At 37.7% G+C, this 72,089-nt stretch overlaps 1 protein-coding gene across 1 annotated transcript; it reads left to right on the plus strand.

Moving 5' to 3' along the window:
* Window positions 1-9,784: 9,784 nt before the first annotated feature.
* Window positions 9,785-42,992, plus strand: brinp3a.1 (bone morphogenetic protein/retinoic acid inducible neural-specific 3a, tandem duplicate 1). Its single transcript, XM_082137392.1, has 8 exons — window positions 9,785-10,300; window positions 11,003-11,277; window positions 22,439-22,626; window positions 23,563-23,747; window positions 33,006-33,111; window positions 33,781-34,017; window positions 35,794-36,016; window positions 41,242-42,992. Exons 2-8 carry the CDS (start codon window positions 11,048-11,050, stop codon window positions 42,356-42,358), a joined length of 2,286 nt encoding a protein of 761 aa, XP_081993518.1. The 5' UTR covers window positions 9,785-10,300; window positions 11,003-11,047; the 3' UTR covers window positions 42,359-42,992.
* The last annotated feature ends 29,097 nt before the right edge of the window (window positions 42,993-72,089 follow it).

Raw genomic sequence — 72,089 nt, forward strand, 5'->3', positions numbered from 1 at the left:
GCTGTTTACACTACACTGTTTTCAACTAAAAACGGAATACTTTTTATGCGTTTTGGACGTTTGTTTACACAACAACAGCATTTTGGGTGCCTGAAAAAGCAAACTTTTGAAAACGGTTTCAAAATGTACGTTTTGAAAAAGGTCTAAGTGTAAACAACAAAAATGCGAATCTGTGAAAACGATGACGTCATGCACATGCATATTACGTGTTTAATCTATAGTGTTTCATCGCTATCTAATGGCCGGGCAGCAGAATACAGCGTTTTTAGTCGTTTTCACGGATTCGTGTGAATGGGGATCATTTTGACAATGGTGTCATCTATACGCAGAAAATGACAGCAAACAAGGCAGGGAGAAAAGGCGCAAATGAAAACAAAGTCCAAACTGAATGAAACTGTGACATTACGCCCCCTCCCGGAAAGGCGTGACCTCACGCAGGCAGGTGGAGGACGAGAGTCTGGGAGAGGAATCAAAGGGAAAGTCCAGGGTGGTGCAGGTGGTGTGATCCAGTGAATGGCCTTGAACAGGGACAGGCAGGTGGTGACTCATGCCACAGCCAGGACTGTGCTCCATGGTGGTGTCGCTTGAGGGAGGAACCATGGAGGATGGAGTCAGACGGTACCATGGGGATGACCGGAAGCTACGTAGGAGGTGGAGCCCACCGCGCAGCCGAAGAGCCGTTGTAGCGTAGGGACACCGAAGACCTTGGCGGCCACGACAGAGCCGCAGCGACAACCCCCTGCTTTAAGGCTGCACACATGCAGGGAATAAAAGACGGCCTGTGAGATGCAAAGACACAAAATTCTTGCAAAGCAGTGACGCTAAGAAAATGCATTTTACATGAACCTGTCTTAAAGAATTTGACATTTCATCTAACCCTGCATGAAAAATAACAGCTTACTTGCAAAAGCACGAAAGTTCAATCACATGTGTTGGTTTTAGGGACTAGGAGGGACACAGAATCACACAGATTTTGCCATTCCCTCAGTAGCTCTTTTTTCTGGCCAAGCACAGCAGTCTACAGTGATGGCTGGGGGGGCCTAAGAACGCTCACTGTTTCCAAATCCCTTAAATATTTCACTCCTCTGACAGAGCTGAACACTGACTCCTCTGTTTGCCTTCTTTGTGCTGTGCATTTGCACCTGTTTCAGCTCTAAGTCATGATCTGTTCCTCTGTTCCTTCTCACTGCAGCGCTTTCTCCCTTTTTTTTTTTTTTGAAAAAATCCTCGCCAGGCCAGCATTATGCTAATTTCCCCCACAATAGTTTAGGTGAAGAAAACATATTGTGTGTTATCCTAGCAATGACTTCTCTCTCTCCATCTCACTTCCATGCTAATGTACCCTGCAGCTAAAGGCAACTTCTCCTGCTGTGTGGTGTTCCTCGCAGGGACATTTGTTCCTAATCAGGGGAAGGTATCATCCGCATTGTGTGCCATGAAGAATTAAATTGACAATGCTTTTCAGTTCTTGAATTTGAATTGAGGTAGCAGACAGGGTGCATTATAATTCACATTTATTCATAAAAAAAAAAAAAAAGTACAACTATGGAATGAGAATCAATAACTGCTCTAAATGTAGTTTCTATGCACTTTTTTTGTTTCCCATATCAGTTCAATTTAAAACTTAATCGAGTTGGATACAATTAATGTGAACAGTTATAGATTGGGCATTATGTTACCAAGACTGGACAGAGTTGGCGGTGATATGATGAGCCGATGAGCAGCTATGGGCAATGGTCAATAGAAAATTTTCAATTTCTGTATTCCAGAGACGTATAATGAATAATACACAATCAAGAGATGCAAATGTATGTATGCTTTAATTTTTTTTTTATTATTTGAAAGCTATGTGGTGAACATGTTGGTGCTGTATTGTAAACCTCAAACTTTATTTCTCATTTAAAAAATATGCCTAATTAGTTGAGAGAAAAAAGTGTTTTGCATATTAGTGAATAAATTTGTGTGACATTGTTGAATTGTAATTCACACATTTTCTCTCCCTTCTATTTCTTCTAATCATGTCTGTGCAGTTCTGTCCAAATCAATTGAATTTCTAACCCAGTGAAAGGCAGCCAATTCCTAAATTCTGAATTTTGCCCAACCCTGATGCCCGCTTACTCACGCTTGCACACACATTTGTATACAAGAATACATAGTGCACAGGGTAGAAAGATTTCTCTTCTTTCTAGAGCCGACTTTTAAAAAAATGTTGCAATAAAGATATTGTTGCACTTCAGCAAAGCTGGCAAGAGGTCATGAACCATAAACGAAATAAAGAGTTATAACAGTCACAAGTCATGCATGAAAGAAGTGTCTCTCCAGAGAAAGAAAGGGATTTGTATGTTTGTGTGTGCTTGAGAGAGAGAGAGAGAGAGAGAGAGAGAGAGAGAGAGAGAGAGAGAGAGAGAGAGAGAGACTGCAAGACAGAGAGGGGAGAAAAGAGATGCAAAAGGCACTGAAGGGTGTCAATATATTCTGAAATTGAATTAAAGAGTAATTAGGGAAATCATTACCTGACACTTCAGCATTGGGATTTGGTTAATTTACTGCGCCATCGTTCAGTGAATGAAGTATGTCCTATAAGACTTCTCCTTTTGCCAAAGGTGATAGGCACATTAGATAAAAGCTTAATTTAAATCAGCAGCCTTGACTTATGTCCTTGATGTTGCCACAGACACTATTCCAAGTTAAATTACTGCTATTGAACTGATAATGGTTACCAAGCCGTTTGTTTTATTTGGAAACAGAAGATACCAAATTTCTCAAACAACTTTGAGAGAAACTAAAGCAAGTAATCAGTAAATAAACAGTTTCATGGGCAGCAGCAAGACCTTGGCCCTGTTTCAGTAGGTCATTTGAACACTTCCTTGTTGACTCTGCCTTGGCTATTCCCCTTGAGTGAATCGAATCCCCACTGCTGTCCTAACTGCCATTCAATTACTCTGATATCTCAGGAAGTAAGTGAGATCAACCATTCGATTAAGGGCGAGTTAACAGAACTTCAAGAGTACAAACTGCCCTGAGACCGTTGTAAACATTTTTAATTACTTCTTTCAAAACAAAACTGACATAGTGGATGGATAAATGACAGATAATTTGCTTCTCCTCATAGATTAATTAGTAGTCCTTTCCTCTTTTAATAAATAAAAAAGATTGATGACAGCAAATTGTTAATTGGTACTGCATGCAAGATTAGCACTTGGTACAGAAGTAGCAGGAACTCACTAGTTTACACAAGGTTCAGTCTTTAAATTAAACGAAATATTCCAGGCTTAGTACACAATAAGCTCAATTGACAGCATTTGTTTCACGGTCATGTTTAGTTTCTGTCTTGTTTAGTGTTCAGTCTTAGGAAATTAAAGCTCTATAGTGTAAAGTTCCGCCAGGAAGACTCAATGTTACGTCATGCATTACTTTCTGGTCTATCCAATTACTATCTAATACTTGGAGTATAAAAGATCGTTACTTACACATGTTTGAGTTCGTAGATGATGACGCAAACTTCCACCTCCATCCTCCCCACCACCACCAGGATGGTTCCTGTCCATACCTCCCAGGGGGTCGACTGTGCCCCTGCCTTCATCTTCAGGCAGGATATGCAGAGTCCGCTACCCTCCAAATGTGAATTACGGACGTGGCCTGTGCCAATATTGGATGCGCCATCCAATATTGTTGTTTTAATTTTCTGGTCTATTAATGAATAAATGTCATTGTGATATTATCTTGCTTTCCAAGTCTTTCTGGTAGAACTGTTTATGCAACACTATTTTCAACTAAAAATGGAAAACGTTTCATGCGTTTTGGTCGTTCATTTGCACGACAACCGCATTTTTGAGGCCTGAAAACACAAAGTTTTGAAAATAGGATTAAAAGTGCAAGTTTTTAACAACAATACAGTTATCATCTATAATTGCCAACTACTGGACTGGCGTAATACAGGGTTTTTAATCAATTTTGTGGATGCGTGTAAACAGGGATTGTTCTGACAACGTTGACGCCAGTATGCGGAAAACGTGAAGGAAAAACTTTTCTGTTTTTTAGTACATCACTGATTTTACACTGACGTGTAAACGTACCCTCAGGTTTCACTGTCACCTTTTGCCTGAGTTCTAGTCCTTCATTTATTGTCATGGTTTCTGATTGGTTGCACACCTGTTTCCTGTTCCACTGATTATCTTCCGCAGTAAGCCCTCAGTTCTCCTCTGTTCATTGTCTCTCGTTAACGTTATGTTGGTTCTCGTGTTATGCTATTGCTTTACGCGTTCAATTAAAGTTGATTATTCATTCATTCTGTGTCACTCATCCTTGAATTAAACTATAACCCGTGACAGTTTGTGGAATAATGTTGAGTATAAACATATGTGTTAATTATTATTAACACTATAGATAATTTTGACTTATCCCTTCTTAAATAAAGTTAAGGTTACAGTGAGCACTTGGGTAATAACAAGGTACTAACCCTGAACCAACCCCTAAACCTTACCATAACCTTATATTACTTTATATTACTACTTTCTTAGGTAAGTACACTGTAAGTACACATAAGTGCACATACTGTAAAATAAAGTGCAACCAAAATATTCATTATTTCAACTGTAAATCCGTTTAAATTATATATTTTTACACTTGCTTTAAGGTTTGTGTTGCATTGTCAAGACCTAAAACTGGATATAACTATACACAGAAAATGCCTTGCAAAACATGTCTTGTTGTGGCTATTGAAACTCTTTTTTAACATTTACAAATTGGCCCATTAACTTTTGGTTAATCAGTATTAATCTATAAATACTGTTGATTGAGCCTAACTTGTACTAAACCCGGAAAATTCCTCTACTTAACTTCCAACCCCTAATGTCCATACCTATGTTGTTGAACTTAATGATGAAGCATTTTGTGTTCCGAACTGTATTGTTGTCTGACTATATTGTCAGATGAGCGCTAGAGTACCATCGGATCACTCGTACAATATTGTTTGTTTTCTAGTCACAATATGCATAGTGCTAGTCTGTTAAGGACTTTGTTTTTTTGTTTTTTTTTGGCTGCATGGTAAAGGATAGCGAGCCAAACCAAGAATGCTGCCAGCCTTTTCATTTACAGAGATTACTTAAAGACAGATGGCAAAGAAAGACGATGTTCAAAACCAAGATCTTTATTAAACGGTCCTTTAATAACTGAGCCTCTCTTTTGGCGAGATTTAACGATTGTTTGAGAAGATTATGGTGTTATTATTTTGATCTTTATTCCAAGAGAAACATTTAATCTGCTATTTAAGCAGGAAAAGCGATAATTATGTCACATTTATCATAGTATTAAATGTCAGTATTGTTTAGTTGTCTTATTAAAATATATATCTGCACTAAATAAATATGCAAATAAAGAAAGAAAGGTTCTTACTTCATAAAGCAATTCATTAACTTTTGCCCATGAAATTGCCTCTTACTTGTTCTAGTGCAATGGTTATCAACTGGTTTTGCTAAAAGACTTAGATTATACATTGCAGATGACATTGTGACCCACACAGTACCAAACATCATAGCAATTGAACCCAAATTAACAGTATCCAGGGTTATATTTTATTTATGTTGTGTAGTTTTATTCATTGTTTTGAGGATGAGAGCACAGTCAGACTGTGTGACACTGGAATCTGGAAGTGACAGATGATTATGGACCACAAAACTGTAGGATTTCATTGAACGAACAACCTTTGATATCAACAGTAATGATGGGCAGAACTTTCTCCTCCCTTTAAAAAAAATGTATAAGCCCATATGATTAGTTTCAGTTTAGTATTTTCATTTTTTCCCCTGTTGCACAAAACTCTGACCCAACAGTTGAGAACCCCTGTTCTGTATATCCAGTCATACGTATCTCAATTTCTCTCTGTTGTCATGCTAATAATGAATCTACTATGAACGTACAGTATAAAAAAGGAAACTCTGGAGCTATTTGATATTTTCAGACTGATGTCCACGAGGCTAACCCTCTGGACTGTGCCATATATCAAGGAACTTCTACAATTCATTGTGCTGTGATATGCCATTTTCTATCAATGACCTGTACAATCAGTTCATTCCCCAGACAAATGCCACCAAGTCCTTTTTAGTCCACCTTATTCAAGCAAAAAGTCACGCCGCAAGTAAGAAGGGAAAATTGCGTTGCCTCTCAACCATGACAGAATTTAATATCAAGATGGATCCATTTTGAGGGCAGAACATCACACAAATAATGCATCTATTTAGTGGTTTATTAAAAAAAAAAAAAATCCATTAGCAAATGACCTGAGGTCTGGAATGACAGTACTCTCCTTTTTATTCTTTCATCCATCTTTTTTTATTTTATATATTTATTTATTTTTCCAACAATAGGTTGACTTGTTACATTTGAATTCTTTAGATTTTTTTTTTCTTTGATAATGCTTTCTATTGAGCTATCTTTTTTAACATACAGTTTGTCAGATATTGTATCATCTAGAGATATGGAACAAACATCATACAAAGCTCAAGTATTTGTGCATTACATGAAATGTAAATAAATTGTTCATCTACCACAATCTAAGGGGCAATATGATTGGATGCTTGTGGAAAGTTTATATTTTACAAAGGTTCTATTTAGCATTAAAATATTAAAATATAAAATAATCTGCAGTGATCATTTTAAGCTTTTACTATATATAAACATTCTAAACTAATACAGAGATTTAACCTGAAGAACAGAATGAAGAAGAACATAGAATCATAACTCATATCTTTGGCTTTTAAGGATTGTGTTTAACCCTGTATTTGTACACTGAGCTAACAGAATTAAGACTGTATGCTAGTTTTCACCCCTTTTTTGAGGCATACTGGCATTTATAAACCCATTTTATCTTCATAGGATTCTGATGTTTGCAAGCTACGTAGCAGTTAAACAAAACCACTTACAAACTTGCAACGTTGCGGATTGATTTATGGGCCTGCACATTGACCACCTGGCACTGAGAAGGGAGGGTTAATGTTTTTTTTTCAGACATCATCATTAGACATTTCTAGCTGTAGCAATGGTGCTTGTTACTGTGAAACAAAGCTCATATGTCAGAGTCATTAGAGAAGGAGAGCATGACACTGGCTTGGCCTCATCACTATTCGGGTGATTCATACAGCCAGAAGAGACACTCTGACACTCCAGCTACACATGCAGCGGCTGCGACTAAAGCTTCACACACTGCTTATGACAGTTAATAGCCTGTGATACCTCGTGGTGCAAACATACTGCATTAATAAACATCACATTTACCTGGTTGCACGTAGTTAATATGTAATGGGCATCTTCAAGCTAATAATCAGTATTTCATTTTCGCAGTACTATTTACAGAAGCCATTATGGGGCAGAGTGAGGGAAAGAGAGAGATGAGGAAAGAAGCGAATAAGCATAATGCATTCAACGAGATATGCAAAAATACCCTGCCTCAGCTGTCAAGACGGTAGCTAATTAAAACATTATCTTTACTTTGCTTCCTTGATTACTCTTCACCAACAAATCACTGGTTCCATCAAGGCTGCATTTTAAGTGAATATTTACCTGTTGTAATGACTTCCTGTCTATGCATTGATAAATGTCCCTGCTTTGTCGTCTCAAACACTACCACGATCCAGATCTCAACTCCGCCTTCAGCAGCCGACTGGTTTTAAAGAGTGCTGTCTCAGCTTTGTCAAACAGTTGTTTTCTGCACAATCCACTGATCTTCTGTTGGTCCTGTGGATGTCTTTTCACTATACACATCATCTGAAAATATCTCGGCAAAAACGGTGCTGATACTTCTTTCACTCTCTCACTGCGAGGACTTGATTTGATTTTGTCTTTGATTTCTTCCCCTTCCTTTCCTCCCAAGATTGCTCATTTCCTCACACGGTCGATCACTGTGAATCAATTGGAAGCCAATGTCAGACTGTTTCTACTCATTCTTGTGTTTAAAATTGATGTCAGCATTGTCATTTTAGTGTAGGCTACTCCTTTGATAGTCTGTTTTAATGGTAAACTTCTACTTATTACGAACATAATCATTGACACTGTTTGAGATAATATACAACATTCATCTGTCTGGATAGAGGTTTTTCATTTTAATTTATCTGAATAACCAATGCTTTGTGCAACCTTATGGTTATAGTTTTGAAAAGAGTGCAATTATTTATCTTAGAAATGTTGATTTGTGCATAATTGTGCATAATAGCCTAATCCAAAGAGACAAGCCACCATTGCATGATTTCTGTTTTTAAATACATAGCCTAGCAAATGATATGTGATATTATATTATATACTATATTAAACCCACATATTTAATGCAAATCATGTTGGTTCATTTTGTTGCAATATCACAATTGTATTTGTTTGTAAATTAGTTTCCAGTTTCCATTTTTTCCATGTCCCCACATGAAAAAAACTGGCAATTTGTTAAGAAATATTCTAGGTTCTTCTTCATTTTTTCCCATTGTCTTATCAAAAGTTTACAGTGAGACCATAATGAAAGCTAATCCCTCACACTATATATATATCCTGAGTATATATATAAAAAAATATATAAAAAAATTTCATGTTATCACATTGTTTAGAGCATAAGAAACAAATGGTAAAAAAAAAAAAAAAAAAAAAAAACATTTTTGAAAAATGATATTTTATTCATATTTTATGCTATGTCCTCTGTAGTGGTCACCAGGACTCAGTTGTTTAAAAAATAAAATGACATGAAATTATGTATAGGCAAAAACAATGGGATTTTTTTTTAAATTTTTTTTTTTTTATCACCAATACATTTTGGGGTTTCAGGATTTATTTTAACTCAAATTTGTATAAAGATGATTCTCAACTATGTTATGAAAGATATAACGGAATTAATTGATACACCATTTTACTTTATGCAATATGTGGGTAAAATGGCCATTAATTAATATTCCCATTCAATGCAATGTATCTATTCACTGTATCTAATGTGCACATTAATGTGTTCTTGGAGCAACATTTAATGAAAAAAGAAGTGTAATAATTGGAGTAATAATTAGCAACATTTTAATAATAATATATAATATTTCATAGGAATATTGATGTATAATTTATTTCCATATTCACTTGTTGTGTCTCCCAAAATGCCTGATAAATATGATTTAAGTCCTGATGTTCTCTACAGTGGACATGTATGAAATCAATGCCCAGAACACTGTAACAGAAATTCTTTTTTTTTTTTTTAAACCCCATAACGTTTTCCTGATATATTATCATATTTCCATAAAAGTGATACATTTGATCACTAAATTAATGTCAGGCATTTTAAAAACAGGCATTTTTAAAGACCAAGGATAAATTGTTTGTCATGGTGAAACCTCCAAACTTTTGGTATCTCTGAAAAGTCCTGAATGTGCTCTTTACAGACACCCAGGTTGTGACATGTGACATGTATGGACAAAAGTCTATTCCTGGGTCCCAAGAGTACAGTAAGCCCAATAGGCCTATCTCAATTCAAGCAATTTTCAAATAGGCTATAGTTTACGACTATCAGCTAGACTATGTGAGTAATGATGTGTCGAATTAATAATACAATATAAATCTTGCAGCTCGAGTAGGCTACTATTTGTATCATAAATATCCCATTCATAAATAAGCACAATATTATTTTCATAACAAGCACATAATGTTCAAACTCACTGTCACCCTGACAAAGTAGCGACATTCTCTCAGCAGTGAAACCCCGCCCCTCTTGCTCAGGAACAGCCAATGAGGAGTGGAGGAGGCTTGTCTCTGAAATAAATAGGATTTTTTCATGGTGTGTATGGGAACCGTCGAGTTTGAGCATCCGACATACGCGCAGTTGCAGTGGACCACTGGAGTCTGCATTTATATAGTGCTTCTTGGGGACCGGGTTAAGTTACTATATCGAGGGGAAACAGTAGACTTTAATCGCGTCAGTCGTTAATGGTTATGGGATTGCTTCAGCGTAACTTCCAATTCATAAGAGACCCGTCTACTTGGAGAGAGAAGAGTGAAGACAGGGCGACCGCTTCTAATCACGATAGTTTTTTTCTTCTGTTCACCCGGATTATACGGCACAAGACGTTGGAAATATACACCATAGTGGAAGGAGAGAGTTGGATGCTGGGTTTCCAAGGCTCTTCTCGCATCGCGATGGTGTTTAAAACAAGTTGAACTGAGCCAAATCTTTAAAGGTCACCCTCAACAATTTGCCTATGCTTTGCGTTTACAATCATTTGCCTTTAATCGTGAAACTGTAGAGGTTGTTGACTTCAGTGGTTGAAACATCGGACAACTAGAAAAGGTAGGCTAAACTTACTATAACTATAGCCTAATCATTAAATTAAACAAGTTTAACTATAATGAACTATTTTAACTAATTTTTATAATAATAATTGAAAATACTCATAATTACAAGCATGATCTCTACATAATCCTTTTATTTGCATTAGAGAAAATGCATGCGATTTAACATTATTAATGAGAAGGATGTTTCTAAAACCCAGGTTGGATGGAAAATAGCAGAAAAAAATGACAATATAATGCATATTGTTACATGCCTGTGTATGGAAATATATTTGAATAGCTTAATTCTATTTTTATAAGATACACTAAGTCAAGGTTTTCAATCTGGGACCCCCCAGCCAGATTCAGGGACCCAGGGACCTCCATCTTAAAGAAGCTAGATTTTTTCAGTATCACTTTATAAAGGATTTTAATAAGAACAGTGGCTACCATTACTACATTATTTAATGCTTAAAAGAACAATAGTAAGAAAGTTAAAAATGAGTTAATAGAAATGTCATAATAATTTAAACTTTATGTCTTAGGCCTATGTAGTATATTATATACCTATATATTATACATAACGGTGTAGACTTATAATACTTTAGGGACCCCAGACTGAAAACCCCGGACTTTAACTGTCTTTACTACTGTGTTTGAAAAAAAGAGGTGTCAGGACACAGTTCTACTTGAATTCACTGTGTTGTCTTTGTTGTTTCAGAGGGCAAGGAAAGTTCGGAGAGAATGTCGAGTCGCAGGGTGAAGCATGAGCTGCCAGTGTACTGATTTTAGACTGGCGTATCTGATGAGTCTATGGGTGTGTGTTGTACTAAGCCTTCACTGCTGGGTTCTAGCCCCTGTGGCAGCCTCCCATGATGCCGCTGGTCCGTTTGGGTGGCTCCTTTCAGATAAAGGGCCTTTTCATCACTCACAGGAATTTGCAGAATTTGTGGAGCGTTATCAACAGGGCTTCACAACCAAATACAAGATTTACAGGTGAGTTGGATAATTACTTCTGTTATTTATTGCCAGTGATGTTTAGAATGTGTTCCTAATGATATGCGAATATATGGTGCTTTTTCATTTTATTTGAACACATATTACTGTTTAATAAAAAAGTTAACAAGATACTTTGATGGAGGCTGGCTCATTTTGCTTTCACATGGAATACAAAAGAAAAGAACCTTCCACATGCAAATTACTACATGGTTGGACTAGTGGAAAACGCTGTTGTAGATACAACTATGCAATTAATTGAGATTATGTAAATAAAGCAATATATATATATATATTGAGAGAGAGAGAGAGAGAGAGAGAGAGAGAGAGAGATGTTGGGGAAACATCTGCACATGAGGAGTTACTTCACAGCTGTTTTCAAGTTTAAAGAGCAGTTAAAAACTTTTAATGCCAGATTATTAGTCGCAACTGATGTGAGGTGAGGTGTTGAGGGAAGTTGTGCTGAGTTAAAGCTGAGGATTAGATGAAGTGATAAACAGCCCAAAAGGGGAGGAGAGAAAAGCTGGAAAAGAGTTGGCTGAACTGAACCTGACTGACACGCTCATTTGGCAGGGCCGTTGGACCACGCTGCCAGGCGCAGATGGAGATGGCAACATTGGGGTTAGTCAGACACTCTCTCCTCGACATACGTGTGCATCTGTGAATGCTCCACTGGCTTTATTTTTTGCCAGAGACAGACTAGGAGTCAACAAAAGTACAGTTGTGCTTTCTCAATGTCAGATCTCCCCCTGCTGGTGGAAACCCGCAGCTTTGTCTGCGTATGTGTGTGCGAGCGCTGGGGTGCGCGTGTCTAAGCACATAGTTTTACTTTGCATGCTAGGCAGGGCTCCTATCCCAACATCCCTTGTGCCTTTTGAATGACTTTTAAGTACTTTGCTCTCACACTGGCAGTACAGAGAGGGACAAGTTTGCATCTGCGTTGATCTGAGTTGAGAAAGAATCAATTCTGCTTCCTGGCCTCTTAACACTCTTTGCCTTGAATGAGACATTTGAGAAAAGATAATGATGTGTGACACTGGAACAGTTTTATAAGCCTTGATAATGTGTGTGTGCATGTGTCAGACATTCTGTCATATTTTCTTTAAAAGCAGAAATGGAGTGTGTGAGGAAAAACAAGTAGAAACAATTTTCACTCAAAATTGCTAGTAGATTTCACAAATAATTACAAAGAAATGCCAAGTAACACTTTGGATTATACATGACATTTTTAAGTAGAAAGAATGAAATAGTGTTCTTGTAAAACACACTCCACCAAGAATTATTTTTTTTTTTTCATAGTCCAGTGCTACTTTATATTTGACGCAAAACCGTGTTCATTACACAATCGTTGTAAATAAAACAGCAAAACTTGAGCTGCTGTCCCACCTGCGTGGTTGTAAAATCCGTCAGGATAATAAATCCCCACCAAACCATTCTCACCTCAAAATTGGACATCATCAGCATCCGCAGTTTGTTTGCGTTTGCGGAAACACACCTTGCTTTTTACAAATTCATAACATGCTTGTGGTAACATAGGTAGGTGTGCGGTGACATAGATTAAAGGTAAATTTGTGGCATATGTTATATTCTCATTCTCCCCATTTACCTTCCTCCAAAGGTCGAACAGAGCCCAAGGGTACTGTAAAGACTTAGTAGTGTCTATCCTTCCTGTCAGATGCATGAAAGGGATCCCATAAAACACCAGACATATGCTGCTTGACAAGTGTATGATGGGAGGGTTCTGCACGGAAGGATGGGTGGGTGAGGCGGACAAGCCGATGGCAGCGGAAAAGGTTGCCGGAGCACATACTGTACGTGCTCGCTTGTTCCTCCCGGAGATGCTAATAGCGAAGCTCCCCGAGCACAAGGTGACAGCAATTGTCGGCTTAGCCAGAGCTGTGTGAGCAACAATGAGGATAAGCAGTAATTATCCCACGCAAACACTGTCTTGCTGAAGTTTTCCTGCACTTTGGAACGGAACTTAAAGTCAGCAGAGTCTGTGATGTTTTTCATTTTAGAATTCGACAGAACATGTGTACTTTCAGTCCTTTACTGGAATTAAAAGTATTAGGAATATTTAAATACATAAATAAATAAATAAATACAACAGAGATATTCTGCAACTTTCCAATGTATGGTTGTGTTTAAACTATTTGCTTTTTGTTTCAGATGCTAAATGAGCCGCTTATATTTAAATCAAATATTTTAATTATACATCCATAGCAGGAGAGTTGAGCTGTAAGGAAAGCCGCCTCCCTTAATGTGATCGTGTTGATGCACCACTTAATTACCCTTTTCTTAATTAGTTAGTCATTACTTCAGTATACAAGTCTGTAAAGGCTATATGTGGACTGTAAACAAAAGAAGATCATTTTTGTTCAAGATAATTAAGGGACTTAGTTAAATGGTAAAATCCATAAGGTTAGGTCTAACATTTTTTTTGTTAGATTAATGTAATTAATCTTAATTTAAAGGGAGATTTGTAAAATCTTAAAATTAGAAACATATACAACCATAGCATATACCCAGACTGCTGCTTTTTATTTTTTTTTCACCAGAGGGTAAAGCTTAGAATGAGGACAATGTTGAATAAATCAATATTTCCAATTAAGAAAGCTTCTGAAAGGGTTTAAGATGAATAAATATAATTGAATTATCATACATTCTTAAACATGTACAAGTCATAAGTGTTATTAATGCCTGAAGCATTAGAGGTCTATTAGCCTCCGGAATCTTCAGCGTTCCAAATAGCTTTAGACGGAAAATGTTTAGCCTAACGACAATAATGTCTGAACATTCTCCATAAAAGCCTCAGATCATTGATTGCTCAATTAGTGGCTCTACATTGTGCTATTTTAGAGGGATATTTAACTTAATGCAGTCGTGTGTGTGCTGTGTACAGGACATTAATGACAGCTGGGTTCTGTAGAAATACTTTGAACCACCCGTATCAAAGAATATCTCAGTGTTGTCCTGAAAATCAAACTGGGGCAAAGACTGTGATGTTCACCAGTGTGGAATTTCAAATTAAACACATGAAGGGGTTCCGGTATGGCATACTTGACAATTTTTTTATTTAATTTTTTCATTCATGGAAAGAAATGGTTTCATTTCACACCTGTTGGATTTATTTTGCCCTTATTATATTTTCATTCGCCAGTTGTATGTTATCAGGTAAACTCTTAAAAATAACAGTTCTTTATTGGCACCAATGGTTCCATGAAGAACCATTAACATCCATGGAGACTTTCTACTTTCAGATTATTCAGATGTTCTTCACTCTAAGAAAAAATGGTTATTTAGAACTGTTCACTGGAAGGTTATATAAGTAGCCTACACAAAAAATATTATTCTATGGCAACACTGTAAAAAACTCCTTCTTATGGAACCTTTATTTTTAGGAGTGCAAAGGAGAATTTAATTTCAATCCAAAAGCATGATTAGTGTGATATTGCTTTTATACAAAAGTTATTTGAACAAGAAATTAATTTCGAATGTCTCACATTTTAGACAAAATATGGCTAGTAATTTTGTTTATTTTTGCATCACCAAGGGAAGTAATAATACTAATAATAATAACTTGGACTTATAAAGTGCCTCTCATGGTACCCAAGGTCGCTTAACAGCGACCTTGGGTACCATGACGGGGGGAGTTAGGGGTCAGTATTTCTAAAAGTAATCAAATCATCTTGCAACCTAGATCAACACTGGGTGAATTGTGGTAATCTAGAGCATTGTTTTGCAGTTTTGACCTTTACAATTTACTTCCATTGTCACGCCCAAAATATTCCAACAAATAGGGCGTTATCACATGACAGCCCAGTTAGAATATGCTAAAGCTATCATAGACTTGCTTGTAATTGCGCACGAAATATACACAACAGAGACTGGGTTTCCCAGAATCCTAATTCACCATATATAAGAGAACGAGAGAAGGTGGGTGGGAGTGAGAGAGGGAGAGAGAGATCGACAGAAGGAGAGGTAGAGAGAGATATCAGGCTAGTAGCGTCAGGCCCTAGCTAATCGTCTCATTATTTATGTTTCAAGACATGTATATCCCCTGAGTATGCTTGCACTTGCATTGGAAACACAATCAAGGACAAAACACCTACTGGCTGCTATGGTAGATTGTTTTCCTTGTTCAGTTTATCAGGGCCAGAGCTCGACTGAGAGAGATGAGCTGTTGGACTTCCCTTATGGGAATTGAATGATGGAAGTGCACAGAGGTGCGTAGTTTAAGTCATATCTCACAACTGGCAGGAGTGATGATGACTGGGGCTTTGATGGCTTAATATTTTAGTATGAAGAAATACTCTCTGAATAAAGAGCGAATGTCCTTTGTTGACCAATTAGCTCTAATTTTAGGTCCGGAAAGTTTCTCGAAGTCCTAAATGACTCATGCTGTAGAATGAGTGAGGCCCTAATGAGCGTGTTTACTTCAGATTAATGTTAGCATGAAGAAGTGTTTGATAAACACAACTAATGAGGTGTAGCAGCTTTCAATTTGCTTCAGGTTAGTCTTGAATTAAAAATCAAGTTAAGACCACAATACAAACACAGCTGGTAGTTGGCAATAAAGGGCATTTTATTGAAATATATATATAAAAAATGTCATTTGGCTTGTTTTATCAGCATCTCGTGCATATTTTAAAGGTTCATGAGACAAGGAGACACGTTTAGGTGAAAGCAGTTTATAATATACCGGTTTGAAGTTTGGGGTCAGTATAATTTAGTTCAGTATATATATATATATATATATATATATATATATATATATATATATATATATATATATATCAGTGGCGAGCGGTGACTTAACCGGATATGCTGGGTGGCACGTTATGTCAAAAAATGACATGGGTTTGTTGGATGGGTTTAATAAGCAAGACGCTCACGCTCGCTCTATACAGTGTTAGCTACTCACTTGCTTCCTCTCATGACACATAGCAACACAGCTAAAAGTATTCCTAATATGTTGTACGGCGCATCTGCCTTAAAGGGTTAGTTCACCCAAAAATGCAAATTACTCACCCTCATGTTGTTCCAACCCCGGAAGACTTTCGTTCATCTTCGGAACACAAATTAAGATATTTTTGATGAAATCTGAGAGCTGGCTCACTCCTTCATGGGCTGCTAGGTAATTGTATCTGCCGGTCCAGAAAAGTTAGAAAAGACATTGTTAAAATAGTGCAAGTGACTACAGTGGCTCAACCTTAAGTTTATCAAGCGACAAGAATACTTTTTGTGCACAAAACCCCCCCAAAAAAGAACGACTTTATTCAACTATTAATTTTCTTCTGTGTGGGCCTCTGACGTGAGTTCACGAGAGCGCCACGACGCATGCGCGAGAACTGAGAAGATGACGCAGATGGGTCTCAATGTAGTGTTTATAATGGTTCTAAAGTGTGCATTTCCTGGATGTCCGAATCGTGAGAAACCAACGAGAAAACGTAAAAGTGCCTTACCAATGCAGCAAAATGAGTGGCTTACCTTTCACACTTTCCCATCAAATGATCGTGAACGCCATCTTCTCAGTTCTCACGGATGCGTCGTGTCGCTCTCGTGAACTCACGTCAGAGGCCCATATATATTTCACATTATTAACTGTTTTTTTTACAGTATTTTTGATCAAATAAATGCAGCCTAGGTGGCTATAAGAGACTTATTTCAAAAGCATTAAAAAAATAATATACATATACATTACCGCTCAATACTATTCTTGAGAACACATTGCTATTACCCTTTAACAGCAGTTCTACCAGAAAGACTCGGGAGAATAAATACTATAACAATTAACATTTATTAATAGCCCAACAAGCAATCAAGTTCTTTGGCGTAGCTTGCAATCCGAGGGTCCGGATCTGCATATCCTGCCTGAAGATGAAGGCAGGGGCGCAGCCGACCCCCTGCAAGGTATAGGAAGGGACCATCCTGGTGGTGGTGGGGTGGATGGAGGGAAGAGACCATCCTGGTGGTGTTGGGGGGGATGGAGAGAAATACCCATCTTGGTGGTGGTGGGGAGGATGGAGGTGAATTGAAGCGTCAGCATCTGCGAACTCAGACGTGTGTAAGTACCAATCTTTTATACCACAAGTATAGGAATATGATTGGATAGATGAGAAAGTAATAAGTGACGTAACAATTGAGTCTTCCCGGCAGAACTTATGCTAGAGCTTCATTTCATCTCCCAGAATCTAGAAATCTAGAATCTAGAAACTCACGTAATAAATGCTTGCTGCACAAACATGTCAAATGGTGTCAGTCTCTGATTGAAAGCTCGGTGGTCTGGCAGCACTCATGGAGGAAGCCAGGTAGATGCACACTTCTTGCAACACACAACCGAAGGGTAAAGAAAAAGTGTCGGTACTCCTGAAGGTTGAAATCGTGTTCCAGGGCGGTCAGAGTACCGGCAACATGTGAGAAGTGCCAGTACGCAAGAAAAAGTGAGGGTACGTACATATTGATTAAAAAATAGAAGTGCCGGTACTGTGTACCTGTGCATACCGGCCCACCTCGAGCACTGCACATGACTATGGATGGTATTGGGAGATGAACTGCTGTTAAAGGGTAATAGCCATGTGTTCTCAAGAATAGTATTGAGCGGTAATGCTGACACATATGTATATGTATATAATTTTTTTAATGCTTTTGAAATAAGTCTCTTATGGCCACCTAGGCTGCATTTATTTGAAAATACTGTAAAAAAAAACAGTTAATAATGTGAAATATATATGGGCCTCTGACGTGAGTTCACGAGAGCGACACAACGCATCCGTGAGAACTGAGAAGATGGCGTTCACGATCATTTGATGGGTAAGTGTGAAAGGTAAGCCACTCATTTTGCTGCATTGGTAAGGCACTTTTACGTTTTCCCGTTGGTTTCTCACGATTCGGACATCCAGGAAATGCACACTTTAGAACCATTATAAACACTACATTGAGACCCATCTGCGTCATCTTCTCAGTTCTCGCGCATGCGTCGTGGCGCTCTCGTGAACTCACGTCAGAGGCCCATATATATTTCACATTATTAACTGTTTTTTTTACAGTATTTTTGATCAAATAAATGCAGCCTAGGTGGCCATAAGAGACTTATTTCAAAAGCATTAAAAAAATTATATACATATACATATGTGTCAGCATTACCGCTCAATACTATTCTTGAGAACACATGGCTATTACCCTTTAACAGCAGTTCATCTCCCAATACCATCCATAGTCATGTGCAGTGCTCGAGGTGGGCCGGTATGCACAGGTACACAGTACCGGTACTTCTATTTTTTAATCAATATGTACGTACCCTCACTTTTTCTTGCGTACTGGCACTTCTCACATGTTGCCGGTACTCTGACCGCCCTGGAACACGATTTCAACCTTCAGGAGTACCGACACTTTTTCTTTACCCTTCGGTTGTGTGTTGCAAGAAGTGTGCATCTACCTGGCTTCCTCCATGAGTGCTGCCAGACCACCGAGCTTTCAATCAGAGACTGACACCATTTGACATGTTTGTGCAGCAAGCATTTATTACGTGAGTTTCTAGATTTATGGACTGTTTGAGTTATCAGCCTGACACTGATAGTCTTGGACACAAATGCCATCCATCCTGACTGTGAGTGTGTTAAATGATTAAACCACTTATAGTATATTTGTGGGTCAACAGCGGAATAACAGCCGCAAAAGCTATTAAAAATGCTAAATAACCTGCAAATGTAGTTTCAATGCAGGGCACAAATGCAAATGGCATTACTTTACAAATTATACATGGTCTTTGTAATTAATGAATTGCAAACTTACAGAATATTACCAGTCAAAAGTTTGGGGTCGGTAAGATTTTGATCATGATCCTTCAGAATGTATTCTAATATGCTGATTTGCAGCTCAAGAAACTTAATCAATGATGAAAACAGTTGTGCTACTTAATATTTTTATGGAAACCATAATATATGATTTGATATATTTTTTGATGAATAGAAATTTCAAAAGAACAGCATTTTTTTTATCAAAATACGTTGTTGCATTATAAATGTGTCACTTTTGATACATTTAATGCATCATTGCTAAATAAAAGTATTCTTTCAACAAAAAAACTAATATATATATATATATATATATATATATAATCTTACTGGACATCCCCAAACTATTGAACAGTAGTGTATCTGTATTTTGTTGCATGCAGTTATGAATATAAGTGATTAAGCATGCATTTGTGAGAATCTTTGATATTGTTTACTCCATTAAAACAAATTAATACTGACTGGATAGACACAGTTGTTGTTCCTACTCTCTAATTATTTATTTATTTATTTGCTTACCTAATTTTTCAAAACTGTAGTGAGAAATTACCTGTGCCGTGTCAAAAATTATTAAACTTTTAAAAATTGGTCTCGAGACTCCTGTATTCTGTTCCATTCGGTTGCTCTAAATCTTTTTGAACGCAAGAACGTGTTATGTGTTAACAGCTTTTTACTCATTCTGTTCTACCTGTTTCTATAAGTGTGGTTTAGCAAGGCGCAATGTATTACAGAATTTACGTACAGGTAATTTTTTCATTAATTTTGCAGCCTACTTGAAACTAATTAATAATTGCTTAATAATTGAATAATGTAACCCATCCATAAATCTCACCATAGAGTGTATTGCATAATACTGCAAAAACGTTGCATAAATCTGACTCTTTCCTATTAACGAAGACTGAATGTAACAGTCACCCATGTTTCAAACATAGCGCTGCTTCCGACAGCATAACAAGCTGGTCTCATTTGCTTGTACTGTGACACTCTCAGTCTCCCTTTGGCTTCAGACTGCTTCCTCTGGAGCGTGTTCTCACCGTTGACTCCATGTAGCCGTGGGTCTCTGTGGGGAAGCCTGGCAGGTAGTTCTTCAAAATGCCTTCTCCTGCTGTGAGGCTCTAGCGTGGGCCCAGTGGTGGATTAGCCTCCAACTCCATCCATAACTGTCTATCAAAAACTTTTGTTCTGACACAGTGTCGATCATTCTTTCTCTCTCCATTTTTTTCTCTTTCTCTCCCTCTCTCTCTACATTTGTCTTTCTTTGTCTCATTGTCCTTGCTGCTCTTCCTTTCTGCTGTCAATAAGTGTCATCTGTTATTATTTAGATACATACACACTTAGCAAGCCATTTATTGCAATATAGGGTATAATGAGGCAAGATGCCCCCTAGGGTATGCTGTCCTGAAATGTGACATTTGTGACAACATTTGTGTGATTTTTTTTTTCAGTCTTTCAGTCAGTTTTGAGGTTTCTGATTTGTGTATTTGTACCAACATTTTTCTGTTGATGGGGATTCGTGGATACAGTAATTGATTTAGATTGGAGTGGAAAATACGTTTTGTTGTTGTTTGTTTGTTTGTGCAAGATAAATAGATAAAAAAAGGACTTTTGCCTCAATAAACTCCTGATTACTGCTTATTAAAAGTAAGGTTGCTGTAAAAGGGATAGTTCACCCAAAAATGAAAATTCTGTCATCATTTACTCATCCTCAAGTTGCTCCAAACCTGTGTATTTTTATTTATTTTTTCATACCATGGAAATCAATGGTGTCCATCAACTGTTTGGTTACCGACATTCTTCAAAATATCTTTTGTGTTCAGCAGAAAAAAAGAAATCATACAGTTTGAAGCAACTTGAGGATGAGTAAATAATGACAGCATTTTCATTTTTGGGTGAACTATCCCTTTAAGTTTGGGTATTGGGTAGGAATTTGGTTGGAATAAGGGATGCAGAATATGGTTATGCAAAATATCTGCTTTATAAGTACTAATAAACAGCCAATATCCTAGTAACATGAATGCTAATTAGCAACTAGTTAATAGTGAGAATTGGACCCTGAACTATGTTCCCTTATTATTATATTGAGAATCATTCCTTCTGAATTTATAGTCTTTTATTCTATTGTTACAGGAACCACAAATGACTGTAAATTCAGACTGAACCGATTATTCCTTGTTTTAAAGTAATAGGAAGAAGAACAGAGCGTAAAAGGAATAAATGGATCTTTCAGATCTATTTCTTTGATTTTGTGATTTTCCAGTCATTGTATTTTATTCAGTTTGAGTGAACGAAGTGTATCTGATTTTAAAAACAATCTTTGATTTCGTATTTTACATTACTGAAACTTTAATGTTTAACCATATAGTAAAGTAAAAAATATAAATAAATAAAAACATGCAAAAATCAGATAACAGCTGGAACAAGAGGTTGAAGGTCATCTTACCTCATTATTAGTTGGGCAAGATTTTTTTTTTTTGCAGGATTTTAGGATTATTTTCTATTTTACATAGGAAATGTTTCTATTAATGTCCCCTGATATTATATTGAATGATAATATTTATGAAATATAGTATTAAAGTTTTATATTAAAAGCTCTCGTTTTGTGTTTTGCAATGCATACTGCATTTGACTTTTGGCTTAATACGGTGATGATCATACTCTTAAAGTATATCCTACCTAACTCAGTACAGCCATACAGTCTTGTTGCGTACTTTTTTATTTTACTTAAGTTTAGTTACAGCACTGAACGTTATATAAGGAACATTTTATTGTATTGTGCTGAGCAGCTGCTGCTGTAAATGAAAGACATAGTGGCAACTTATTTTGTCAAACGAAATTCCAACTGTTTTCCTTTGGCCTTTTATTTGTGAAAGAAAGAAGCTTGCCATTGTTGCTGATTACTCCCAGTCAGCCCTTCTTCAGTGCAAAAGTTGGAAGAAAAAAACTAAAAACAAATTGCACCATTATGTAGAGGACAACAGCTTTTAAAGCAGGCCAGAGCAATTCCTGAGGTTGGAAAAAATAAAGAGAATGCATAATATGATTTGAATTGCTGGCACGGGGTCATGCAGTCATCGCATTTTCTCCTCAGCAGGTCTTAACCGAATATGCGTTGTACTCAAGCTGCGTGAAGGTTTCTCAGACCTCTCTTTAAACTGCTTTTCTTTTTCATTTGGGGAATATATAGAACTCCAATTTCAGAGAAACTTTAACTGTAGTGGCTTACACTGAACCAGATTCTAAAACAAACTCTCCCAGATGTTGAAAAAATGATTGTCAGGATTTTTCCCTCCTGTGTTCATTGTGGCTCAAATGAAGGACATTTCCAAATAGGGTGTATGTGTGTGTGTTTGTGCGTGACCTTGCAGAGAGTTTGGGCGCTGGAGGGTGAACAGCCTGGCTCTGGAGAGAGAGGACAATGGCGTGGCTCTACCCCTCGATCCAGAGTTTATGCAGACCATCAGACAGTTGGGCCGCAGACCCACCCTCGCTGCCATTACCGAGAACATCATCAGGAAATATGGCACTCACTTTCTGCTTTCAGCTACACTCGGAGGTACTTCAACAAAGATACCTGTTCATTTCTACAGAATTTCCATTTCCATTGAAAAAAAAAAACTGATTCTTTTGATGTGTCTTGGTACACAATGACATGAGATGCAAGTGTTGGATCACATTACAGTTTAAATCATTATAGTTTAATTGGGATAGAAAATTTGACATCTACAATAGCCAATAATCTAAAACAATCATAAAAAAAAATAGAGCATTAAGATAAATTTACTAAATGATTCAGACAGTTTTTTAGAAAATTGCATAAATCTACTTTCTGGTGTATTTAATTATGTATATTTTCTACAACATGCACCATCGACACAACCTGCCGAAACTCAATAGTTACACAAAGTTATTTGCGATTAAATATTTGAATCAAATGAAAGCCGTATTTATAAGATTTAATTAAAAACTTTACCATGAAACTTTATCTTTAACTGACATACTGTTATGAATTCTGTTGCATGAATCTACTTTCTGGTGTCTTAATATATGTATATTTTCTTCTACATGCAACATCCACACAACCTGTTGAACTTTAATAATTACACAGCATTATTTGCAATTAAACATTTTAATCAATTGACAGCTGCTGTATTAATAAGATTTCATTAAAAACTTTAACATGAATGTTATCTTTAATTGATATACTTTCATATAAACCCATCTCATCATAAACAAGATCTGTTGAGCATTATGTAAAGTGTTAATGTTTTTTTAATGACAGAATAATTAACTTATCAAATTTATATATATAAAAAAAAAAACTTTGATACATTTTCCATCTTCTATTCCCTTCTTGTAGTCTGTGTTCCAGAGTTTCGCTGAATAGATAATTCCCTTGCTTCACTCTTCCTTACAACACAAAGAACATCCTTTATGAAGCCCTTTTCCCCAGCATTCCTCACTCTTTTATGTTGCTTTGCCCTCGTTGCAGGTGAGGAGGCGTTGACTATATTTGTGGACAAGAGGAGGCTAAGCCGGACGGCTGACCTGACTGACTCAAATGGCACGGCTGTGACTCTGGAGGCTCTGCACCAGCTGGCTGCCTCCTACTTCATAGACAGAGAGAGTACTCTGCGAAAACTGCACCACCTCCAGATTGCCTCCACTGCCATCAAGGTAACCCTGTGGCCTAGATGCGCACAGACCTGGGGACCTGACCCCACGTTTGAGTGCTTATTTTTGGAAAGGAGTTTGACTTGAGCTCGGCTGTTTCTATTGTTTTGCAGCTGCATCATTTGGAGCTCAAAAGAATTGGGCTAAATGTTAGAAAAGCACTGTAGTTTTCCTTCACTTTTGTTCTTGTGATTTTGGTTGTGTAGATATAAAGTATTAATGACTCAGGTGGGAACGCACAGAGAAGCTTTTGATTGAGTTAAATTTAGTTTGAAAGCCACTGTTTTTACACACATTCAGCTTTAAGCTCTTTGAGACATGCATGATTTAATACATAGCAAGATATCTGTAGCAAGCAATATGTGACACGTCAGTGATTGTGCTTCTACACACTTCTACTGTACATGCATGTTACTGAAGTTAGAGTTGAAATGGTTATCTGGAAAACAGGGGATGGTTCATTAGGTATACAGTATCTGTCATACATATTAATCTGTGTTGACTTGGGAGGATAGGAATTGTAAAAAAAAAAAAAAAAAACGATTTCGGCTTGAATGCCTCTTAATGATTCCAGTTTGTTAATGGTTCGATTTAAGATTCATTTTCATGTTTATTAGTTTCCCCAGGTGTTTGAGATTAGCGACGCCCCCTTGTTATCTTGTTTAGCTTGTTTTGCCTTGTATTTAAGCCCTGTGTTTTAGTCCAGTCTTTGTGACTTCTTGTGTTGTTACTGCTGATGTTGGTTGTGCCGCTGATGTTGGTTGTGCCGCTGATGTTGGTTGTGCCGCTGATGTTGGTTGTGCCGCTGATGTTGGTTGTGCCGCTGATGTTGGTTGTGCCGCTGATGTTGGTTGTGCCGCTGATGTTGGTTGTGCCGCTGATGTTGGTTGTGCCGCTGATGTGCCGCTGATGTTGGTTGTGCCGCTGATGTCCGCTGATGTTGGTTGTGCCGCTGATGTTGGTTGTGCCGCTGATGTTGGTTGTGCCGCTGATCCTGAGTCCTGTTCCTGGTCTGAGTCCTTGTATTGTTTTCAGTTTATTGAATAAAGTGTGCTGCATGTGGATCCTGCTTCCTCCCTCTTTCTCTCCTCCATTTTTCAAGATGGCCAGCCGATTAAGAGGTATGTGAAGGACTTCTCGGCTACCTGTCATCTGGGATCACTTGATGACACTGAGCTCATGGACCTGTTCTGGAGCGGGCTGAATGCGGATATCGCTCAGCTGATGCCTGACGACTATACCGGCTGGACTCTAGAAGGATATATTGACCTGGCCCTTTACCTGACCGGTTCGGCTTTTACTGTGGGCTTGGCCAATGAAACACCCCGCAAGCTCACAGTACCCCCTGAGTCAGTTCACATCTCGCCTGTCCAACCAGAGTACCTTCACTTCAGCCTAGCCGAGCCTAAGTTTCTCCATGTCACGCCAACCATCAAGCCAGCCATCGCATCGGTCTATGGCCATCCAGGACTTGTTTCCAGCGTGGCTGATTCCCCGCTGATGTCAGCTCGCGCTGCCAAGAGAACCATCGCTCCCGAGCCCTTCCAGCCTGAGCCTGTCAAGCCAGAGACTGTTCACATCGCTTCTGCCGATCCAGAGACTGTTCACGTTGCGTCTGCCGAGCCAGAGCTTCACGCCAGTCCTGCCGAGCCAGAGCTTCACGCCAGTCCTGCCGAGCCAGAGCTTCACGCCAGTCCAGCCGAGCCAGAGCTTCACACCAGTCCAGCCGAGCCCGAGCCTGAGACTGAGAGCGTCATGCCCGCCGAGCCTGAGACTGAGAGCGTAATGCCCGCCGAGCCTGAGACTGAGAGCGTCATGCCCGCCGAGCCAGAGTCTGTGATGGTCCTGCCCAGCTCAAAGCCCTCTTCACCGCTGGTCCTGCTCAGCTCAAAGCCCTCTTCGCCACTGGTCCTGCCCAGCTCAAAGCCTCCTTCACCGCTGGTCCCGTCCAGCCCAGAGTTTCCTTCGCCGCTGGTCCCGTCCAGTCCAGAGCTTCCTTCGCCGCTGGTTCCGTCCAGTCCAGAGTTTCCTTCGCCGCTGGTCCCGTCCTGCCCAGAGTTTCCTTCGCCGCTGGTCCCGTCCAGTCCAGAGCTTCCTTCGCCGCTGGTCTCGTCCAGTCCAGAGCTTCCTTCGCGGCTGGTCCCGTCCAGCACAGACACTTTACCGCCGCTGGTTCTGCCCAGTCCTGAGCCTGTCTCCACCCCAGAACCTCAGCCCTCACCTGAGAGGGCCACCGGCATGCCAGAACCTCAGTCCTCACCAAAGATGGCCGCCGACGTGTCTGTTCTTGAGCCGGTGTCTGTTCCTGAGCCGGTGCCTGCCCCAACCTATGACTCCGTAACTGTCTCCAAGAAAATTTTGGGGGGGGGGGGGGGGGGGCAGTAGGTCCCGCGATTGGACCATGGAGGCCGCGCCACCATGGCCGCCTCTTCAGCCAGCTCCGCCCTGGCCGCCTGAAGGGTTGTCTCCGCCCTGGCCGCCTGAAGGGTTGTCTCCGCCCTGGCCGCCTGAAGGGTTGTCTCCACCATGGCCGCCTGAAGGGTCGTCTCCGCCCTGGCCGCCTGAATGGTTGCCTTCGCCTGAAGGGTCGTCTCCGCCCTAGGGGTCGTCTCCGCCTGAAGGGTCGTCTCCGCCCGAAGGGTCTTCACCTCCATGGCCGCCCGAAGGGTCTTCACCTCCATGACCGCCCGAAGGGTCTTCACCTCCATGGCCGCCCGAAGGGTCTTCACCTCCATGGCCGTCTGCACAGTCTGCTTTCCCCTGGCCACCAGTCCTCACTCAGTCTCCAGGCCCTCCTCCGTTCCATGGCCCAGGTCCGCCCTCATTCCATGGCCCACGTTCCCTGGTCCCGTTCCCTGCGCGGACCTGGCCCTCCATCCCTCCCCCGGGACCGCCTCCGCTCACCACCCTCCCGAACTGTTTCCGGTTTTGATGGGCGTCGGGAGCCGCCCATAAAGGGGGGGGCTATGTTGTGACATCAGTCTGTGTTCCCCTGTATTTTCATGTTTATTAGTCTCCCCAGGTGTTTCAGATTAGCCACGCCCCCTTATCTTGTTTAGCTTGTTTTGCCTTGTATTTAAGCCCTGTGTTTTAGTCCAGTCTTTGTGAGTTCTTGTGTTACTGTTGATGTTGGTTGTACTGCTCCTGAGTCCTGTTCCTGGTCTGAGTCCTTGTATTGTTTTCAGTTTATTGAATAAAGTGTGCTGCATGTGGATCCTGCTTCCTCCCTCTTTCTACCGCATCGTGACAATACTAAAGAAAAGAAATGTACACTACCATTCAAAAGTCAGTACGACTTTTTTTGTTTGTTTTTGAAAGAAGTCTCTTATGCTTACCGAAGCTGCATTTATTTGATAAAAAATACAGTAAAAACAGCAATGCTGTGAAATATTATAAGTAAATGACATTTCATTTCTTATTATTGTCCATTTAAAAAACAGTTGTGCTGCTTAATATTTTTGTAGAGACTTTGAATTTTTTGGGGGGGATTCTTTAACGAATAGAATGCATTTATTTGAAATGGGAGTGTTTTATAACATTATAAATGTAAATATCTTTACTGTCACTTTTGATCAATTTAATGTGTCCTTGCTGAATACAATTATTAATAAAATTGATTTAAATGGCACAATATGTACGATTTTTAGATTAAAATATCCAAAAACCACTAGCTGTTCACGTGAGCTGATGCAGGAGCTTCTGACGTAGAACCCGGAAGCGCACTGTGTTTACAACGTCAGAGACTGACACGGAAGAGAAGAAATTGTTGCATAAAGTCATTATTTTTGGTATTTTGCGCACAAAAAGTATTCCCGTCGCTTTACAACATTAAGGTTGAACCACTGCCACATGGTCTATTTTAACAATCTTTACTACCTTTACAATGTCTTGATATTGTTAATAACGTAGCGAGAGGGGGGTTTACAGGGTACAAGACACATTGCCTCCTGACAGCACGTGTCTTAGCTTTAGTGCTTGTAAGCTATCTTGATGGAAATAAGTAGATGGAGGTCCTTTTAGATGCCTTTATTTACCTGGCATTTTAGGTGATTGATGTGAAATATTCTCAGGATCAGCAGTCTTTAATTCAGCCCATGGATTTTTACCTCATGTGGATGAAGACGGATGTGAATAGAAAGGCTCTCTATACCAAATTGGTGATTCTCTCTGTGGCAAACATACGTATGAGAGAGAGTGGTTTGCTCAAATGGAAGAGATATCTTCTTGGAGGAGGGTATAGAAGGAATATAGCAAATAAATAAATATGAAGGTGCTGTTGGAATTATGCATCAGTGTGACAAATTATCTGTTCCATTTCAATAATTTCTTTGAGAGCCCAGCTCATTCGTCAGCCATTTTGAATATAAGTGAGGTGTCAGGCTTTAATGAATAAGAGACTTATGAGGAGGATTTTCTGCACCGCCAATAATAAATGCATCTTTAACCTCCACAGTCAGACACCACGGTGGACGGGAAATGCAGTGAGTGCCAGTTGACATCAGTCACAACATTTCATTTTGATTTACAGGAGGGAGGAGTGTTATGTGAGGTTTATAACAATAGGGCATGTTTAGATAGATAAGAATGGTTGGAGTAGTCAGGGCTGCGCATTTTAATGTCCGACTGCATGATGTGCCTGACATGCCTTCTGCAATCAAGGTGATATACTTGCAAGCCATCATGCTAAGCGGCCAGTATTTATAACTCTGAAGAGGCTTGGATGTGCATCGGGCAATGGTTCAAGGACTCATTAGAACTTTGATTTTCTAATGAATGGGACTCAGTAAAAATATCAATTTTCTGATTAATCGTGATCTTCATTTGAACAATCCGATATCCTTTGATTGTTCATACCCCCATCTGGCAGATGTCACAGACTCTGTTTCTCCTTACCACACGCTATTCTCTTGTATTCCACATCCGCATCAGTTTTGCAGGATTGAGCCTGCTCTAAATTCTGTGACTGTTTGCCCCTCTCATTAGACATAAATTATTTCATAGTGAGTCTCTTTTTTGTGCAACTCCCTGTGCAATAATTTCTTCACCACCACCCCCTCTAATTTTCTTTTCTGTAATCTTTCCAGAGATGTAAATGGTACAGATAAATCAAGTTAATTCAGTGAAATCACAATATAAAATGTAACCAAATAATACTAGACTGATTTTATATGTGTTATAATCATTTGATGAATGGTAAGTATTTAGTGATATGATAAGTGTTTATTTTGTCTAATAATAATGATATAAATAATGGTTATTATTATTATTTATAATACCCTAATGTGTTAAAGGGATAGTCCACCCAGAAATAAATATTCTGTCATTACTTACTCACCCACACGTCATTCCAAACCTGTACAACTTAATTTATTCTGCGGAACACAAAATATATTTTGAAGAAAGTTGGTAACCAAATAGTTTTGGTTCCTTTTGACTTTCTTTATATTTTTGTCCACTTAATGGAAGTCAATGGTAACCAAAACTGTTTTCTCTATTTCTGTCACCGATGGAGTTTGGGTTCCTTTTTACTGTCACCTTTGGCTTGCCTAGTTGGGGACACATAATATTCAGCAATATTATTGACTTGACTGTACTGACACTATTAGATGAGAACTGAACTGAGCTGAATGATGACATCACTGTTTTCTCCAGATCTGCTTTATAGCTGAGTTGAACTCATTCCATAATTGATGAACTTTACACAGTTATTGAACCAAACTGAATCAACAACTGATTTCAACTGAATAATGACTGTTTACTATTGTCTTTTTAGAGCAGCTTTACAGCAAAATTGAATTCTGTTTGCGTCACTGAATCATTATTTTCCAGTTTATCACTATAAAGCTGCTTTGAAACAATCTGTATTGTAAAAAGCGCTATATAAATAAAGGTGCTTTGACTTGACTAGTTACCAACATTTCTCAAAATATTTAATTTTATGTACCACAGAAGAAAATAAGTAATACAGGTTTGGAACAACATGAGGGTGAGTAAATGATGACAGAATTTTCATTTTGGGGTGGACTAATGTGTTAAAAAATAATACACATAATTTTTAATAATACTCAATAATACAAAATGTATAATTTTTTTTTTTACATTTATATTCCCTTTCTCCTGTATACTCAGTCACGTTCTTCTCTGTTAAGCAAGGGAAAACCTTTTGCATGCTATGAATACTCTCACTAACTCTGTGGTAGAGTATATGAACTGTGGAAAACGTTATGAAAAATTATGATTCAGAGAAAGAGTTGGGCATTTTCCCACTGGTAGTGCTTTGACGTTTGCCTGGGTCATCAGTCAAGCATCCCGAGCACAAGCTGGGAGGCATGAAAACTCTGCCAGCACCTCCACACCTCCCCCAGTCTCCCCCTCTTAACTGTCATAAACCAGAACGAGAACTTCCGAATCCTACTGCGAGGAGAAAAACGCTTGAAAAATCTAAAAGAATTTCCAGCTAATGCACGCAGATGAAGCTCTCTTGTAGAGAGCATGCCTTTGTGTTTCGTTCTAAGATTTCACTAGCTGAAGCTGAGAGCATTAACCGCTACTAGCCTCGCTGAGGATTCCCTGCTGCTTTCAATAAAGTCCCATTTTCTGTAGAGAAGGGTATAATTCCATTCTAATGCATACTTTCCTCCAATGATAAGCTTCCCACATAGCACACATTGAAGCGAGGGGTACACTAACCCACCGGAAAGGGACTTTTTATGAAAACAGCTGCTTGAAAATCTCAAAGATTGTTTCAATGCAGTCTGAAAACATGCCTGATGCAAATAGGAAAATGCCTTTTGACTAATGCTCACTGATTAAATACAGGCCCATTCTATCCGGAACTTTGTGTAAAGCAATATTATAATAAGAGCCAATGCTCATGAAACATTAATGACATTTCTAGCATATCAAAAAAGCTGGGATCGGCATCTTAAAATCCATTATTATTCAAATATGTGGCTACGCAGGCCCACTCATCCTGATATTTTCCGGAGTCTTTGTTGGATTAATCACAGGTGGGAATTACTGTCTCTTTTTACTCATTTACTGTGGGAGAAATGCAATGGATTGCTAATATTTATTTAGCAAATCATTTTAGTCACTTTGGATTTTTACAGTCTTACTGTCATGTTGTTCTGTACTTTTCTTCTGTGGAACACAAATGAGGATGTGTAAATGAGAGTTTTAATAAAAAAAAAATTTTTTAAGTGAGCTCTTTCTTTAAAGTGAGGCTTATGTTCTATAATTGTTATTACCTATTCTAAACTAGGCAGTGTTTTAGTCTCTTAGCATGACAGTAAGAGTCAAAATAATGCCACAATAACTATTTATAGAATGGTACATAAAGGATCATGGGTGCCAGGTCTTCTTTAATAAAGATAGAGGGGACAGTCTTATGAACTTCAGAGTGATTGAGAGGGACTGTTACAAGTCACAACTGACCCATTTCCTTTAATACAACCCTTATACTGAGCCACACGGAAAACAAACCTTACACCAGTCACTGATCTTTTTAAAGCCTGATGCTGGAAGTTCTGATGTAGTCAGCACAAATAAAACACTGCAGATAATTTGAAAAACCACAGTTTTCAGTCCACGTGGTTTGTACTCAGCATCTTTAATGGATGGCACATAGTGCTCACTCAGGTAAATTCCAAATTTCCAATTCAGATGCACTAGCTGCAGCAACAGTTCTCTATTTTTGTCTGTTTCATTATAGAAAGCCCAAGTTCTGCACATGCTCCGCTCCGTCAAGCCCTTGTTGCGGACCGGCTCATTGCTATGCATAGAAAAACCCATCTTTATACTTGCAATTGGTCAATTTTCCCTTTAAGTCGGACATCTGTCTTTGTTAGAAATTAATCTGCTGATCCCTGTAGAGGCTCTTTGGACTTTAATTAATTGCGTGGACGCGTCAATAAGAGGAATGGAAATGCCAGCGGTAGGCTTGCTGAACTTGTACTTTTCCTCCTGATTCCACTTTCGCTACTCTCACTGGCTTGAAAGTTATTTCAACACTCTGAATGGAAATTAAATAAAGCAGCTCTCGATAATGGGGATTTGCTGCTTGTGTAACACATTAGAAATGCTTCCTTGGCTTTTCCAGGTCCTCAGTCATTTTCAGCGGTTCACTTGCATGACAACAACTGCGTTCTGCATGAAGGGTTCACTATAGTGTTTACTTTGTCTAGCTTTATCCGCTTCACCGTTTATCCGGTGACCCTCGAGTAGATGTCGAACAAAGGCAACTTTTCTTCCAACAAAGAAGAAGAAAAGTTAGTTTCGCCTGACAGAAATCTCAGGTCACCATTAATCTACAAACAAGACATGAAGACTTTTATTCACTCACCGGGGGAAATATTAAAGAAGACAATGTAGAACAGAGAACAATTTGTAAGTGACAGGTAGGGAGATATATTTGCCCACAGGCGGTTGGTTTTCTTCCTATGTGTCAGACGAGCCTTGATATACAATGACTTTTGTCAGGGAAAAAAGTGAAGCTTTTGTCAGGAATGATTGAGCTGCAATTGCGCACCATTTTAACACAAATCTTGGATGGGAACAAAGATACCATGTTGATAGTTTTGTCAGTGAGATGTCAGTGATATGGTGGGTGATGTTCAACTCTTATATCTACGTATTTGTCTGCTCTGGAATATTGATCCATTTGCCTCACAACAGTGTACATAGTTTCTTCTAACACTTCTTTGCATTTCTTTTCAGTACTGTACCTTACAATAAAATACATAGTGCTTTTACCACAACTGCAGCCATGTTGGATTTGAAATATCTGTGTTGATATGTACCAAATTGATAGTAAAATTCAAGTCGCATTCGGCCATTTACTTCCACAACAGGTCCATTAACCTTCACTATTTACGTACAGTGAAAGTACATTACGTTCACCGTGAAATATTGCCCTTCACTACATTACTGAATTTGGTCCAAATGATAGCTTTTTCAATAACAGTCATGTCCTTGGCGTAACGGTAGAATCGTTATGGTATTTTGGACAGACACTTTTACAGCATAGTTATGCAATATTGTATAGTTCTTATATTCAACAGCAAACCTGTGTAGACTTCTACAAGCTCAAAAAGGCATATTGTTTGACATGCATTTAAAAGAAGCACTGGATAAAACTATGTTACTCTGATTTCACTGGACAGTCATCTGCCTGCTCTGCATATTTAATGGCCTCAGTGTCATTTCTGCCTCTGTTTTGCTCAGAGTATTGTCATGTGTTTTCTCTTGTCTTCCCTTAAGGTGACCGAAACAAGGACAGGCCCTCTTGGATGCAGTAACTATGACAACCTCGATTCTGTCAGTTCCGTTTTGGTTCAGAGTCCTGAGAATAAGATTCATCTACAAGGTAGCGCATTCATTATTTAACTTTACCCCAGATTTTCCAATGATATTATCATTCTTTGAATTTTATTATTTTATTGGAAGAAGCAGCAGCTTGTTCATAGAAATATTCCACAACCATCTTTTGTTGTGAAAGCACAAAATATGTTCCACTTAATTTTCCAAGATATTAGCTTGAAAAGGATGGAAATGTAGTTTATTTTAAAAGATTTACTTATCCTTTTACTATACACTACCATTCAAATGTTTGAGGTCAGTATGATTTTTTTAAATGTTTATAATTTAAAATTTAAATAACTGTTTTCTATTTTATCATATTTTATGATGTAATTTATTCCTGTGATGGCAAAGCTGAATTTTCAGCATCATTACTCCAGTCTTTAGTGTCACATGATCCTTCAGAAATCATTCTAATAAGCTTATTTGGTGCTCAAGTAATATTTCTTATTATAATCAATGTTGACATACTGTACATGCATTAAAAAAAAAAATCAGGATCATTTGATTAATAGAAACATAATTTTTTTTAGAACATAATGCATGCCTTTACTGTCACTTTTGATTAAGTTAATATGCCCTTGCTATTAATAAAAAAAATAAAAAAAATCTTACTGACCCTTATTTTTGTATGCATATTATGTATTTATATATAAACAAATTTGCATTCTTTTAGGGCTTCAGGCCATTCTGCCAGAATACCTAAGGAGCCGATTTGTGGAGGCAGCTCTCAGTTATATTGGCTGTCACTCCGAGGGTGAGTTTGTGTGCCGGGATAACGACTGCTGGTGCAAATGCAGTGTCGATTATCCCCAGTGCAACTGTCCCAGTGAAGACCTGAAGGCTATGCAGGACAGTCTGAAACTCATCAGAGAATCATGGATGCAAGCCAACCAAGAGTTTAAAGAGTCTGGTAAGATTCTGCAAATTTCAAGTTTACTAGTTGCTTTTAAAGAAACATTATGAATAGTTAAAATAAATTGTTCACCTACATTTTTAATTCCGTCATCATTTCTACTGTAAAACACAAAAGAGACTTGTACTGATTTCTCTTTTCCATGCAAGCGGGGAGATTGAAACTTCTGAAGCTGAAGCTTTGGACTGAAGCTTCTAAAATGACACAAACATACCTTAAATGTATCATAAAAGTGTTTTGAAGCTATACAATAGCGTTTCTAATTGGCTTAAATGGATATTCACTTAAAATAAATCGTTACATTGTCAAGTTCATGAAAGAATTATCAGTTTGTGAACAAATCTCTTTTTTGAATCGGCTTATCCAGTTTAAAACAGTCTGAACAGTCTTTTATCAGTGAATAATCATTTAAATTTCAGTCTTTTGTATGCTTTTGTATAACTTAATAACATATAGAGTCAAATGGACTACTTTTAAGATTCTTTTATTCCTTTTTGAATTGAAACCATTAGTCCAAATGAGGAGTAATTTCATGGAAAAGAACCAACAGCACAATTCTTAAATAATTATCCTTACAGTCATATGGGGGTGATTAAATCAGAATCACTTTGAGGTGAATTATTTCATTAAATGTTTCAAAAGCAAGCAATGGTTTTGTCTCGCAAGAAGTTTCATAGTTATGATTGTTTTTAATTAGTCAATTCAGAGAGGCCTGTGGCATGCCAGCACCATATTATTTATGTTATGCCACTTAGATCTGTGAATATCCCTGACACATACAGTGATTGTTGTCACCTTGTTATATTTGATGGCTGACAAGGAAATAGTGGGAAGTGCTTCCTGGGATCTAGTGTCATTGTCATTGTGGTAAAGCAGCGTTTTGGACTTGGCAGGCTTACTTGTCCCTAAGCTGGGCACTGTGCCAGCACGGAGCAGGTTTTTGTGTGCATCACAGCCATGTTGGAGCTCTACCTCCTGCAGCAACAGCAGGGAGTGAAAAACCACTGCCTAATGACTGTAAACCAAATAAATAAACAACAATCATCTGCTGGAGCGAGATCATCTACTAGTTCGCTTCTCTATTCGGTCGGGACTCCACACAGTTTTTGTTTTGTAATGAAATTCAAAATCAAAAACAAAACTTGGACTGATCAATGGATATCTAAAAATGGAACTTGTAATATTTTCAATTACCTAATGTTTGATTGCATGAAAAATCCAATTCTGCACAGACTGGAATTGTCGGGTTATGATGAGGATCTGTGTTGTTAATTATGGCCACTGAGATCATTTCTTGTTAGATGTTAGGTAGAGCATTGATTTGGGCGTTGAGCACCGTAACACGGCTATCGATTTTTCTTGCCACAAACGAAAATGAACTTCCCTCTGCTTGAAGACATTTGTGTGGCCGAGGTGATTCTGCTTTGCTTTAACGACTTGCCATCCTGTCAGAACTTAATGTTTATTTTTTGGTGTTGTTGTTGAATTTGAACCACATGCGCTCCTTCAAAATCAGCCTGTCCTTCTTAGAAATGGCTTAGCGTTTCTTAGCAATTCATTGAAAATACCTTGCTGTCCTCGCCTATCAGTGTTCAATCACACAGGACAATTTTCAATTTTCATCAAAGGAATGAAAATAACGTTCCACCTGCTCACCTTCCACCCCCAGTTTCACTGTTGACTCATTTTATCGAACATGACTGATTTCTTTTCCCCCGACATGAGGCAAAGTAATTCCAGTAATTTATTCTCAACACTTGTCTGCCTTTCTAGAGGACTTCCAAAATTTTGTGAGGAGATTACCAACGTTCTATGCTCTGAACACATCTGCTGTGCAGTACTTTTGGAAGATGGACCCTGGCGTTCAGCAACGCTTTCAACTGTTGGAGACTAGCACTCAACAGCTGCTCAGCAAAGCACAGCGGATTGTCGGCAAACTCTTCAAACTCAGCAAAAGGTGTCGGACTCAACCCAAAATATCTGTGCCCAGGGAGAGGTAAGATATGTGCCATGTTCCTAATGGGTTATAAATGGAAATGTCCGTATTTATAATTGATTGTAATGTGATGAGAGCTAAAAATAGTTTGTCATTACTTCTTAAAGGATTCAGGGTTTAACAGGCTTTTACAGTAAGGTTCCTTTTGTTAACATCAGTTAATTAGGTATCATGAACAAACAATTAGCAACAATCTTTTTACAACACTTTGTGTGAAGACCATGTTTATAATGAAGTATAGCTCATTAAGTAAGTATTACTATTTTATAAATATATGTATAAGACTAATTTAGACCTACAGTATACTGAATTATAAGAACAGTTATAGTTATATTTATATTATTTTAGTCATGCATTTGCTTTTTCAATGCGCATGCTCGTAATCCATTATACACTGATTTACAAGTATTAATTAGTCGGTCGTATGGTTCCCTGAAGGTATTTATAAAGATGCAACCTGCATTGCTATGTTATTATATTATAGTTACAATGACATTTTAGTAATTCAGATTTATTTGTCAAATAAGTGAATATATTGTTATTAATAGCTGTGTTGTGTTCTTAAAAATACTTATTGTGAGTGATAATACAGTTACTAACCTCTATACATGCATAATTGATGGCTTTAAGTAAAGTGAAAACATAGGATGCAATTTTCCTAAAGCAAATGTTAAGAAATCATGAAGATGTGCTCATTATTTATTTTAAGAAGTTTCCTTGTAAATGTAACGAATGAACAATAATTCCTGTAATAAAATAATGGAAAAAATTAAACAAAACACAGAGATCATTAATACAAACAGTTGAAATGGGATTATGAGCATGCACATTGAAAAAGCAAATGCATGACTTATGAGTAATTATAAAAAATAACAAATGTAACTAATTATAATTGTTCTTATAATGCAGTATAGGTCTTAATGAGTCTTTATAAATATATTTATAGAATAGTAATTCTTGTAAATAAGTATACATGGGGCTATAATTCATTATAAGGTCTTCATAGAAAGTGTTACCAAATGTTTTATTCTGGTGATACTATTGAAAATCATATGAATCCAAATTTAGTTTTAGAATTTTTAGGAAAAATAGGTCTTAAAAATGTTTTTTTTTTTTTTTTTTTTTATTAACTCAAGTTTGGTTTTCGTCATGAAAATAGCCAAAGAAGCTGGCATGACATTAAAAAACAAACAAGCAAAAATAATAATACATAAATAAAAACATGAATAGTTTTTTATATATATATATATATATATATATATATATATATATATATATAATTATAACAAAAATTTAGTAGTTAATTCATGTTTGTTCATATAACCAATGTTTGTTTAAACAACTTGAAATACTAAAAAAAAAGATCATTATATATTTCATTTTTGGGTGGACTGTCCCTTTAACCATGATTAATTGTTATTATTAAAATGATGTAAAAGTATTGTTTATTGTTTGTTCTCAGTACCTGATGTTGCCAATAACTGATGTTAACAGACCTTGTTGTATTTTTTTCTTTCTTTCACAGAATGTTGATTCTTGCCACAAAAGATCAAAATGCATGTTCATATAAATGTCAAACCCTGAATTCTCCTATAATGTCTGTATTAGTCACGATGTCACATACATGTTGTAATGTTGCATTTTTTTTTTTTTTTTTTTTTTTTTTTTTTTTTGGGAACTGATTCCAAATGGATGTACTAATAGGAGATTTAAAATCTATGCCCTCCAAACTAATTAATTAAGAAATGCCTTTAACACACTACTCAGTCCATATCTGAGGGCAATTGTGGCAAGCATAATTGTGTTAAGTCTAGTGTCTTGGCTGAAGTCCCAGCCTTTCTGAAATGATAGAGACTGTTCCATCTAATCATTTCAAGAGTTAGTGGATGAATAGGTTTTATCTTCCCATCTATAGGCTAAAGTGCAGGATGTGTTTTAATGGAAGACACGAGAAACAGGTAATTTATGGGCTCTGCACTGGCATGATAGTGCAGTGCCTTTGGTAAGGGCTGTGGAAGGAGAAAGTTCATGACTGAGGTCTGAAACTGAGTGTTCAAAGATGGTAGAGGGTCAGGGCTGTGCAGAAATGAGAATTATGCAAACCACGCAGCCAGCCAATTCAAGTGGAAACTACTTGAGTCAGATGAGGTGAAAGCGAAGCCTAAAGCGATGATCAGCTTCACAGTTGAAATTCTTGGTTCATTAATATTCATATTGACTTCTCAAAGACATACTATTCAGATATCCCCATATTATCACTTAAACTAAAAGGGTGCATTGGGATGACATGCAGTACATTTGTAGATGCCTCTGAAAATCTTCTACTACATCACTTATTCCCTGGAAGGGGCAATGAGATTTTCAGATTTCCAATTTTGCACTTCTTCCTTCCAAATATCTAGTATACTGGAAAATTAGCATTATATTTTATTAGCATATGGCAACAGTTATACAATTTATAGATCATATTGATTTTTTTTTTTTTTTTTTTTGGTCAGTATAAAAATAAAATAATAGAATTGAAATGAAAAAAGGCAGCATATGAGAACCAAAAGTTAATTTTTTTTATTTTATGAGCACATATTTTACCTGAAATAAAAAGTTCCGCTAGAGAACTTTGAAAAATATTTGTTCCTCCCATCCCATATTGTGGGAACCCCAGTTTGGAAAACCCTGACATAATGTCATATTTAATGCAAATCATGTTGTTTATAACAAAGAATGCAAAATAGTGTATTTCTATTTGTATTTTCCTGTCAATATGGTACAAAATAATCGTATTCAAATATGTAACAAATGAGTTAGGTCAAAAGTAATCTAACAGTGGTCAGAATACATTACCTTAAATGTGTAATCTACTAGATTATGTTACTAACTACATTTTTTGTCATATAATTTGTAATCAGACAACAATTTGTAAGTAATATAGCTACAACAACAACAACAACAACAACGTGTGAGTTGCTTCCCGGCTACATGCCCTTATTAATTATGTAAATAATTACATGATTAATTAGGGTATTTTTAAGCATGCATAATTAATTATTATTTTAATATGATTCTAATTTATAAAGCTGTTAGTCAAAAAATGTGAAGTAAACACAAAAAGTGCTGTACTCGCCTTTATCTTGGAGCACTGTTGAAAACAAACATTTCCATATATGAGCATAACATCAGATCTCAAGTCCAAATATACAGTATACTAATACTTTCCAAAGTTTCCTATCTTGGGAATAAGGAGTCTAGGGCATGAGAACAATAACTTCATGTGTTTGAAATGTTTCTGCAATCTGCCTTGATCTATCTTCAAGAGCATCCTTTCTCTTTGATAACATATGATTCGAGCTGCAGCTAGAAAAATAAAGCAGACAAATAGAAAAGACATTTTATTAGACTGCTTTTGAGTTCCTGATTTACTGTTTTGTTTTCTTTGTCACTTCATCATTCACACTTGATTTATTTGATGTTCATACTTCCTTGAAAGTACTTTTTTTTTTCATTCCTTTTGTCAGGCAGAATTTATCAACAGCTTGATCTATTTTTTTCATAAAATGCCTTCCCATATATTTGCTTTATGTTTGTTTTCATATCACTTAGTCTTTCGCTATAGCTTTAAATAGAATCGGTGCTTTAAAATAATAGTCAAATACATTAACTTTCTGAATCTGATTTTGAGAGATTATACTACCTGACAAATACATGTTTCTTAATGGGTGTAATTTTCCTTAAGAGCAAAAACACTTATTTAAGCTATTGTTGTTCTTCCATCAGATGCTTTTTACTCTTTAAAATATGGAAATTGTCATGAAATTGTTTTCTCGTGGAATAAATGTGCATGAGCATGTTTTGTCTCTGGTGTGAATTTCCGTTTCGCTGTCAGTAAAATATGCTGACAGGCTGCTGAGATTTCTTCCATTGCCAACCACCTGCATACTGACTGTCTCTCAGGCAGCCTGGTGCCATGAATATTTATACATTCTGTTGCCATCACTTATGTTTTAATCCAGGGTAAACTGTTTTTCTCTGCGCAAGTGGAAATTCCATGGCAATGAAAATCTCAGGCTATCTCTCAGAAGAGCATAACAAGGGGGCAATTTCTGAAATAGATTTTTGCACTATGAAAATAAGTTACCATACATAACACAAGCCTCGGAAATAATGAGTTATAAGCCATTTCTGAGCAAAAATAAGAATTTAACCTTATTTAAACTTATGATATGTTATGATTTGTGTTTTTTAGTGAGGATTGACATGACATTAAAATGCATAAAAAATTACATTCAATATGGCTTAAATATTTCATAGACTACATGGTACATGGATAAATACATCATTTACTATTTTTAAATTAGGCTTTATAAATGCTCTTTGAGATAATTTTTTACTCTATTATTGTTTTTGGAAAAACAAAGTGAAATGGAAAAATGGGAAACAAGTACATTTTAGCTGATGTTTACAATTTGACTGATGTGACAGATCGTGCTGATCCACTCCACTGAGTTCATTTGCCAGTGGCTGCAGAGAGAATCATTACAGTGTCTGAATATGCATGTTATGGTAATTTTTGCCGGATGGCATTTTTTCATGCTCATAAAATGGATGAAATTATTTGGAAATAATTTAGTGACTGGTGTTGTTTTTTTAAAGTATTTATTTTTCCAATGTTTCTACTTGGGTTAAGTAATCTATTATGAGAAAAAAAAATCTATTATGAGTCTGTACATTTCTAGGAATAAAGGAATCTTAGTTTTAGTCTTTCTTCATTGTTGCCCAATTAAAAAATGTTTAGTAATATAAATTATTATAATGAAATAATTACTTTGAGTACAATTTTTTGCTAGCTGCATTTAAATCGCAACTATTTCGTTAAATTATATTGGATGTTTTGCTCAATTCTTTTTTGGATAGTGTGAGAAACTACAACACATATATACGTACATTATATGTTTTATTTTGTTCAATATAAAGCATACAGTGCGTATGTGCTGTTACACTGCAAGCTATTGGAGAATTCCCATGAGCTTCAAGTGCCTTGATTAATTCTTGTGACATCTTTAATATTGCCACTTACTTTATCTTCCGACTCTATCTAAGATGAAATACAATATCATTTACGACTTTCAAGACAATCTGACTTATCACATTCATTCCTTCCTTCCTTCCTTCCTTCCTTTCTTCTTTCCTTCCTTCCTTCCTTCCTTCCATCCTTCCTTCCTTCACCATAGGCCTCTCAGCTATTGGCTGAGGTATATCCTCTCCATCATGTACTGCAGTGAGAACAATCAGATAGGCTCCTACATGGAGGAAACTCGAACCTGCTCCTGTCATTATGAGCACCCGTCCTGCCAGGGTGTTATCCCGTGCTCCGTGGGCGACGGTCCTCACTGCGCCTCCTGCTCCTATGAGAACCGCTCTCGCTGTGCCAGCTGCAATCCCGGATACATGCTAAGCCAAGGGACCTGTAGGAATACCATACCGGATTCTACCGACAACTACATCGGTTTTGAGACCGACCTCCAGGACCTGGAGCTGCGCTACCTGCTGCAAAAGAAGGACGGGCGGATCAGTATTCACGCCATGTTCATAAGCAATGACGTCAGACTCAACAACTGGTTTGATCCTAGCTGGAGGAAGAGGATGTTGTTGACGCTGAAGAGCAACAAGTTCAAGTCTAGCCACGTTCACATGCTCCTAGGGATCTCCCTGCAGATATGCCTTACTAAAAACAGCACCCTGGAACCCGTGCTGTCCGTCTACATCAACCCATTTGGAGGGAGTCATTCTGAGAGCTGGATCATGCCCATTGACCAGAACAGTTACCCTGACTGGGAAAGGACCAAGTTAGACATCCCACTTGACTGTTATAACTGGACCCTGACTCTAGGTAACAAGTGGAAGACCTTTTTTGAGACAGTACACATTTACCTGAGGAGCCGTGTCAAAGCAGCGTCAGCTCAGGGTAACAGCAGCGCTCATTTCGAACCATTGGAATACATGGATTCGTCCCGTAACCTGGGCTACATGAAAATCAACAGTATGCAGGTGTTCGGATACAGTATGCACTTTGATCCAGATGCCATTCAGGACTTGATCCTGCAGCTGGACTACCCGTACACGCAGGGCTCGCAGGACTCGGCCTTGCTCCAGCTGCTGGAGATCCGAGACCGGGTCAACCGACTCTCTCCACCGGGCCAGCAACCTCTGGACCTGTTCGCCTGCTTATTACGCCACCGTCTCAAACTTTCTACCACTGATGTGGTCCGAATACAGACTGCTCTTCAGGCCTTCAGCGCCAAGCAGCCCAACTCAATGGAGTATGAAACTACCAAACTATGTAGCTAATAAGGCACTGCAAGTTAGCAGTATATTTGTAGCTATTTCTGTAACTGTAGGTAAATGGCCTGGTATACTTTCGGGGGGAAAAAGAAAACTTTGGACAGCTGCTGGGATACAGTGTTGATGGTGATGCCACAGTTCTGGTGTTTGTTTGAACCACTGATGTAATGGGCACTTCAGAAGAATGGCCAAACTTTTGCCTTTTCTTTTCTTAACTGCATTGATGATTTACAATAACTCAAAGCGTGATGACCTCATTTCAGTTTCATGGTACACTGCAGAATTTAGCATCAGCTCCAGTCCTAATAAACAATGAAGGAGCAGTAGGACTTTTTTTTTTTTTAAGTGACTTTTATTGTCTTTCAGCAAAACAGAGGCCATAAATACATGGTGAGCCGAACCTTGTTAGTGTAATCAGGTGTTCCCGCTGTGTCTGGGCAGAATTCTGACTTACTTTCAATTTTTTTCCCCTTTTTTATGCTGTCTGTCAACACTGTAACTCTCAAAAATATCAGTATCCTAATCAACAATAGGTGGTATTGTTGATGCTTCAAACTTTTTTTATGGTATTTGTTTGAATATGAATGTAGGAGGAAATCTGAAAAAAATAAAAATTACACATAAGCAAGGTACTTATATATGCTGTTTCATGTACATTTATTTTTATAAAATTAATTATTTGTGACAAGTTACAAAGGTAATGTCCATAAAATGTATAGAACATGAATTTGTTAATACTCTAAATAAAAGTCATTTTTATGTGCCGTCTGTAAATATCTCCAATTGCTTGAATTGCACATAATTTGTGTAATTTTATTTGGAGACTTTTGCTGTCTTAAGTTATAGTGAATATATGTATATTGATTTTAGCGTATACACACTCTAAGATCAAATCTGAGGCCACTGATGACTTATTCCTCAAGTTTTTTTCATAGAATCACCTTGAGACGAAGTAAGCCACATCATTAGGGAACAAATAATGAAACTGCCACAAAAGAGAAAAGTTAGACAACTTTTTCACTCTAATAGATAAACCAAAAGTTAAATGAGTTATTGATTAGCCGTGATATATCTGAAGAAACGACCCAGCAAAAATATAAATTTAAAGGGGCAACAGAAGGAGCCAGGCTAATGACCATTATAGGATGTAATTATGGGGGACAGTTCTGAGATATTATGACTAAAAATTGGTGATAAACAACTGGGACATAAAGTGTTGCTCATCAGACACATCTGGGGAGACTTTGTTTTCTGCGTAGACAGTTATTAAAGAGAATGACTTCCGCCCAGCCTAATACTGAAATTGTCTGAAACATTTACACTTAACAAATGCATGTCAGCTGAGAGATCAAAGCCCATTATCTGAGATATTTATCTTGCCATTTGAAACTCTGCATTATGTTAGATTCTTATGTACTGTATACATTGTCTGACTTTGTGGAAATGAATGGATTTTTCATAAATGCTACTTCCAGCATCCATACTGATGATTTACTACCCAAGGCTGGCATCATCAGGTTTCTATGGCTTTCTTTAATTCATTTCAATGGGAATCCAATCAATGGCATTCTTGATTGCTCAGTATGACGTTCATAAAAAGCAATGACTCCCAATCTGTAATTTAATTGGTTCTTAAAGGATTAGTTCACCCACAGATGACAATTCTGTCACCAATTTAATAACCCTCACGTCTTTGCAAACCTTTATTGCTTTCTTTCATCCATGTACCACAAAAGAAAAAAGTTTGAATAATGTTCTGGTGCAATTACAATGAATGGGAACTAAAGCTCAATGATCCGATCACAACGGTTAACAGCCCACCGGGGTGGAAGATTATCCTAGCCTGGATGCCAGCCGAACTTAGCCCGGCCCACAACATTTGAGGTAGGGAAGTTCGGTCTGGACTTGATCTGTTGTGGAGTAACTATGCTCGAACAAGAGCTGTTCGGACCAATCAAATTGTCAGGGCGGGCTTTATACGATGATGGTAAGATGATCAACAGTAACTTAATCATCCACGTCATCACGTTACCAAAGAGCGCTTGGGTTGAATTTGTTTACAACAAAGATGCCGCCATTGCGTCTGTTATAGAAGATATCGACAGCGCATTCATTTTAAAAGAGGAACAGAGAACCGCGATCAAGGCATTTGTCGATCGGGAAGATGTTTTTGCCGTCCTTCCTAAGGGATTTGGCAAAAGTTTAATTTATCAGCTGGCCCCGATGGTCGCTAAGAAGATGGGGCGCAATGAAAACCCTGTGGTCATTGTGGTTACTCCATTGCTCTGATTGGTTGTAGGTCTATCCAATTGAGTGCAGAGGCATTTTCTTTCCTGGTTCGGTTGAAACACGTCCCATAATCACAGCCCAATGGAGCAGTATATCAGACTCATATGGGCCACTTTTATGATTTATGATATGGTTATTTTTTTTTGTCATTTTGGAGCTTGACAACTCAAGTTCTCATTCACTTTCATTAAATTTCAAAGACTAGCCAGGACATTCTTTGAATTCACCTTTTGTAGACCTTTTTTACACAAAGGAAAGTCATACAGGGCTGCGTTTCCCAAAAGCATCGTAAGCCTAAGTTGATCGTAAAAACGATCGTACGACTGATCTTAATATTACGGTCTGTTTCCCAAAAGCATCGTAGCTTAAGTAGCACTTGAAAATCTTCGTAGAACTACGAGTGCTCTGGAGTAATCGTACATCCCCAAGTGCATCGTAAGAAGACAGATTTATGAGGACACCTGCAGGACAACCGGCAGATTACACTTGTATCTAGATTTAACAGATTACACTGCAAAGTGAGTACAAATATAAGGTTTTGATTGTACTTTTTTATTGTACACTTTATTGTACTTTTTTTTTTAATGAATGTATAAATTAAATAATAAAAAAGGGAAGAAAAAATACACATCTAAATTAAATTAATGAACAAAATAAAATCATAAAAGAACGAAGCAATGTGGGAAATATACTTCAAAGACTGGGCAAAATATGGATGAATAATAAATAAAAAAATCGGTCAATGACTTGCTGACGTGCACGAAAACCAGCCATGTATTGGGCATTTCTTGCGGACCTCCTTCCTTGATCTTTGAACACCCCGGGTTGCAGTTAGTTTGCAATGTCCACCCAGATGTTTTGTTTTTCCTTATTTGTATGGTGTCCTTTAAATCTGTTAAAAATAACATCTTTGTTTCGCCTCTAAAATTAGGCCTACATTAATTTAATCTTTTTTGAAAGGTATCTTTTCTTGTTTGTCTTTTTGTTCATACATTTTGTCAGTAGGCTATCTCTGCCTGAATGTAGACTTTAGACTTGTCTTGATTGCTAATCCACAGATGATGATTATTAGGTTAAACCTAATAATTAAGGCTAAACGTTCAGAATACGATTCCATATAAGGTTGTATTTCAGCACTTCGCGAATGGACAGCGACTCTTAAGTAGCACGTAAAACGCGTTCTCGCGCGTTCATGTTAAGTGCACTTTTGGGAAACGCTCGTGGAATTGCTGCGAGCGTTCGTAACCTTGCACGTAGAAAGCGCTCTTAAGAGCTAAGATACATCGTTATCGGGAAACCCGGCCCTGGTTTGGAATGACATGAATTTTTATTTTGCAGTGAACTGTCCCTTTAAATTCTTGCATTTTATACAACAAACTGTAATTGTTATTTTCAATTATTTGCAACTTTCATTGGAGATATTTATATAGGAGCACATTTAAAAGTGGGTCAGAACAAAAGGTCAGTCTTGCTACATCACTTCTAAAGCAAATTGGTGTAAAATTCACAATGCAAAGAAACAATGTCTTCACAATGGCACAATGATCACTAAATTCAGTCTGATAAAAGGTTTTATATGTTATAGATTTTATTATATATATATATATATATATATATATGTGTGTGTGTGTGTGTGTGTGTGTAATAAATATATATGTAATAAATAATACTAACATTACATATATATGTTATATAGTGTTAGTATTATTTATTACACACACTGCCTATAAACATATAAAAAATAAAACCTTTTATCTTACTGAATTAAGATTTAATTTACTTATGTATGGTCTCGTCCGTTTAGGTTTTATACCATTTATATGCATTCAATATTATAGCATTTATTTACCAATATTATATACCCAAAAAAATCCTTTTTGGAAGCATAATTGTTTTAAAAGAGAACCCAAATACAACAACTCTACATTATGTCATTCCTATCGCAGGCTACAAACATCTACCGTCCGTGAACTGTCTATACTGTTTGTTTTTACTCCTATTGAAAACTCAATGTTCCCCAGAAGAGCCATTTTTGCAACCTCATTCAGTGTTCTTCATAGTTCATCACACAAGCACAATCAAGAAAAACTCCCAAAGTGACACCATCGCCTTACTGAACCCCAGCCTATCCAAAAGGAATGTGTGCTTCCATATAAATGTAATGGTTGCTCTAAACGATAATATGAAAGTGTAATAGCGTAGGAAAGTTTTTTTTTTTAGTTGAAGGTGACACTAACACAAAAAAATTTAATCTACAAGAAAATCGTTTCCTCTGTAACTTTATCTTATCTAGCACAAGGTGCCCTAGCAGTATGTGGCTGTTTCTAGTGAGAAACCCCCCCTTAACTTCAAAATGGTCTAAAGTGCATCTATTTTATATGAGCTAGTGCGCTGGCTGCACATGGCAGGTAATTGACATTTGTGTGAGCTGCATATTTGTAGTGCAAATGTTTAGGGGCATAAATTATATTTATGCACATTACATTATGCTGCCTGAGGGGGTAAGTGAAACTAATTTAGTGGCAATAAAACTAAATTAATGGACTACAAGCATCTGAGCACATAAAGAAGTAATTCTGCCTGAAAGTTATATTAACACTGAGAGTATGTAATCGTGGAAAGGGCCTCATAAAAAGTAATGATTTTACATGCCAAAAATAAATGCGTGTCTCGCTGGAATTATCCAAGTTTCAATCAAAGCTCATCAGCTCTATTTGGATCAAGAAAGACATGGATCTGGCCCAGTGTTGAAACCGTTTCAGCATATTTAACGAACTGTAAGCAGGGCATTCAGATGTGGCTAATGGTGGCGATATAGGCTCTGGAGAAAATTGCTCAGGCATGTTGAAAGTCAAGAGTTTCCACATTGATCTGCAACCCATATTGGAGGGTTAATATATATATACTGACAATTAGGTTGTGTACTGTATCTAATTAATCTAAATAAGTTAAAACAAAAGATTGCCAAGTATACTCTGTTTAACATGCATAAGCTCAGAGCCTTGTATAAGTGCTGATCTTTCTGACAGAGTCATAATAACAGGACTACATGGGGGGATTTTATATACACTTGGTCAGCATTTTTACTGAACTGGGGTGCGTTTCCCGTATAACGACGTCACACGCTGCTTAACTACCATAGTGCAATGCATCGTTGAAAAAATCAACTAGCTAGTCAAGACTGTTTCCCAAAACCATACTGTCGCAAACTCATTCCACCATGTTGGTTAATGGTGTCACGCAGGTGTTGGAGTCATACTGTATCTTCTTTTAATGAATCTGTTTAAGATCAAATTAATGCTAGATGCTTGCTTATTTGGCTCAAGATAAGGATTTATTGAGTCCACGTCATGCAAACAAGAAACTATGGGTGCTTCTCAATATCCCTCCTCGTCTCCTGGCTCCTCCGTCCTCCATCCTATGACCCGGAAACCGATCGATTTCAGCCATATTGAAGGACATCTCAATTCTCTAATTGCACCGCGAGGATCGAGGAGTGAGGAGGCTTCCTGAGGAGTTATGAGTGAGGATACACAGGTGTATCTTTTGAGGTTTGAACGCTCTGTTTGAGGGGGTGTGTTTGCTGTGAGACTTCAGTGTAAACGCCCACTGCTGTGATTGGCTGACATGTTTGCATATGAAATAGCTAGTATTACATGTGGAACTCTCTCTAAAACTTTTACTACGTTTTTACTATTACAGCTATCGAGATCAAGGAATCATGAAAAGTATTGATAATAATGATCTATTCCCATCACATGAAAGGTTGCAGTGATGAGCATTGAGCAGTGTGACAGTCTGTTGATCGCGTATCAAAAGATCTTATCATTGCAACGCAATTTCGGCTCTCTAACGAATGCTTTCACCAGAGGTGTAAATTCTAGGGGTCAGAAAGTAAAGGTCCTGCCATATATTTATTCCACCCATAAACTCAGCCAGCTAATTTCACTAATTAGTTCTATCTCCTGGCTGAAAAACGGTGCTAATTAGCAAATCCAGGTGATTGGAACAATAGAACGACTTTTACTTTCTGAACCTGGACTTTACACATCTGGCTTTCACCTAATAACAATGCAAACACAATGTAAATACAATAAGAGCTTCGTTGTACTGTACATTGTAACAGCGTCATGATTTTGTGATGATTGATTTCAATGAGTTTTGGCAAGTGTCCAGATAAACTCACGCTGTTTGATTGACAGCTTGGACAATTGGAAAGGGAGCGTTCTTTGATCGCGTTCTTTATATAATTTAATCACAGTTTAAGATTTTCATCTTTCTGAAGAGAAACGACGTGAAGTTGATTGTTTAGTCACTGGCTTGATTTACTGATGCATAAACAGTATTGAACGATAATTTGAGAGATAATATGTCTGAACTTGAATAATTTTCATCAGAAATCACTGATAACAGATCAGGCATTAGAATTAGCACTTACATGTTTGTGGTGTTGCTGGCAGATCCATATCGTAAAAGTCTGTTTGCAAAGCCTGCGCCAAAATTGACCAAATAATCCAGAGCGAAATTCACAGAATAGAAACAAATAATGCACTGCTGAGACATTCAAATTGTTGGGAAAAAAAACCCACTATCCTAGCATTAGGATCGTTTGGAAGGTAATGGTATTATTGATCCTGCATCGATCTTTTCTCGTTCTCATGTCACTGTTCACTAATGCTCCAGTGGGCGGGGCCAAAGCTGCCCTGGGACGTCACAAGTCTCCACTTTTTAGATCATGTCGTTTGGTGGCCTTGGTTTCAATAAAAGCAGTTTTTTGGAATAACAAGAAAGTTTTGAGTTTTGAAACTTACAGGGTATTTTTATAGTATAACGAACTCTTAACTGTCAACGGATCAAGGAACATTTGAATTCTCAGTCTATGACCCCTTTAATAAAAAAAAAATAAAAAAAAGTAAATGTCCTCCAAGGCACTTTGGAGAAGAATAAGAGGTGGTTTGAAATACCAAACAATATGTGACTGGCTATACATAGACTTTACCATTCCCAATGTCAGAAGACCAAGTTTTGGAACTCTACAATACAAATGTGAATGAGCAATAACGACACACATGAATGGAGCAACTGACTCAAAAACTCTCAGAATATATGTCTCAGAAAAAATATTCCAAGAAAAATATCATAAAGAGCATCATCATGTCAGCACATATTTGAATATGGCACAGGAATATTCGATTGGATTCATGTTTTGCAGAGACACATTTACTGTATGTGTCCTAATGTAAATTGAATGTTCATACTGAATTGTACAGAAATCTGGTCTTTACTGTTTTTGATGTTCCAGATGCTCATGTAAGAAATCTCCCTGTGGAGTCTTTTTTTTTAAATGAAAAAGTGTATTATCTTTTAAGGCCATAGGTCTAAAAGTGCTACAGAAGTAATTAGTGCAGCTTTCACTTCCCTGTCAGCTTTCTGTACAATGTGCTCCGGTGTGCACAGAAGGCAATTAAACAGGACGATCGCCATTAACTTTTTAAGAGCACAAGGATTTGTGCACATACCTCATTTGTAATCAGTCGCTTCCCTGAGACGTATTTAACAGTGTGGCTTTAAGGTTTATGTGTACTGCAATAATAAAGCTTATATATTCTGTATCACATTCTTAATAATTCGAAAATGTACTAGTATCTAATTCATTTCAGGGCCACAGTCTGCACTTTGCAGTCTTTTTTAGATGCCAGTTTTATGGATGTCCTGCAGAGCCAATAAACATTTAATTTGAGTGGGTACTTTGTCATTTGCTTTAAAGCTTCACATCATTGCACTAAGTTTGCCAAAACCTCAAATTCATAATGCATATACAGTATAGTTGCGCGTCGGTTAAGCTGTACCGCCTGCGATAATTGCAGTGATTTTACGCACAATCGTCCCACAGAGACACACCGATGCTATACAGACACATCCTTGAAAATACAGAAAATTGCCTTTTTCCCTCCCTAGAGAATGTGTCAGACGAAATCAACAGGGTGGAAAAATAATTGTTTGTATTGCATGTCATCGTTTCTCCATACAGTAAACAAAATGAAAGGGAATTCTGAGGATGAACGGCGAACGTTATTGACACAATACCGTTCTCCAGTCTTTTGTCCCCATCTAATTCCGATCATCGACGAGAGTGACATTATATGCTGATTGGCACATTGTTCTGAAAGGAAAGTCTGCGCCCTTGCCAGCGAAAATGAAGGCTCGTGGCTTGTCACTGTGCTTCCCCTGCAGTTAGTGCATGTAGGAGTGCTCTCATGGGCATTTTCTCATTTATGATTGCTTTTCGCTCTTGGCACTTCCTGGACTCCCAATCCCCTTCTTTCGCTCTCATATATATGTAGTTTGACTGGCGGGCAGTTCCTCATTATTTGCATTCTGATACCTGCCAGCACTAATGAGAGAAGGGACCAGTGCTGCCGTGACAGAGCTGGTGGATTAATGTCCGCGCAGTGGCGAAGGGAAGTCAGGGAATAGTTCATTATGGCAGATTTTAACTCTGTGATGCTCTTTCTAATAATATGGCATGATAACAAACACCCGGGACCACGGAGACCCCACCTGAGGGACCGTTCTGCCTGTGGGGACCACATTGTGCATTTAAATATGTGTTTGCCTTCTGGTGCTTTATTAATAGAAAAAGAAGTGTGTTTGTTGCATCTTCTACTGGAGAATAATAGATTTTTGGCTCCAGAGCTGAAAAAAGGTTTTAGGTGGAATATACCTCACTTATTTCTTGCTATTCAGCTTAGAATGCGAGAGTATTGATTTTGCAATGCAAACACGTGGGTTAGTTATGAGGACCTATTTGAACTGCATTGATCATTGTCGGCTAGCACTATAATTTGGACCAGCATTGGACTGCAGGGAAAAGTTATATTTTATCACTATTGAGTCTCTACCTTAAAAAAAAAGAAGAAAAAAAGAAGAGGAAGAAAGAAAAGGGGAAAAAGCAGTCAGCAAATAAAAAAATAAACAGTATAAAGAGAATCGAGTGCTAATTTAGTGTTAATGTAAATGATTCAAAGAGCTAAGATGGCACCAACCTGGGGCAAAAAAACGTTTAAAAGAATGCATAAATGATTTTTGATATCATTCTTTTTAATATTTGTATATTATTTAGTGTCATTAATGTAAAATACTAAATCAACTCTTCTATTTAAAATTGTGTTTTGACAGTTTAGTTGAAGAATTGAAAAACTGACAAAGGGGGAAAAACAATATTTTATGACTTTAATTGTGCATATTTTAATTGAAGATATGTCATAATATCAACTGTATAACAACAAATACAAATAACAACACTACTATAAAAAACTGGGTTAGTATGAGGATCCGTTGGAATTGCATTGACCATTGTTGGCTAGCACTATTATTTTGACCAACACTGGACTGCAGAGAGAAGTAATATTTTATCACTATTGAGTCTACCTTTAAAAAAAAAAAAAAAAGAAAAAAAAAAGGAGTCAGCAAAAATCCCTCAACACAACAAAATGACTTGTGTATTTGGGGATAAAATATACAGCTGTTCTTCGGAAATATTTATTAAAAGTCAAATTGATGGTGTCAACGTCGCCAGCCTACAGCCTCCCAGTGCCACTGGTGCTGACGACGCACAGCCATCCCTCAAAAAGGGCCCTGTGGTTCTGCACAAAGACAAATTATCCTTTCATTTGAAACGGAGTGTTTCCTTAAATACCTGCTGTGCTAACGAGGCCCTCATGTTGTGTTTGAGTCTCACTCGCCGCTCTATTAGCGTCCGGGGCCCGAGCGCAGGGCTGATCTCACTGAGTGATTAACTAAACCTCGGGGCTGACAGGCCTGCGAGCCTCTACGGAGGGAGAAGCCGGACTAATGTGGGGCTCTGTTTAACAAGCCTGGTGCAGATAGGAAAGATAGGAATGAGGGGATGGAGGTGGGAGGGTGTGATGGTGTGATGGCTGCTACACTACACGGGAGAGACTCCCAGGCTGACAGTAGTCAGGCGAGCCCCCTAATGAGCGGCTCCTGTCGGATGCCTGAAAGCTGGAGGAATGCAGCAACGCACTAAAGCTCTAAAAGCGAATGGCAGAACGTGTCAAGAGTCTTCACAATCACATTGCTAAAAGGGCACTGCCTTCTGTCACAAATCATAATCAATTAGATGAACAGATAACAGTGGCGTGTGACTTTAACCCAGTGTTTGTTTACATGCTTAAAGACAGTAACACCATTTATCAGTAGACTACTAGAATGTTGCATGTTTAATATTTACATACAATTTATATATATAAAAAATGAAATGAATTAATTTATGATTATAGACATTTTTACATAACAAAATGCAACATTACAGTAAAAAGCATACTTGATGTAAATGCATTTTTTTAAGTTTTTTTTTTCTTCAGAATTTTGGGGTCACTTTTTTTTTTCTTTCTTTTTTTCGCGAGAAAACATTAAATTGATCAAAACTTAGGTACTTATAGGTAATTATACATTGTTAAATATGATATAGGGCCCTATCATACACCCGGCGCAATGCGGCGCCAGGCGTGACGCAAGTGTTTTCTGCTAGTTTCAGCCCGATGCAGTTATCATTTTCATGTCCTGCGCCATGTTGTTTAAATAGCAAATGCATTTGCGCCCATTTGTGCGCCCATGGGCGTACTGGTCTGAAAATGGGGTGTGTTCAGGCACAAAATGGCGCGTTGCTATTTTAAGATAACTGAAATAGACTGCGCCATTGACCAACAAAAACCTGGTCTAAAGTCAATGGCGAAATTATTTTTATTTTTTTTATTTTTTTCGCCTATTAATGTGCGGCTATAGGCGGGTCTACAACGCGCGTACACTTTGCTTATTAAACACACAGGGACGCACAGGAGCACACAAACATGCCAAATATTAAGGATTACAATGTAAAATATTAATATTGTGTACATAAAGATATGGTGAAATCTGGCTTGTCTCATAGATGGTCTGCTTGCGCGCTTTAAACTCGCGCACGAGCAGATCCGTTTCCTCTCTGGAGACGCGTTCAGTCTTTCCGCTTGCAAATTCCGCCGTGTAAATAGCGAATCCGCCATGGCGCGAGCGCAACTGGCTTTTAAAAGGAATGGGACATTTTTAAATATTAAGAGAATAGGGATACACCTTTTAGACCATGCGCTTGGCGTGCCAACCCCGCCGTTAAACTAGCAAAAGTGGATTCGGACACGCCCTAAGTACACTTGCGCCGTGCGCTTTAGACCATGCACTTATTAAAACAGGGCCCATAGTGTTGCTAGAAAGTCACGTTTTGCTAGAGAAGGGATTTAAGGCACCAACATAAGAAGTTTTTGTAAAAGGGTAAGTTGTCATCATTCTTTCTGAAGATGGTTGAAGGAGACAGAAAGCAAGACTGGATCTCAACAATAGCATCACATGGTGTGATTATAGTTATTATAGTGGAAGTAAACTGACAACTATGTTGAAGTCCTAGAGGTATTGCAAATGACTGAATGTGATATGTATAGCTGACAGTCTCTCCTGAGGATATCAAGTTTGAAAACATCTTAATTAGCAGCAAGATCCATTTATCGTTACAGAAGAAAGCTCTCTGGTGTTTATTTCCTAACACAGGTTTCAAAGCATCATGGTCAGGAGAGAAAATGAGTGACACTTTATATAAAATTTCAATTAGAACACTAAACATAGCGCCTAAACAAAAACAATTACAACCTGCAAAGTGTAAAAGTAACCAGTGTTTACTTTAACTTTCAATGACAAAACCACATTTGTATCAGTGTCAGGAAAGCGGGAATAAGGCCATCGTAGGTTCAGTCTGTTCCTCATTATCTCTTGGAAATGTATAAATATGGTGAAGAAACAAATCAGATGATAAAACCTGTAGCCGAGACCAGTTTCCATCAGTCAGCTTTGCACTGCGAAACCACCGCAGTTTCTTTGTGTGCTCAAGTCAGCATTTTTATTAGCCTATTAAAACTTTGTCACTGCAGAAAGCACCAAGTGCCCATTCCTCCGTTTCTGTGAGACATGCTCAGGAGCTTGCTGGGTATTTTGTTTGTAGGTATGAGGCAATGTCAGGATACTATAAAAAAAAAAATAAGAGGGCTCTGTGCTCTTAAACATGCCCAAAATCCTCATTATCTGTTTCTAAATTCTGAATTAACAATCTTTTTTTTTACTCTGTCTAAGTTCAGTTTTAGGGCTACACTTTTTATTTCTAACACATCAGTTCAAGAGGACTTTGCCAAATTATATTAGTTTTCTCAAGAACATTTTTTACTAAAATCCAGGTTATGTATATTTGACAGAAATGTCAAAACAGGTGAAACATTTTTATGAATCAAACCATTATTGCATATAAATTTAACACATAAATTTGTTATATAATTGTTATATTATACATATATAACCAAAGATTTATGTGATAATTATAGGGATTTTCAAGTTACTACTTTGAGACTTGCTTTTGGTGTAAATATATATAAAGTAAAGTGTACACACACACATTTTTATTCTATACAACTATATTATATCCCCCTAACCCTTAACCTATATCACAGAAAGATTTCTGCATTTTTACATTTAAAAAATAATAATTATCCTATTTGATTTATAAGCTTATTTTATCATGGGGACCAAAAATGTCCCCACAATACTGACATCTTTGTGGGGACATTTAGTCCTCATAACGGGTGTACCTGAACCACACAGACACACACTGTGTGTTGGCCATCGTTGTACCAATTTTCTGTTTGTATTAAATACACATTATTACAAGATTTACAAGTAGAGCTACAATTCACATTCAATTACTTTTCTTTTTTTATTTGTTTACCATGTATTCAGTTTTTATTCCAGGATGCCACTACCGCTTACAATCATGCTTTGTTTTCACACATTGACATCCCTCCAATTAAATAGAAAGAATAGACTTCTGCAGGAAAAAAAAGTACAAAAAATAAACCTTTTGGACTCTTTAAAAGTGGCCAGTAGGGATTAAAATATTGCAACCTGCCACTTTCTTTTGTCAGAACTTTCTGTACCTTGAGCTTTGAAGTCTCCTTAGAAGTGTTAAACCACAGGTAATTAGCATAATAGAAACGTTAACAGAGGAAAGCACACAAATCACTTCACGCAAACAGGGACAGCCACCAGGGGAAAAAGTTGCAGGTGTAGGCGTCTGAAAAACTAGATTATTCACCCACATTTTCTGCAATATCTCATATCAAGACATTAAATATGGATGCATACTTTATCAACACATTGAAGGTTCAAAAGAGTCTTCTTCCATGTCTCTTTCATGTCTTCATGTACATCACCGCTGCATCGCTTATCAGACCTGACACATATACCTCGTACAATGCAGCCAATTATTTCTTTTCCCTCAGAGAAACATGCTGGAATGTTGACGCTAAAGCAGACAAAGACTCCCAGGCTTGCTTTGAAGAGCGCTTACTTTTTCCTGTCAGGAGAACCTAAATTAGCAGTTGTATCCCCAACTTCATATGAGTGTTCTAGCAGCAAGAAATATTCCTTTTTGATTTGATTTTCTGTGTTCTTTGATAGTGTTTCACTAGAGACTGATGTGTTAAATTCACTTAGAATTTTTTTTTTTTTTACTACAAAATAGAAGGGGCCATTCCATTGCCTCCTACTTTCCCCAAACCAATCAACACTTGAAGGGCAAAAAGGGTAGAAAATGCACTAAAACAAGTTCAAAGATCACTTGACATCCATGGAATGGCAAAAGGCACTGACAGTAAGTTTGGATGGCGAACAGTTTGCATAATATTCCTGTGGGGGCCTGCAGATTGGTTACCAAAGCAAGACCCTTCAACCTTTTGTCCCCCTATTCGAAACCGCCACTGCACGGCAAGTGAAAATGATTGCCTCTTGCCTTTTGGAAGAGATTGTGTGAGAGATTTTTTACATTTATTTAATTATTTGAAAGACACCATACCTTTCAAAAGCTGTGTTCATTATGTGATTTGCACAAGTTGAGAGATATCAGTGTCACCTCAGGTGGTCTAGGCACATCTGAAGGCACTCTTTCTCCTCTCAACTCCTTTTGTTGCCCTGCTGGCTTTTGATGAGAACAAGATCATACATACGGTTGTTTTCACTCAAGGAGCTCATATAATGACAGATCCCTTAAAAATGTGTCTTTTATTATAGGCTACCACTTGCTACATAAATACAGGAGTGGCACTTGAAGACACTATATATCTATTTTGTGAAGGTCCGGTTCAAGAGACTAGTTTATGTTCTACGTTAATAGGTACATTCAGCACACTTGTTGTAAAAATGTGAGTTTGAAGTACCGTACGCATCTCCAGCATGGTACAGGCAGAATAATTAGAGGGTAAAAATACTTGATAATATTGCTTTGTGTTTTGCCTCACACAGCGTGAATCCTGTGGTAACCGGTTTAGACAGAGAAAATGTAAAATTTATGGGCTCTTAAATGAGCACTTTGGGGAGTGTGGATTTATGCCCTGCTGAGGTGTTTAAGAACACGCGAGTCTTAATCATGACAATGTCCGGGATTTTTTTCTCAAAGGAAGTCCTTGAATATTTATGATTTCATAGGAAAACATAGAAACTCAAATGTAGGCCTATATCCAGGTAAATCTCATAAATCCTGTCAAGAACATGCCCAGGTCATATTTGTACCCAAAATAATTTGTGATTTGTATACATATACAGTATATTGCATTGTTACATAATGTTACATCATTGTCATGCCAATTAAGCACATTTAGGCCATTACTATATAAAAAAAAAACAATAAAAAAAACATAGGCCTAGTTATCAATCTTGTTTGATGCCTCTTGGTCTCTTGACAGTTCATCTGACACTGACTCTGAGAGTGATTCAGAGAGCCAAATCTCATGGTACTGTGTATCTATAGCATTAGTTCATGCTTTCATTTTGCATGCTCTTTATATGCAGAAATGACCTTTTACGTGCATCCGTGCATGATACGCACTTTTTGCGTGCATATGATAAATTTAGTAAATTTTGCAGATCAGATGCACGTAAAAGATTACTTTTGGATATAATAGTAAAAACATGAACTTTTACTATATATACACACACACGCCCTTATACATCATTGTTTTAGAGGCTTTTTTTAAATGTATAATTTTAATTTGGTTTTGCTTTGTTTGTTTTAAACATTCAATTTGTGCTGCATATTTTGAAATGAAATAAAAGCTAAATTTGAATTATTTGTTTTAATGTTGGGAAACATGGCTATAGGCCCTACAAAAGAACATGGTAGGACTACCATTGTATGTGGTATATTGCTGAATGATTTTTACATGGGTTTCACATGAAGTTGCAGGTTTACATGGGGTGTAGGTTTAACATAGATTGTTGATGGGTTTCAAATGTTATTCCATGGGTCTCTCATGGAAATTTTACGTTTCACATGTGATTATTGGTTTCACATGGGAATTTCAGGTTTCACTTATGATCTCATGGGTTTCACATGTGATTTCATGGGTTTCACATGTGATTATAGGTTTCACATGTGATTTCATGGGTTTCACATGTGATCTCATGGGTTTCACATGTGATTATAGGTTTCACATGTGATTTCATGGGTTTCACATGTGATTATAGGTTTCACATGTGATTTCATGGGTTTCACATGTGATCTCATGGGTTTCACATGTGATTATAGGTTTGACATGTGATTTCATGGGTTTCACATGTGATCTCATGGGTTTCACATGTGATTATAGGTTTCACATGTGATTTCATGGGTTTCACATGTGATTATAGGTTTCACATGTGATCTACATGTGATCTCATGGGTTTCACATGTGATTATAGGTTTCACATGTGATTTTTATGGGTTTCACATGTGATGTCATGGGTTTCACATGTGATCTCATGGGTTTCACGTGATTATAGGTTTCACATGGGAATTTTACGGTTCACATGTGAGCTCATGGGTTTCACATGTGATCACATGTGTTTCACATGTGTTTCACATGCAATCACATGTGCAAATGTTCCAAAAGCACACATTTCCCATGTGCAAAACACATGTTTCACATGTGATCCACATATTTCACATGTGCAAAGTCACATGTTTTTACATGTTAAATTTCACATGTGCAAAATCACATGTGCATGTGGTCACATGTGATCACATGAGTTTTTGCACATGTGAAGTTCATGTGTTTTTTCTGTAAGGGCAGTGCCAGGAGATCGTGTTGCATCTGCTACTGTTCCAGGTATGTTAGGCTGATCAAGACTATAGCCTGGCTGTTATCAATAGCTTACTTCAATGTTATGATGAAATAGCCTCTATTATTATTATTATCATCATTATTATATTATATTATGCATATAGGAATTATGCATATAAATTATGCATAATTTAGCCCTGATAAGATTGATATTTCATGAAATAAAACAAACTAATTAGGCTATAATTTCTTGGCGACAGAGCAAAATCCTAATACATTTTCAGATTCATTAGAATTTAAACTGTGTCTCCTGATGTTTTACCTATCCTAACATAACAGATCCATTTATTCATGGATTTTGATTCCAGTGGTGGCTGCATATGATTGTTTCCGATTCGTGTGATCATTTCCAATAACTCCAGAGCGTTGTAAAGTCAAAAAGTCAAAAGTCAAAAATGTATTGAAAAAAGATAATGTAATCATTTCCAAAATTCACAACATGTTTTTATCTACTGAAATATTCTGCTTCAATCCATATTTGTTGGCATTTAGACTCTCAAAAACAACAGCGGTGAAAAAACGTTGGTCTCTCGCTTGCCGGACACAAAGTGAGGCGGCGGTGTAGTAGCTCTCACACAAATATATTACAAAAAGATTGTATTATGTAGGCCTAAAATATGACGACAGACATTCAAAACTTCATTCTTAAACCTCAGTAGAAGCTTTGAATGTAAATTTGACACACACACATATATATATATATATATATATATATACATATATATATATATATATATATATATATACAATTAGAATCACCAGTATTTACAATTAGAATCACCAGTATTTGTAACAAATACTTTTTTATTGTCTTTTTTTGGCTAAATGATTTCTTATTTCGGTTACACTTGGATGGTCCACTTTAGACAATCTACTAACTATAAGTAACTTTGCAACTACATGTCAGAGTATTAGTAAACTGTGGTAGACTGTTAGGTTAGGGTTAGGGTTCAGGTTAGTAGAATAAGATAAATAGCCAAGGCAGAAACTCAAAATTCGGATTTCTGGAGATTCGTGAGGATCCTCATGTCAGAGCAGTGAGCATAAAAAATTAATTGTGTGAATGTACAAAGTGCAATAACAAAGACTTGGCCTCATACTTACATTCTCTATATGCACTTTCATGTTTCTTTGTGCTTGTCAGAGGGTGAGCATAAAAAATACTTCTGTACTTCTCTCTGATGTGATGTGATATAATGGCCATATTAGAAATTCCTGTTTCAAATTTACCATTAATCCAGATATAATATGCACTCTTAACTTAAAATGATGTCAAACATCAACCAAATTATCCAAAATTGGAATGTAGCAATTTCTGATAAAGATTTGACTGAATACCCAAGTCACCCTGATAGCACACAAGCAATCATATGGCACAGACCATGCCAGCACTATCAAAGGAAGATTTCCGGAGTCTCAGGAGAGTTAGCTACAGACTGTATCACACACCTACTCTCCTGTGACCCGTCACCAGCATACCCAGAATATCAAGAGAAATAGCACAGATGATTGCGGGAGATTGCAGCGTGCCTCCTTTAATGGCTTGGAAGCAATGGCTCTAAACCATTTCTATTTTTCACTGGCAAGTACTTTCCATTGCTTTTGTCATGTGAAAACTTCACTCAGCCTAAGGGAATGAGGGTCAGTGTGTACAGTATGCATATTTATGCGTGTCTATGTGTGTACATATACTGTGGTTGAAAAAAAAAAATGTTGGACACTTTTCGGCACAATAACAGTAAATGTATAAATGTCAGTTGTGCTGAGAAGATTTAGTCAGATCACATTAACAACATTGTTCTGTGGACATGTTCCACTTTACACAACCATTTCACAACCACAATGTGTACAAATCAATTTTTACAAAAATTCGGAATAATTCTTTCATAATTTAGAAGCTAATAAACTTTTTTTTTTGTGATTTTTGTTTTGTTGTGTTTGAAAATTGAGTTAATGCTCTATTTCTTTAAAATGTATGCTACTTGGTAGATTTTCTTATAATAATAATAAAAAAAATCATATTTGTAAATTGTGTGGCTTAAGTACTTTTGAGGCTACTTCATAAATAGAAAAACAAATATACTAATTTCATAAACTACAAGCAATTAAAACTATTCACATGATTCGACTTTGACATCCAAGATGGTCAACAAGGGATGAATTAAATGCAAATGTACCATTTATTTATCAGTCCCAAAGCAATTAATTCAGTATTCATCAGGTCTCATCCTAACCCTAATTTATGAAATGATTCCCATAGGCTCAGTATGTCTATCGTTTCATATGAATATATTTTGCAATAGTGTCTAACCAGATAAATGTTTGTGGAAATTCCCAAATGTATATTTACTAAATCCTATATCAGCAGAGAATGCCTCCAGAGAGCTAAACAATGCATTGTGCAAAAACAAGATAATATTGAAGCTGTATCTTTGAGGTGAAGGAATGCAGCAGGCTAGTATTTCTTTAATATGTTTAAAACAAAATATATTTTTTGACATGTCTGTTTTTTCGTCCATACGATGAACATCAGTGGATGTCCCAATGTTTTTTTTTGGACCCCATTGACTTTTATTGTATGGAGAAAAACTGTTGAAACATTTTTCAAAATATCTTTTGTGTTCCAGAGAAGAAAGTCATTGAGGTTTGAAATGACATGAGGATGAGTAAATGATGACAGACTGAAATAGTTCAGAGTGAAATAATATGACAGGCATCATCTCAGATGATAAAGAAAACAATTGTGAATCAAAACAAGCATAGAGAGTGATCTATGCTTGCCAACAATTTCCAAAAGATACAGTAACTGTACTGGTCTTCTTAACACCGTTTCAAGGGAAGTGTACACCAAGCATGCGCATATTAATCCATCTTTCCCTAGGAAAACGCCCTCAATCTTTACTGTTTTTCATGTCTGCCGTGACATCTTATCCTCTCCTATGAGGACGACATCTCCCACCTTCAGTGCCTGGTATTTACACAATGGTGAGCTGACCTTAAATTGAACAAGTAGTCCCTGTGCCAACGAGTCCAAAATTCGTTCAACAACCTCTGACCATATTTCCATCTCTTTGTCAAGGTCTCTCGAATCTGAGCAGTTGGCTGAATGTTTGACGCAATGATCTTTGGTGACAGGGATTTAAGTCTGTACCGACCGGAAAGGTAAGGTATTATGGTTATGTGGCGAGCCTGAGAATAGTTTTACACATCAGCCCAGGATATTCTGTAAAGTTAGTGATACGCTGGGTGTTTTTTTTTTTTTTTTTTTTGCACATTAATCTGACAATAAATGTGGCACTCCCAGTTTTTCTTATGCACACCCAGAGACACTTTTCTGGCTATGCTAGTGCTTTGTGCTTCCCTGAGTGAATTAATCTCTCTCTCAAATGTCTCCTTGAGTAATTTTAACCCAATACACTTTGCTTGCCATTAAAGTGCCCCTATTATGGTTTTTCGAATATTCCCTTTCATGCAGTGTGTAATATAGCTGTTTGTGAATGTTAACGTTCTGCAAAGTTGTGAAATCGATAGTGCGCGATAAATAAAGTTGTTCTCTCCCAAAAGAAAGATTCGACTCTGAACCGCCTTTACGAGTTGTTTGTTTCGAATCCTACGGTTCTGCATCACTAGAAAATACATTTGCATAACGTGCTATGTTGACTATGTTGAACGTTGTCCGCCTGCGAACAACTTGACCAGCCCTCAAATGTCATTTTACTGACGACTGCTTCTCAAATCTCTGAGTTCAACACGAGATTCACAAAACCCTTGCTCTTGAAAGATGGGTCAGTCCCCAGTTTATTCTGAGCTTGCTCCTCAGAATCCCAACCTCTAAGTATGAATAATTATTGATTAATTTTCTACCAGGTGTTCAAAATAGGTAGTTTTGTGTTTTGTATTTTGTAGGTCTCCGGCTAACTCACGTTATTACTGTCTTACTGAAATACTTCTGCTAAGCAGCTGTGGGCCACTATTACCTATTGCAGATTGTCTGTCATTCTTACTACTTCTGAGTAAAGATAAAGGATGGAGCAAGATTTATTCTTACAAATGTTTGTTACATCTTTCATTCATGTTAGTCCTCGGCTAATGTAAGTTATGCGCTGTTATCGATACAGTCCCCGCATGTGCACCACAATAAATTAGAAATATACTCATCGTTTTGTTGATGGACATTCTCTTGTTAATGCTGATGCTGAAGGTGAGGAATTACTGTTGCAACATCTCATAATGTACCTCAAAATGAGTAGTGTATCACTGAGAAACTTCCCGCTCAAGTCGTCCTTGCTATGGAGGTTCGGGTTGAATAACTAGTTCTTCTAATGTTTCATCTTCGGACTCGCGGTTCTCTGCTCGGATTGATATGGTAGTATATTGACGTCATCATTACTGTCTTTAGTTTACAGTGTTTACAATCGCTGAGCTGTAGGAAGCTTCAGGACTGAGCTGAAGTTATTATGGTAATGGACGTTTTTGTTTCCGACATGCGCTGTACGCGGTAAACCAATCACAACAGACTGTGCCATCTGGCCAATCAGAGCAGAGTAGCTCGTGGAAAGGAGGGATTTAGAGATAGTTTTTTATTTTATTTTTTACCTTTGATGCATGTAAGCCTGTTGGTGGAGACCTCCAAAACAAAATTTGGAGACTTAAAAATATCATAGTGGGGCACTTTAACTCTTCAGCGGCAAGCTCTCCATGCTTCTTTACCCTGAAGCGTGTGTTGGTGAGGAATCTCTGTACCTACAGCTGTAATTCTGAGAACTGTATACTGTATTTGCATAGATCAAGCAGTGTCTCCCTTTTGTCTGTGCTCCTGATCTGCACTCAAGCTCTGCATTTACCTCTTCCACTGGAATCTCTGCATCAGCTGAGACCACTGGATTCATAGACAGTAGAAAATCATGTCCATTCCACCACAACCAGGGACGTGCGGTCAGGGTAGGCAGTGCCTCGCCAAAGGAAATGTTGACATTACATTTATTAATTCCAAGAGCTTTATTAATTCACCACATTATTAATTGCATTTATTTTATTCCAAATATAAATTTTTGTAACAAAAATTTTCAGGAATACACATATAATATACTCATTTTGCCATTGTTTGCTCCTAAAACCATTGTTTCATGCAGGAAATTCAAGTCCATGGCCATTGAGGCAGAGGTTAGCAGTGCCTCTTTGGTCCATAGAACGTAGTTTACGTAGATTTGCGCATGCGCAGTCAGTTCTCATGCTGTCTTGAATTATCAACATTGAGGCAGAGACCGAGCTTGCTTCATGTCACGTGATCCACTCGCTCTCACTCAATCCGCGCTTCCCGATACTTAGCATCTAGCGGCGCCTAGCGTTGGCTGTCAACAGGCCCGGGGTGGGTAATCAGGAGAATCGGGAGAATTCCCGGTGGGCCGCTTCACTTTTGGGCCGGTCGAGGATTTTATTTATTTTTTTCACATTTGTCACGTTAGTAGTTACATTAGGCTACACACGTTCCGCATTCTGACACCGCAGCGCGCAGCCTCTGCATGGGTTGTACCATGTGAGGGAGTTCTCCCCTCCCCTCCTATAGAGTTGGTTGGGTCCATAGCCCGTCTTTTCCAAAACGTTTTCTCAGGTAGGCTACCGCGGCACCGCCTGCGCCTACCGATGCTCTGGGCCGGCCCTACCGTAACGGTACGCGTCAGGGAGGATGGAAGGAAGAGGCCAGGAGGTATGGAAGCTTGTTTCCGCCACAGAATAAAACATTTTAAAAGATAATTGCGACTTTTTATCTCAGAATTGCGAGTTTACATCTCGCAATTCTGTCATTATTTCTCAGAATTACGAGATATAAAGTCAGAATTGCGTGAAATCGCGCCGCCTCCCTCTCTTACTGTGTCCCGCACAAAACATTTGTTTGTTGTATAAGTCATAAGATAGATGTGTCCATTAATTTGATTATTAGATTTGATTGTGCATTAGCCTCACATATGACTGACTTTGCTGTATGCAGGCAGTGATGTGATGATGCCTGATATGAACTTGGGTTGAACATATATGCCACATTGATAAGGTCACAGCCTACCCATGACAAAGATTTCACCGCACGTTACTGACCACAACTGATCATCAATCAAACTATCAACAGATTTTCCTCTTGTAGGAAGATCCGCTGGATTGTGCTTTCCATCTCAGTGTGACCATGACTGAGGCAAACTGAGTAACTGAGATCCAAAGCCTCACTAAACCAAAGGGCTACCATTTCCATTGAATTGTGGATCAATTCAAGACTATCATTGAGTCTATCCGCATGCTGAGCTGGTTTTCTCTGATCTTAAGAGCCTTTAATAGATTATGGCCTAGCCTGGCACCCATCAAGGCTCCCATTAGCTCCAGTCGAGGAAGTGTCATTTTCTTTAGAGGCGCAACTCTGGACTTTGAGGCTACCAGAGTTAAAAAAATGTCCACACTCTCACCCTTGCCTTGCAGATATCCAACTGCACAGTAAGCTCTTTCACTCGCGACACAGAAGACATGGACCCTGACTGTCTCTGATTTGTCAAGATGTGACACCATCTAGGAATGGCCACTAGGTGTATCTACAGTAACGCGTCGCACCACTGCATCCATTTGTGAGCTAAGTCTGGGGGTAGTTCCTCATCCGAGTTAAGACATTTCCACATTTCCTGAAAGAGATAGTATAGGGTGTTAGGAAGCATATTGGATCAAAGATATATGACAAAATTCGAAGGACACACATCTTAGTATTCTCTTTTCTCTTCAAAACATCCAGCACTTACTACAAGTCGAACACAAAGTCATTGCGGTCTTGCCTCAATATCACTTCCAACACTTTCATTGCAATGCTGTGTGTCTCTGAATCTGCTGCGCTCTCAATCTGGTCTTTTATCCATCTCATGCTTAGGTTAGAGGAGTTAGTTGTCCATTTCTGCAGGTCCATTCCTGCAGCAGACAAGATTGCCTTTGCTTGTGCTGTGATATAATAGACTTCATCCACATCAGGCAAGCTCGCAAGGAGGTCATCCACATATAGACAAATGAAACTTTGTTGACTGCCTCCGTCTATTAGGGGTGTAAGAAAATTTCGACACACGTGAATATCGCAATATTATGTTTGGCGATACTGTGTCGATCTCAAAAACACACTGAAAGTTTAGATAGAATAATATAAATATATATACTGCATGCTTTCCTCTTAATAACAACAAAAAGGACTGCAGTGAGGAAACAATTAAGAAAGCATATGATAGCGATATGGATCTGTTTGCATTTATATAGTGCTTTATACAATAGATTGCTTTAAAACAAGCAGGTTTACAGAATTAAATATAAAGTATGACTATGCAGTTTCTCTAATTTAAAACTGTATTTTTTTTAATCCAAGAATATATAAAAACTAATATATATATATATACACTTTAAACATTTTAGCCTTCTTAATGCTTACGTTTTTTTCTATGTTTATGTTGATACGTGTGGTTGCTAAGGGTGTTTCTAAGGGCGCAGTGATAAATAGAACCGTTGGGTGAAGCGGTCATAGCCGTGTTTTTTCGTTAATAAAGCACAGCTATTGACCAATCAGAATCAAGGATTGGAACTAACCGTTTTATAAATATATATATATATATATATACACATACATATATATATATATATATATATATATATATATATACACTGTGTATATATATATATATATATATATATATATATATATATATATATTAGTTTTTATATATTCTTGGATTTAAAAGTTTACAGATTCAAATTAGAGAAAGTGCATAGTCATACTTTATATTTAATTCTGTAAAGCTGCTTGTATATATATTTATATATACAGTGGTGGTCAAAATTGATGGCACCCCTGATAAATATGATAAAAAATGGCTGTAAAAAATAAATCTGCATTGTTTATCCTTTTGATCTTTCATTCAAAAAATTCACAAAAATCTAACATTTCATTGAAGTAAAAGAATTTAAAGTGGGGGGTAAATCACATTCTAAAATAAATGTTTTTCTCCAAAACACGCTGGCCATAATTGTTGGCACCCTGTTATTAAATACTTTTTGCAACCTCCTTTTGCCAAGATGACAGATCTGAGTTTTCTTCTATAATGCCTGATGAGTTTGGAGAACACCTGACAAGAGATCAGAGACCATTCCTCCATACAGAATCTCTCCAGATCCATCAGATTCACAAGTTCATGTTGGTGCTTCTTCTCTTCATTTCACCCCACTCATCAGGTCAGGGAACTGTGACGGTCATGGCAGAAGCTTCATTTTGTGCTCAGTTACATATTTTTGTGTTGATTTTGATGTTTGTTTTGGACCGTTGTCCTGATGGAAGATCCAACCACGGCCCATTATAAGATTTCTAGCAGAGGCAGACAGGTTTTGATTTTTTATCTGTTTGTATTTGCTAGAATCCATAATACCATGTATCTGAACAAGATGTCCAGGGCCTCCAGCAAATAAATAGGCCCACAACATATACGATCCAGCAGTATATTTAACCGTAGGCATGGGGTACTCTTCATCCCTGTTTGCACCAAACACATCTGCTGGGTTTGCTGCCAAAAAGCCCCTTTTTTTAGTTTCATCTGACCATTGAATCCGGTCCCTTTTGAAGATCCAGTCGTGTCTGACAACTGAATATGCTGGAGTTTATTTTTGGAGGAGCGAGGAGGATTTTTCTTGAAACCATCCCAAACAACATGTGGTGATGTAGGGGTTGTTTGATATTTTTTTTAGGCTTTCTGACCCCAAGACTCAACTAATCTCTTCAATTCTCCATCTGTGATTATTGAAGAGTCTTTGGCCACTCACACTTTCCTCCTCACCGTGCATTAATACAATATAGACACACGTCCTCTTCCTGGCAGATTCGTAACATCTTTAGTTGATTATAACTTCTTAATTATTGCCCTGATGGTCAAAATGGGTATTTTCAATTATTTAGCTATTTTCTTACAGCCACTTTCTATTTTGTGAAGCTCAACAATCTGAACTATATTCTTTGGTTTTACTTATTGTGATGGATGAGCAAGGGAATTTGGCCTTTGTGTTTCCTCATATTTAAACTCCTGTGAAACAAGAAGTCATAGCTGGACAATTTCATGTTCCTAGTCACCCTGGTGTGCTAAAAAAAGGTCAATATTAATGGGAATATACTACAGAGATATTTTCCTCATAAAAAATTCTAGGGGTGCCAACATTTATGGCCAGCGTGTTTTGGAGAAAAACATTTATTTCATAATGTGATTTACCCCCCAATTTCAATTATTTTACTTCAATGAAAGGTTAGATTTTTGTGAATTTTTTGAAGGAAAGATCAAAAGGATAAACAATGCAGATTTATTTTTTACAGCCACTTTTTATCATATTTATCAGGGGTGCCATCAATTTTGACCACCACTGTATATATATATGAGAGAGAGAGAGAGAGAGAGAGAGAGAGAGAGAGAGAGAGAGAGAGAGAGAGAGAGAGAGAGAGAGAGAGAGAGAGAGAGAGAGAGAGAGAGAGAGAGAGAGAGAGAGAGAGAGAGAATCCTGCAAGCACTTTACTGTTTTTCTTTTACGTAGATTAGTGATAAAAATGCAAATGCAGATCCCATTGTTTTGATTAAATATTAGTTGTTGTAATTTTTTATTTTATTTTTTTAAACAAGAAATGTCGCAATATATTGCCTTTCTTACAGATTTGCAATATATTGCAGTATTTTGTACACACTAAAAAAAAAATGGTTCTTCAGGGGTTCTTTGCGGTGGTTAAGGTGCTATATAGCACCACTACCATTTAAAGAACCTGTTAAGCCCAGTTTGGTTCTTCAGCGGTTCTTTAGCGGTTCTTTGGGGTGGTTAAGGTGCTATATGGCACCTCTTATGGTTCTACATAGCACCATTTGACAAAGGTAGGTGCTATATGGCACTTAAAGTGGTACAAGCCAATGAACCACTTTTAGTGCTATTTAGCACCATTTTTGTTTAGAGTGTAGTTTAACCTCCGTATCGTGATATGTATCGTATCGCCAGATTCTTGGTGATATACAGCCGGAAGCGTCCCATCCTTCTCTCATCTGCAGCAACACTGTGTTTGGTTCCTTTGGTTTGATATTTACTGTGCTCGATACAGATGAAACAACAGTGTCCATGTTCAGGTTAGAAATGTCTGGCTTTACTTCACTTTGCTTGCACACAGACTGATGATGGTGATGACTGTAGAGTGGAAATGTAACTTAGATCTACAGAATTTCACTGTGTCTTGTGCTAAGACACACAACACCTGTCCAAATTTTTTAATTTGTCCTTACGTGCAGCTACTGAATAATCGGGACAACGCTCTGACTTATGGGTTGCGCCGTCATAGAATTCACAGTTCTGTGGAAACGGTTAGCAAGCTGAGTGCAATGCAGCAGCTGATGGAGCAGTCTCTTGGGTCTTGATTCACTGCCTGGCACTGTCTTATTGAATGGTTTCTGAACAGCATCACGTTGTACTCTATTGGGTCTTGTGAGCTCCTGCCAAAGAAAGCTACCATAAGTGTCGCAGTGAATGCTCGCAGACTCTAAACTGCGAATCTGAATCTCACATTCATCATACAGCTGTCTTAATGCAGCAATGTCATACGATTTCTTCACAGGAGTCAGGTTTAGCAGTTTGGACATATGGTCATTTACTACAAGGTCCTTCCTAGCAAATCTGTCATTAAGCAATATAACTGCAGCATCATATTTACTATCACTCAACGTAAGCTCTGCTACCGCCGCCTTAGCTTCAGCTCCAGTTAAGTAGGATTTCAAGTAGGTAAACTTTTCCCTCTTACACAGTGCTTCATTTAAAGGTGAACTAAGTAACTTTTTACCTTAACTGAACAGCTTCGGAGTCATTGGAATGGTTATATTACTTATTTCGGGTTGAATGGTGGTCGTTTCGCACCCCCCTGGTGCCCGTGAGCAGAAAATCCACACTTGCAACTTTGAGCTGGCGGGCCGCCGGCCGCCGCGTCAGAAAGTATCGCGTGATATCAGGTCTCGCGATGTAAACAATTGCTTTACGGCCAAAAGAAATCTGCTAAAATGCTGTCATTATTGCGCTCCCTTACGCTGTTCGAACCCGAATGAAGAAGACGTTTTAAAGAATGTCCCATCTGCTCTGATGTCGTAGATCTACTAGCCTCTGGTATCTGAGAATCGCCAACGAGTTTTTACAACAGTGTTGTCAAATATCTATTCCGAAGCTGTGGGGGAGCTCTAGAGAGAAACCTGCGAGCAAAAAGCGAGAATACAGCGAAGAAATCCCGAAACTACTGAGCCCTGCTTTAAGTAAATGACTTAAATCATTAAATAATTTCATAATGGTTCTAAAATTCTTGCTAAGTAATTATTTCTCCATCAAATCTGTCAATTATAAACGTTGGCAATTTAACTGACTGTCTGTTATGCAATCTTTCAGCATTGGCACTTTTTTGTGCATTTTGACGAGCGGTTAAATCTTGGCTGCACTGAATCAGCCTGGTAGCACGTCTTTTTCATAACACCATACGGTCTTGATATTCCTGTGCGCTTTCTACCTCGTCTTCGAGTTCGTCTGTTTGTGTTTCCTCCTCTCTTCCTTTGTCCAGTTCCGATTAGCTTTCCTCCCTCTGACAATCCTCGTCGTCCTTGTTGATCTCTCTAATTGTTCCCCGCTTCCGTCTCATTCACTTGTAGCGTTCAGCCATTTGCACTCACTCACATAGCCACTAGCTAGATCCACACTTCTTGTGTCCAAAAAGTCCAAATTCCTGGGTTTTGGCACCATGGAATAGTGAAACAATGAGAAAGGTGTCATCTTAGCTTTGTGGGAAACTTAACTGTACAAGATTTAGATGATAAACAAAACAATCGTAGCAAACTAGCATTGAGAGCCTGTAGCACGGCTGTTCCAAGCTTTCCTTTCTTCCTCATCTCTTGCCTTGCTGCTCATGGGAAATGTTGATGTAAACCTTTACAATATTTTCAAACGAAAACACGTTCCAGTTTTTACTACGAAAACACGTAGTCCAGCGTGTTCCAGTTTTATTCTGTAGAAACCATGGAAACACCAAAGACCCTTTAATATATTATGAGTTTTATTAGACAGGTGAGCAACTGGATAATGTTGAGTAATTGAATACATTCATTCACAGAAAACTAATCATTGTTATCTAGCACAACACAGTTAGTCTTATTGTTTAACTCTTGTTTTCTTGATTTACCGCGAGTACCATGTTTTACCATACCTAATATCTCATAGTGTCTCATAGTAGCCGCATAGTAGCAAACTCACAGAGTAGCATTATAACATAACTTTCAACACACTCAAATGTATCTAAACTGTTACCTCACGTATATGCAGGCTTGGGAGGGTTACTTTAAAAATGTATTCCGTTACAGTTACAAATTACTTCATAAAAAAAGTATTCAGTAACGTAATCCAAGTACTATAATATGAAAGTAATGTAACTGATTATTTTGGGATTACTTCAAGGTCACGTATATAAATAAAGTCAAGCAAGAAGAAATATATATTTTTTTTTTTTATTAAGAATTTGGTCCAGTGTACAATATTTGCAAAATATACACACATGCCTGAATATATATTTATGTAAAGGGCTATACAGACATCTAGTGGCTAATCTATGGTATTACAGATTATTTTGTTTTATTTTTAACTAATTTTTAACAAAAAAATTAAAACACAACATTTAAAAATTGTACACAATCTACATATTAGTTTATTTTAAAATAGGCCTACATGTTGACTAAAGCCGTGATCTTTCTTAATTTGCCTGACTGGACGTGGGGCGTTGGCAGTGGGAGTTCCCCTACGTTACCTAGACAGCGAACATCCCGTTACGTGAGAAAAGATAAGAAAGGACATTTTGGGTACTAAAAAAGCTACTCTCCTAATTTCTACAAAATAGCAGCGGAATTTCCATGAATTAAAAGCGATTTTACCCGCAGATCGTTTCTACTAGCAGTGATTCAATCTGCGTCTGAAGAGATTGTAAAGCTGTTATTTGCGCATGCACCAGCGGGTGGCACACGTGAGTCATTACTGTCAACAGAACCAGGAACTACTGTATAATCAAGCAGCGCTTAATATAGTGTTATTATGCCAAAATACTTATTTATTTCGTTTTAAATGAAACCATTGTAATCCTGAAAGTATTCCCCCTTTTT

This window comes from Leuciscus leuciscus (assembly GCF_965113295.1).
Source record: "Leuciscus leuciscus genome assembly, chromosome: 14".
NCBI lineage: Eukaryota > Metazoa > Chordata > Actinopteri > Cypriniformes > Leuciscidae > Leuciscus > Leuciscus leuciscus.

Excerpts from the sequence above, each read along its gene's own strand:
- brinp3a.1 (XM_082137392.1), top strand. The coding sequence starts at position 11,048 with ATGAGCTGCCAGTGTACTGATTTTAGACTGGCGTATCTGATGAGTCTA. Across the intron at positions 23,748-33,005 it reads TTGCCTCCACTGCCATCAAG|GTGACCGAAACAAGGACAGG; the intron begins GTAACCCTGTGG and ends TCTTCCCTTAAG. Across the intron at positions 34,018-35,793 it reads CCAAGAGTTTAAAGAGTCTG|AGGACTTCCAAAATTTTGTG; the intron begins GTAAGATTCTGC and ends CTGCCTTTCTAG.